Source organism: Amblyomma maculatum, chromosome 1 (assembly GCF_055883805.1).
Source record: "Amblyomma maculatum isolate TAMU_Amacu chromosome 1, ASM5588380v1, whole genome shotgun sequence".
Taxonomy (NCBI): Eukaryota; Metazoa; Arthropoda; class Arachnida; order Ixodida; family Ixodidae; genus Amblyomma; species Amblyomma maculatum.
This window is the reverse complement of record NC_139344.1, coordinates 341,887,186-341,958,920: the sequence shown is the minus strand read 5'-3', so window position 1 is coordinate 341,958,920 and position 71,735 is coordinate 341,887,186. Positions and strand designations below refer to the sequence as shown.

The 71,735-nt window shown below is 45.2% G+C and overlaps 3 protein-coding genes across 4 annotated transcripts in view; 1 reads left to right on the top strand and 2 right to left on the bottom strand.

Annotated features, from left to right (window-relative positions):
- LOC146207612 (uncharacterized) overlaps nt 1-9,933 on the bottom strand; it is a 10,965-nt gene extending 1,032 nt beyond the window's left edge. The window contains exons 1-9 of one of the 2 annotated variants that reach the window (XM_084589134.1): nt 9,435-9,933; nt 8,600-9,350; nt 7,261-7,436; nt 6,327-6,470; nt 5,511-5,670; nt 4,661-4,791; nt 3,383-3,519; nt 2,890-2,979; nt 1-1,731 (exon numbers count right to left, since the gene is read on the bottom strand). The exon at nt 1-1,731 is cut by the window's left edge and continues 1,032 nt beyond it. In XM_084589134.1, coding sequence (XP_084445260.1) covers nt 1,539-1,731; nt 2,890-2,979; nt 3,383-3,519; nt 4,661-4,791; nt 5,511-5,670; nt 6,327-6,470; nt 7,261-7,436; nt 8,600-9,350; nt 9,435-9,533 — 1,881 coding nt within the window. In that variant the 5' untranslated portion in view covers nt 9,534-9,933 and the 3' untranslated portion in view covers nt 1-1,538. Of the gene's footprint in view, nt 1,732-2,889; nt 2,980-3,382; nt 3,520-4,602; nt 4,792-5,510; nt 5,671-6,326; nt 6,471-7,260; nt 7,437-8,599; nt 9,351-9,434 lie in introns of those variants that run through there. The other variant, XM_084589142.1, reaches the window with a different exon arrangement.
- A 179-nt stretch (nt 9,934-10,112) lies between these two features.
- On the top strand, nt 10,113-11,783 carry MED20 (Mediator complex subunit 20). Its single transcript, XM_084589120.1, has 4 exons — nt 10,113-10,232; nt 10,324-10,466; nt 10,595-10,845; nt 11,539-11,783. The coding sequence occupies exons 1-4, from the start codon at nt 10,219-10,221 to the stop codon at nt 11,755-11,757; spliced, it is 627 nt and encodes a 208-aa protein (XP_084445246.1). The 5' UTR covers nt 10,113-10,218; the 3' UTR covers nt 11,758-11,783.
- Nucleotides 11,784-18,657: 6,874 nt separating this feature from the next.
- On the bottom strand, nt 18,658-51,642 carry LOC146207610 (urocanate hydratase-like). The gene is made up of 22 exons (XM_084589110.1): nt 51,362-51,642; nt 50,272-50,402; nt 46,710-46,863; nt 44,522-44,712; nt 43,545-43,611; nt 42,912-42,968; nt 41,516-41,602; nt 40,513-40,601; nt 39,490-39,552; nt 37,277-37,385; nt 35,379-35,449; nt 34,557-34,654; nt 33,678-33,741; nt 33,552-33,584; nt 33,323-33,411; nt 32,212-32,282; nt 29,966-30,064; nt 28,009-28,108; nt 24,996-25,077; nt 24,547-24,595; nt 23,598-23,648; nt 18,658-18,901 (listed from the first exon to the last, which is right to left on the bottom strand). Exons 1-22 carry the CDS (start codon nt 51,485-51,487, stop codon nt 18,761-18,763), a joined length of 2,022 nt encoding a protein of 673 aa, XP_084445236.1. The 5' UTR covers nt 51,488-51,642; the 3' UTR covers nt 18,658-18,760.
- Between the last annotated feature and the right edge of the window lie 20,093 nt (nt 51,643-71,735).

The window sequence follows — 71,735 nt, the reverse complement described above, 5'->3', positions numbered from 1 at the left end:
CAGAGCACACAAAACATGAACAATGTAGTTGTGGCTTAAGTTATTGCTTGGTGCCACATATAGCTTGCACGCTGCAAAAGGAAGAAAGCAATGTGCAATATCTGCACCATGAGATTTCATAAGCCATTAAAAATGACATGACAGGAAGTATCCCAATCCCAGAGCACCGGTTACCCCTCTTAAAAACAGCTGCCATTGTTTCATTCACTGCTTAACGCATGAGCACAAATATCCTTCCAAAAGTCACGTATGTACACATAGATCTTCAACATGCGGTCACAGTCGGAGGCAAGTAATAGATACAAGACGGTACCTGCACAGCACGTGATGCACTAGCTCTTCAACAAAGGCCGCCATGGTCAGGGACTTTGTACTGGAATGTTCACTTCCAAGGATAGCTTTTAGAGCATGCTGAATGGTTCGGGAAAGAAATGGATGCCACACACGGTTTTAATGAAATTTGCCCCAGTGACCACGAGAGCATGCTTATCACTTTCGAAGTGCATTTTGATGCTACTTTCACTCTCCAGCATGCAATTCGGTGCCCTGTCACACGAACATGAAGGCATCGCTGAAAGTGATCATTCAAGAACACATTCCCAGTTTGTATCCCATAACTGGATGCACAATATCACTAATATTAGTAATGTAAGTAATGCATTAAGAGCTGTACATTGGCAGTTAGTTAACATGCTGCAAAGGCACATTATGGAAATAGAAGCTGATGCAAAAGTACACAGAAAGACAGCACAAAAAGACAGTACAGAGGACACAGTTCAGAAAGATGACAAAAATATTGAGAATTGAATCACCAACAACTTGATTAAAAGACCTTTAGCAAACAGGTTCAAAACAGATGCCTGGTATGGTACTGGAATATAACACCACCCTTAGAGTGAGCAACTTTTAACCCTTGTAACTACTTTGCATCGAAAAGTTAATATAGTTGTGCCTAAATGACGGCTGTGGCAGTCATATACTTCGTTACGTCAGTTACATATTTTTTTGTAAATTCTTAGGGATAGGAGCCTTTCAGAATGTTTCTTTCGTTTCCAAGTTTACACTGGAGACAGGAACTGCTATGACTTATTGACACACCCCATATAGGAGTTTTTCTAACCATGCAGTGATGATCGACCTGCGGCTGTATGGGTTAAAAATGCCAACTTTCTTTCCCTTAATTGGTGCTAGGTTCACAAGAATGCACAAGATTTATGCCTCATGCTATTGCCCTGAATGCAGCAGCAATGTTTTCCATCAGGTGTCCAAACACCTCTACCGCTCGTGTCCTTGTCAGGTGCAGCCTAGTCATCAAACTTATTCCGTAAACCACTTAACTCAATGTGGCACGAATATTGGGTGGCTGTAAAGCTGGCAAGTCAGCATTTTGTGACAGCCTCTGCAAGGGCCCTTCAACAAGTTTTGTGTCGTTGTGCAGGAGGAGTCCACCATTTCAAATGAAAGATTTCCAACCTGCAATTTTACAATCAAGGAATATCAAGGAACAGCTAAAGCCAGAACGCAGCATGCGACAGGCCTTAGGGGAGTCCCATCTTGTCAAGGAGGCTGTTGACTCGCTCGTTCAGCCACGCGCGCTGTTTGGGCAGCAGACCCTGGACCCAGGACTCTGGCAGGGCTGAGAAGCCATCTCGGCAGCCGAGAAATGCACCTGCCAGGCAACAGTTGACACTGCTGTGCCCCCCTTGCATAGCCAGGAGGCTGATGCTGGACCTGAGCAAGAAAGATGATTCAGACTCGAAGAGGACTAAAAAATTCATTGAAGTTTTGCGGTGTTTACAAGCGAAGGAAGCTTTTCAATATACAGTTGTACACTTTATGCCGAACGGGATGAATCATCAGTCACAAGAAGATGCCAGCCAGCCAAATGACTAGTGTGGCTGGCATACAACAGTGTCTATACCTGAACCTTGATTGGAAGGGTGCATTAATTTTTTATGATTAGGTGTATTGATTAAATGGTCATTTGACACAACTGTTGAAGTCGCCTTATGACACCGGTAAGGTGCATAAAGCTTTGTTTACTTTTTGTTTACTTTTCACATGCGAGAAATAAAACAGCCAATCAAAATCAGCCGCAGCATATTTTTTCACTAACACAGCTCATAAGAATTATAGTAAAATCGCCCTTGTTGCGATATCACCAGTATCATCAGCCTGACTACGTCCATCGCAGGGCAAATGCCTCTCCCGTATCCTGCCAACTCCAACTAAACTGTTCTTGTGCCATTTTTTGCTGTGTTACTCCAGAAGTTTCCTAATCTCATCCACCCATCTGATTCACTACACACAGGGCAGCAAGTTTTTTCTAGCCCAATGTCTCACTGTCCTTTGGCGAATCTGCAATCACTTGGTCATTTATTCATACAGGAGGTGCTGGCCACTGAAAAATGCAAACTAACAGTCACGTCCACAACACCTCACTACACAGGATATCGCCCACCACCTACAGATATGAATGCACGTTCTATGATGTACAAAAGACCCTACAACATATGGTGTGGAGATACAAGGGACCACATGGTACCATAACCACCAGACACCTAATGGAAGAATAGTAGGAGACGCAGCTGTTAAGCTCCAGCCTGGATGACCACCGTAGTCTTGTCGACTGGATTAGGGAGATGGATCGGGTCCACGGCTTCCTGGACTGAGGAGGCTGGCCACCTAGGGCAAACACTTCAAGCCTACTATGAATAAAAGTTTCTCTCTCTCTCTCTCTCCCTTTCTAATCCAGTGGAGAAATGCAGTGGCATTGTATTTGAACCGTGGGCCTCTGACATGCTAAGTGGATACTTCAGCTCTACTCTTTTGCTGCGTAACACATTGAGCATTTCCATTCGATTTTGAAGTACAATGCCAAGGCCTCACCTGTAATCAGCACATTGCCTGAGTGCTGTAATGCTTGCTGCTAGGGACTTGAAGGGATGGCTGGTCATCTGCTGATCGTTCAGATGCAACCTGCAAGTTTGACACAGTGGTTGTTTTTTTCTTGTTTAAGCTTTGCATTACATGAGTGCGCCTAGAACTAAAGTGTGCCTAGAACTAACATTCCAAAACATCAAGGAAATCAATGTATTTCTATTATTCTTGTGTGAGCAGTGTGTGTAGCATTTGCAATAATGCTTTTTGTCAGCAAAAAAACGAAAAAAAAAATGCATTTTCAGAAGTACTTGCTCCAACACAGAACATTGCATTTCTTTGTTTGCCACGTTTTCCTTAGCTGTGTTACTAGTTGCCAACAAGTGTGACTTGCAACGCTGCACCTCGTGATACAAGTCACGGTAACTGCGTGTACAGGCAAAGAGAGAGTGCCAATTGTGAGCAGGTGTTTGTGAATAGCCAGGCACACACAGACACTCACTCATCAAAGCCACTTGCTTCAAAGCACTTCTTGAAGTTTGCGACACTGCTCTCATTTGTCAGCTGCTTGACTGACAGCTCATAGACATTCTGGAGTAGCCGGTCCACATCCAGGCAGCTGTAGAGGTTGTGTCGGCCCTGTGGATGAAAAGGCAGCACAGAATGAGCGACCTCAAGCTGTGATCACTTCTGCCATGACTGTTAAGGCCCAGTGACTAAACATTGTGTGTATTCATGAATTTGTCTTATTCATCACAAGAACAAGTCACTAGTAGTATTGAAAGGAAACATGCTGCCCAGTGCACATCCCCTCCTTGTGTTCCCGTGTTTATTCGCTGGTCTCACTATGCGTAAAAACATGCCCAAAATACAGGACCTTCGGACAAGCTTGTAATCTCTAACACAGTTACGTCTGCTGATGTAGAACTTACAGCAACTTTTGTCAATGCCAATATTACATGAATATTAACTCTAGTGATGAGTACACCCTTCTGCATTTAATCATTGAATGGCTGCATTTGACAGCTTTATCTGCCAACTTCTCTCTCTGAACGTCATGCAGCTCAGGTTCTACAGCACGAATTACCTGCCAGAGGGTAGGTTATTAGGACTAAAGTGAGCGCTTTGGTGTATGCATTTATCACAGAAAGGGGTAGCCCATGGCTTCATCAGTTGCAAACATTTTTGTAGGCACACCTGTAATGCCCAATAGAGACAATTTTTAACGTTTGGACGTTCTACTATGAACAACAAGACTACTCCAGACAACCAGAATGAAAGTTGTGAAAGCTGAAGTGGCTCATGCACGCACATGCAAACATGACAGGTACTGGTGTAATCAAACATATCTGCAAAGTGACTCCATCAAAAAAATTTCATTTTTTTTTTTAAATCAAAAGCGCAATGATTGAGATTTGTTGGTGCACCGTGCAATTCATACAAGGATGCATAAAATGATGGCAATAAAATTAAACTTTTTTCACTAATATCACCTTCCATTTACTTTTCACAGCACCTGTACAGCCTGGGAACAGGTACAACCATCGTCAATTCTTCAGAATACAATGTTTGCTATTGAGCTAGGCAGATACGGTATATGCCCTTAGTTTCAAATTTCAAAGAAGGGAAAGGCATTCTTGTTTGTCCTCATTTCTCTGAACTTTTGGGCATTATGGGTGCAGTACACGTTTAAATGTACAGCTTGAAAGTTATCCCTGTTACCTGAAGACATTTAGTGAAGACTGCACCCACAATAATAGTTATGCTGCGGTCTTCTTGCCTGCAATATGGTCGCCAGGGTTGTTGAAATGGCCACAGATGCTGCCTTGCACTGCTCTTCTGGGTGAGTGGCCAGGCATATGCGTACGGAGTTTGAGGCCACCTCTGATAGGTTGTGGAACACCGGTATGCCTGCATAGCAAGCAGATGGCCAGTTGGAACCCACATTTCCACTCTGCTGCATAGCAGACTGGCTTTCTCAAAATGAGCTAACTACAAGCAGCATTTAATTTTTGCGAATACACACTGCTTTGCCACTGGCATGTACCAACATCAGCACAACTGCATTGCCGCTTCCAAATTTCGTTGAATCTGCAGTAATGTTTTCTTTGTTAATACTCAATTTTTTTCAATTAAATTGCCCTATTCGTCTATGAGTTAAACTTGAAATGTCCAATATTCTTTTCTACTGCATTATTTTCCTCTCCATGAAAGGACGTGGCTAAATTATATTATTTTTAAATTTTTTACTGGTGCTCTGATGCCTACAGCAGTTCTCATAGATACCTTTGGCTAACTTCTTGGCAAGTCACTGTGCTACTATGTACTGTTAGGAGCAGACTTAAGGCATGCACCCTATCCTTTCCTGCAGTCATATCGTACATTTTTGACAGAGTCCACTGGATCCTGGACGCGGGTGTCCACTTTAATTGGTGGAGGCGAAAAGCAGGTTGCTTGTGTGCTATGCAATGTCAGTGTATGTTTGAAAGCCCCAGGCTGTTGAAATTTCTGAGGCCTTCTACTACGGTGTCCCTTATAGCCTGAGTCACTTTGGGATTTTCAACCATAGAAACCATATTAATAACGTGGTATTAGCAATCTAACAATGAGTTGCACATTCTGGAGCACACCTAGTGCAATAGCCCTGGTCAGAGAGCCGTTGTCAACCAGTGCGGGTGCACTGGCTTCGTGCTGCTTGCCCAGACCATTGTTACAGGCTGGTTGGCTTCGCTGGAAGACCTGCAGTGCTACCTGGTGTGGAGCATTCATGTAGCCCTCTTCCTGCAGCACCTAATAAGAGATACAGATTATTAGTGTGAATCTTCCTGAGGCCAGAATGTAACTCATAAATCAGGAATGTATTCCTGAGCTGTTAACAACTACCAAATGAATTTCACTAGCAAAAGTAGCTTACATTAAGGCAAAGATAGTGCCGAACAGTTTTGCAACAAGAACCAAGAAAAAGATAGAGAAGCAGTATGCAGGACAGACCGACTTATTTTTTACAGGTAGGTTTTTCAATTTGCTTTCTCTGTGCAAAATATATTATCTGGGCCCTTCTACAGTACCGAAAAGGATTATAAAGAACAATACACCTCCATGTGACTGGTTTAGAACTCACTTTCATGTACCAGTTCGTAGTGAACCTTTTTGTATGGTCCTCTTCTTAGAGCATCTATCAAAGGCACTGACAGTATATGTGAATGATGTAAACCCAGCTAGGAAACTAAGTTATCAAAAGGCTCATATACCGAGATCTATGCTGGGACTGGCCTATGATACAGCAGAGCAATATCGAACGGACTTTTTCAACACATGCAGCTATTTCTTTTTCCAGAAAATACACTGGTGCACACCTTACACGATGCATGCTTTATTAAATGTAAACTTCTACCAGGGTTAATTGCAAAATAAAGACCGAGTGAAATGGCAGGACATTTGCTAACCAGTTTCGTGAGGTCAGACAGCAGGAAGCCTTCAGAATCTCCAAGCTCCGGTACACCAGACCGTTTCCAAGACACCAGTCTTTTAGCAAAGTCGAGTTCATCAACAACGCCAGCCCACCGTAGCAGTGAATCGAGGACTAAAAACTGCAAGAATTATTGAAAATATGCAATGTAATTGGCGTGAATATGAAAATACGCAACTTTTGCATTCATGAAAGCCCAAGACACTGAGATCTAATCTTCCACAGCTAGTCATCTAGTCACACCGTGTGAGCATTATGTAAAATAAAAGCCCTGCAATGACTGCAATACTATAAAAAGACATACTGTAAAAAGTTACCTATTTGTTAATTAAAGGCTGCCCGCATTCCTTGAATGGTCCCATTATTATAAAATGGCTCTCATTTGTTTTCTCTGAGTTAGTGAATGTTCAACATGCATGTATGATTCGTAGAATCATGAATACTGGCTACTGTATTAGCACTGCCAACATAAACTTCATTTTATTGCAAAAGCAATACTACTCTAAGTTTCGAGCCTTCAGCGTAGTGTGGCCGGTAGCCACGTCTTACCCACGTCACGCTGTAACGCCACACCCCACGTGACACTAGGGTGAGAGCTGGGCTACCAACTCAAGCAGTCGTCAGGAGCTGCCAACTTGGGTCTCTCGTTTCACATGGGACGGTTATGTCAGAATCAGCCTGCTACGACCCTGGCATTCACGTTACCCCTATAGGCCACGAAGGCACATTCATACGGCTTGGTTAAAGCGGGGCTTTATATGTGGGCTGAGGAAAAAGAAAAAAAGAAGAAGAAAAACGCTCGGTCACCCGCAGCTAATGCTTTCACTCAATATTTGGGTCAGCAGCGTTGAACCCTTATAATTTTTATATCTTGCTCTTGGGAGGCTATAAGAAATGGGAGTTCCACTTGCCATATGATCAGCATTGCATGTCCAATCTCCCTGCTTCCACCTCACTCGATGTTCATCCCTCCTAATACACGCATATTCTAGGCACTGTGGGTCGTAGTAGAAAGCACATTCGTCCGTAGTCATGAACTCAGTGGCAACACCAATAGCATCACCTATAGCAGCCCCATACAGAAGGCCTGCAAAAAGAAAAACAAAAAAAAACACATACTTCTTCAATCAATATCAGACAGTACAATTTTAGAACTTCTTATTGCTTTAACACGATTAGGTAAAATATGGCGAGCATAAAATCACATGTAATGATAATTGCACCTGATGCTGCTTCAGTTGTTCTTAAAGTTTGGGTGTTTCTTTGATGATTGGTAATGTGCGTCAAAGGAAACCTCTTTAAGCTCGATCTCAATGTGCATATTTTTGCACAAAGCCAAGGTGCATGAAAATCATGGTTTAATTGATAGCATTGATAGCACCATAAATACCACACGCTGTAGTGTGATATGACATTTGACTGCAGTTCCGGTATATATATATATATATATATATATATATATATATATATATAATATATATACTGGAACTGCAGTCAAATGTCATATCACACTACAGCGTGTGGTATTGATGGTTAAGTTCCTGTGTCTTGAATGTCGCCCAACAATTCATGTAGTACAGTATGGCTGTAACTGAAAACAAGCTACAATGTGCATTGAACAAGAAAGGCAAAGCACTGATCTGAAGGTTCAGGGCCTAGCAAAATTGTCTAGCATTTGCATGTCCACTTCATGTAGGTGTCCATTGAGGAGTGCGGCAGACACTGCGGTTTACTTTACCCCAGCACAGACCGACTAGAGACTTTCAGTTTAGTTTGGTTAGTTTAGTTTATAGGGTTTAATGTCCCAAAGCGACTCAGGCTATGGGAGACACAGTAGTGGAAGATTCCAGAAATTTCGGCCACCTAGGGTGCTTTAACATTTTAACATGCACTGCCGTCGTCGCACAATATACAGACGCCTTGCAAACTCTGCGTAAACAGTGAACTGGTGTTTATGAAAGGAAAGGTGCAGTATCTTTCACACTTCTCGCTGGGTGCAGAGCAGCACCCCATAGGAAGGAAAGGAGGTGGGAGTGAAAGAGAGAAAGAGGTAGTGTATTAGAGTGCTATCGAATAAATTCAACCACCTAGGGACTTTTACAAGCACTGATATCACTGTGCCAATTTCTCAATGCTCAATTGACAAGCGAAACCATGCACACCATTGCTTTCACACGTCGTAATCGGTTTAAGTGAAATTATACAACGGCAAATTTTTTCTGGTAGCATACAATCACATTGAAAACAGACCTGTTATCCTGTCAGTCAGTATGTTGGGCTCCAGCTTGGTAGCCCCAATCGGTGGGAGCAATGGGGTCTTGATGCGACTCGCAGTATTCACAGTGTCGGTCTGGATCTGTAAGTACTGTGCTTGTGCTGAGTGGAGGTTCGGCACTGATGATGCAACCTGATTACCACGCACTCTTGGAAACTGATTGCATTCCACTGCGCGCAAGGTCGGCTTTTCTTGAATGTGGACCGATTTTCGCAGGTGCTGGAGAGTGGCTTCCGAGCCCTTTTCACAAACTGCCAACGGTGGATTGGTGATGTCAGCATTGCCCGCAGCAAGAAGAATCTTCAGGTTGGGCAGCTTGCCTAGCGATTTGGGAAGAGACGTAAGTTGGTTGTGGCTTACATTAAGCTTGACCAGGGTGGTGATTTTTCCGAGGTTGTCGGGGAGCTGCGTGATGCAGTTGTGAGAAAGATCTACTTTTCGCAGCACCTTCAGGTAGATGATCGTGTCTGGTATGGAACCAAGCTGGTTGAAGGGCACTAGCAACTCTTCGAGGTGGAAGAGGAAGCCGATGCTGTCCGGCAAAGATTTAAGCCGGTTGTAGCTCAGGTCCAACACGCGAAGGTGAGGCAGTCTGAACGGCGTCTCGGGAGGCAGCGTTGTAAGTTCGTTGAACGACACGTTCAGAGTTTCGTACAGCGAAACAGCGTCCCTGAGGCCCCAGGGAAGGTCCGTAAGGCTCTTCTCGTTGTGGTCGCCGTTGATGTGCTGAAAAAGGAAGCAGATGGGGCTACAAAATTGCACACATTAAGAACCCTGCATGCACATATGCTGTGAGAGTAGTGAGAGCACCTTGTGAAATGAGCGGTCGTCCACTTTTACGCTTAGGTCAAGGTCTCTGTTGAGTAGATCGGGCGGTGGGGCACCTTCGTGCGTTTCTGCATTTCCCATGTCGCTAGATCTGAACGTACACGGCCTGCCTTTATTGGACACGTTGTAACAAACGTCTGAGCCACGTTTGCAACTAAGAAGTAGTGAAGTTACACTCGGGAATACATTTAAATAGGTATATTGGTGACATTTGAAGTGTTCGCGCTCTACGTTTGCAAAACTAGGCGAGACATGTCTGTACTCACGTCGTTACCAGACTACAAGCCTGCATTAAGCTTCTAATTGGGCAAAGTGATTGCTGCACGTCAGTTAAACCAACTCAGGTAGCGACAGGGAGCTTGTATAAACTAAACCTGAGCCCTGCAGCAGCTTTTGCCGAATATTTTCCGTAACAGCTAAAGTATTTCGAAGCAAACATCTGTTCGACACGGAAACTGTTCAACGATGCCAACGCAGCAAGTGTGCAGACGAATTCTGGATTGCGCGTTACTTCCATCAGCTCGTTGTTAATTTTTACAATAAATGTTATTTAAAAAGGTCACTGTAATTAAAAATAACTTTCTAATTACTCAACATACGTATTTTATTCATTTACATTTATTAGAAGGTTATTTTGTTTAGAAACCAACCTCAGGTGGCAGCCCAATCGCTCCTCTAATGGCGGCGCACATAATTTTTTTATTGCGCTGGTTGACATCCTGGATGTGTTGCGGTGCGATTTAATCTTTTTGGCACTGTTCTGAGCATGGGTGTCGTAAGGTGAGGTTCAAGTTCTTTACCGTGTCTTACCATGTTATTTCTTTTGCCTCAATCTCGACTTGTCTCACTTGAGTGAGTGTACTTTTTCCAGTATACATCAGTTCCCGATACCGGAAGGCAAAAGCGGCCAGCAAGCTACAGAACTTCTACAGAAACGTCTTGAAACGTTAGGAGCTGTTAGAGAAGGAATATTTACCGTTGACTGCGAGACTTACTACAGTGCGCCTAATATTAGTGAGTAGCTTTTCTTCTCCGGTGAACTAGTTATAAATTACTGTTCAGTAACATTGCACTGGCAAAAAAAAAAAAAAAAAAAAAAATGCTTCTGGGTAATTTCATAACACACGCTTTATTTTTCTCAGGTCCCAGTCGTTCTGTAAACATAATCCACGACACGGAACATCCTGCGACATGCTTCGCACTGTTGGACACAGGCATGTGCCTTGTGGCGGACATAACCTTCGACATGCTCATGCTGAAAATGAATGGCATCTACACTTCCAAGAAATCGACGAAGATTGAGTCCAAGGGGCCTCGCTACGAAATCGCCGATTTTCTCGTCAAAGTAGGCAGCGTTTCGATGGGACCAAGCTTCCGGGGCATTCTCGTTGAGGTGAGTTTCATTCGTTTTGCCTAGCGTGTAAATAAATGTTCTTTCACCACATAGCATTTCACGCCTTAAATCATGTAAACTGCGGTAGTATTCGAATCTTCAAGTACTCATTATATTACTTTAATGATGACGGGTGGTCATGTGATAAATTTAGCCTTATTTTATAACAGTTGTGTGCTCTCGTGCTAGCTGCTTGAACGCTGGACTACCTGTTCCTTCGTAGAAACCGCGTGAATATTCGTTCGAATGCTATGCATAGGAAAGATCTTTATTTTATATCATAGGCACATCACTTACACTGCAAACACACTGGGGTTTTAGCGTGGGGCTGTTTGTTCAAAGTTGATTATGTTTAGATATTAAATTTTCAATATCTAGTTTATTTATTACAAAACATTTTGGAATACAAGCCATAATAACGAATTGCTGGTCCAGTTAGTTCATGTCTACTAGGAAAAACCAGCAAAAAAAGACAAAAAACAGATGCAGTATAAGAGGAAACACAAACTCATGCAGTTGCCGGCGACTGTGTGTGTGCTTGTGTTTCCTCTTGTCCTGCGTCTTTTTTTCGCTAGTTTTTCGTAGTAATACAAGCCATATAAGTGCTCCTAAATTAAACTGAATAGTTCAGCAGTTTTGAGATCTACTTCTGTGCATGCTTCTAATGTTGGAAATGTTTCTTAAACCTTCCAGGTTGAGTACCTTCCATGTGTTGTTCCGTCAAGTTGCTGGGACCTGATGCGCGAGTTTCTGCAAGGCTTTATGGGTTCGGCTGTGCAAGGCCCTCCCCAGTACCTTCAGGGTCGCATGAACGAACTTTACAACCCTGTGGACACTGTTCAACAGTACATGGAGCATTTCAACAATTTCCGAAGGGCTTCTGCCACACCTATAGCTGCACCAACGAAATAAACCGTGTCATCTTCGCTCATCACAAATGTCTTCTTAGTGAAATCATGTGATAAACTTTTTTCTTTCTGCACAGATATTTAGCCTACTGGTTGAATCAAGTTGAGGATATGTCTACTACTGCCATCATAATTGACAATCATGTGTTGATTGTCCAAAATAATAAGGCCCAAACTTGTTTTTCCATCAGTCCCAGCTGGCACCTTGCAGAATTTGCCTTGTTGCCAGGAGCCTGCATTATCTTTATCACATTCCTGCTTTAGCAGAGCTGGTAATCTGTTTGTCTGAATGAACTTATTGCTTGCTTGCAGTGGGCAGCCAGGCTGGTCTGTTTGTGCCGCAAAAATTTAATGCTCCATAAAAAGTCAGAACTTCTGCTCATTAAACCTGAGGCGCAAGTTAAAACATTCCAATGAAACATTGTGCTTTTGCATTTGTGGCTGTTCACTGGTTTGGAAGTGCCAAACCTCATAATTTTAAAATGTTTATACAGAACCCATCCCCCCCCCCCCCCCCCCCATAAAATGTGTAAGGACTGCTTGAATACAAATCAGGCAGCCATTACTTTTTTCTATAACACAAGAGAGAGAAAAATCATTTTTCTCCTGTTATGGCTCTAAATAAACGTTTTCATCATCTCTTTGTAAAAAAAAATGATGTGCAAAGCAGGCCACCAGCGGTTTTCTCTCTCTCCTTCTTTGTTCCCCTTTCCACCTGCGCTCGAATCCGCCTTTTGCGCGAGTTCTATGCGCATGCGCGAAGCCCCAGCGGCGACTGATGAAAACACACTGAGAGGCGTCGACGGCGCTTCTCGTCGCCGCACTCATAGCCAACGCACGGGGGCTGGAGGCGCGGTACGTTCACAGCCTCGGTAAAACGATGCCAACCACCTGTGCCGCTTACGGCTGCCACTATCGAGGCGTGCCGGGATGCAAGACGCGTTTTGTTAGGTTTCCTTCGGCGAGCCGCGACCTGCAACGGCGTGAAGCTTGGATTAGGGCAATCAAGCGTCAAGACGTGAATGGGCGACCTTGGCAGCCGACTGCGCAAAAAACACTTCGTTACAGGTATGTATGCATCTAAAGGAAATGTGCATGATGAAAAGTATCTACCGGAGTTTGCACCAAGCCTGTAACCCACCAGTGATAGCCGCAATGAGCATTTGTTCGGGGCGTCTGATGGCGATGTATTTTGTCGTTTGTTTTATTTATGTGCGAAGGGGCCGGGTAGCGCAGATATCACAGGTGGCTGTGTGCGCTAGACCGTAATATTTAGCATGTTTTATCGCGACTGCCGCCTGACTAAAAAGAAGAAAAAAAGGGTGTTTGTTGTGATGCACCGCCGTTAGCGAGGCGAGTGGTTGAGCTGGTCATGAGGCGCTCGCGAACGGCAGTGCATTAAAACTCCGTATTTTTTTTTTCTTGTTAGTGAGGTGGCAGTCACGATAAAACATGCTAAATATTACGGCCTAGCGCACACAGCCGCCTGTGATATCTAAGCTACCTAGCCCTTTCGCACATAAAGATAAGAAGGGACAAAATACATCGCCTTCAGGCCCGGTGCAACTGAAGCAATCACGCACCGAAGAAATCCTCATTGCAGCTATCACTGGTGCGCTACAGCCTGGGTGAAAACTCCAGTAGGTACTTTTCATCATGCCTATTCCGCTTAGATGCATACATACCTGTAGTATCTGTGTTCTTGCCGCTCGGAGCATATGACGCACTTGACACTTGCACGACGCACAGTATTTTTTTTTCTAATTAAAGGCTCGCCTTCGTGCACGCCAAAGCATCCGGACTTTGTTCCTTTAATGTACGCAATCAGATGCACTTCGTTAGGGAGCTTGATAATCGTCGTCTTCGCCCAACCGTTTGCAACGGCAAGGAAACCGCCCGGCACAATAAATGAGTCTCCTGGAGGGTTCATGCTCGTTCACTTGTAGAGTGGATCGCTCTGGACGTAGAACAGAGTTGGTTCCTGACCGAGATGCGCATCCGATATGTAGGAGATTCACATGTGTCACCAAGTTGTTGATTCCGCAGAAATCGCGGCGGAGGCAGAAATGAACGTTGGAGATCCTTTCACAACAGAATGACCATTCTCTGTGCACCGAGAACCTTTTCACCACTGCGACCACATCCGTTCTGACTCCTGAGGCCAGAAACCGGCTACAGCTCTGAATCATCCATTGCCAGAAAAATGCAGCGCGGTTCCTGCAGGTGTGCATTCCGGCCGGGACAATGCCCTTTTCACGGGGTGTGTATATGTGACTCTCTGCCGATCTTCGTGGATGAAATCCTATAGCTGCACGGTTGTAGATGACGCGAGGAGGAAGCGACGCCCATTGCACCATGCCGGCGCCGCGGTGACCGCATTGTGCTCGGTAACTCAAGACACCCCGCGCATATGCGCCGCTCAAAGTCACAGGAGACGATTCCACCTAGCTCTGCAGCATCAACAAACCCCTGGCTGCTTTGCCCTTTGAGATCCCTCTCTCTCTCTCTCTCTCTGCCCCCACGCTCTCCTGTCTGCCGAAAACCTGCACGCTGAGAGCGTCTCATTCTGTCCCGTCGAACACGGCCCGCGCTACACGCTCTTACAATACAAAGATAGTATATGCGTACGTGCGTTATGAGTGGATTGTGAAAACGCTCTACCTTCCCCCATACTGCGTGAACATGATATGCTGCAATCACTGTCACTACTTTTCGCTCCGAGGCCAAAAAAGGGGGGAAGCTTTCGCTTTCTACCAGCGTTGGCGTGGCCATTTCGTATGGTGCGCTTTCGCGTCGTCTGCTACACTGCCGCTCAATGTGTTTCCCACCCGCTCCCGCATGACGGCGCCACATCCTCGCGCAAAAGGCGGATTACTAGAAACCCCCCTTCAATGGAGCCAAACTTAAAGCGCTGATGGTGAGGTTAGTAATCCGATAGGCTGCGGTGTCCGACTCCGTTGGAGGTCACCGAAAGTCAAAAAGCTCTGTTTACCTTATGCTCTGAAGGTGAAGAAACTCAGTGATTTGAGTAACTTTTATTTAAGCGACGGGCGAAGTTTTTCTCTCCTGTGCCGCAACGGGATGGAAACCCAGGAGCGCGGTATTCCAATGCGAAAGCACTGCATGGCTCATCGGAAATTAAAGCTGGCGTCAAGAATCCCGATGACGTCACCGATAAACGACGTTACTAATTGATAAGAGTCAATAATGACAGTAACACAAGTTTTTAACGAATATTAAGGAACCGCGCAAAAGAACTCTCGATGGGACATTTATACGCATTCGCAGCACGGGACTAGTCAAGTGCAATCCGTACAATCTTGGAGCGTCTTATACCACTGGGGGTTACAACTTAGGATTTCCCCTCGCTGGGTACAGATGACCTTGACATAATTAAGTATAGGTGTCCACTGAAATTTAGACGGATGCTGTATCTTCCTTTCGCCAGGCCGCGCCAGCAAAATTGCATCCGCAGCGGTTGTGAGCAATTGAGAAGTAATAGAGTTTAATGAGTGGTGTCAATCGATAGAGGGTGACGCAGTGTTGTTGCCGGAGAAATAATTAGGCAAATATGTTAATTAGGTAATTAATTACAAGCAAAAACGTAAAAGAACCTTTTTTTAATAAATCGCACAATCGGCGGTGTTAAAGGCGCAATCTCATCTGCTCTGAACGGAAATCTTCACCGTCCCCTTATTCAAACCATGTACAGCCATGCAAAACTATGCCAACTGTTCAAGCCATGCTTGAACCTCCATCATTTTTTTTTTCTTTTTTCTCAAGGTGACAGAGGGAACGCACAGAAGACGGCTGAGTGGAAGCTCTAGCTCTAGGGCTGGCGCACTGAAAGATGATTGGAGTTGCGTATAGTTCCAGGCGGCGCCCGTTTTCTTTATCTGTATCCTTGCGCAGCCCGTCGAAGCAAGCGGCGGATGCCTACTTGAGCACGTTGAGAGTGGACGTTCATTCAAAACATAGTCCGTAGCGCTTCAGTATGGAAGCGCATGAGCACAGTCACGAGAGGCATTTTCTTTTAAGTATTTCGCGGGAATTGTTGAAGTTCCGGAGAAAGGAACCGTGCAGGAGGCACGGGGACACAAAAGACGATCGATTGTTTCTGGACTCCCTCTACAGGTTAAAACTAAACGCACTTGATCCTAACTTTGCATCTAAGTTTTGAATAATTCATCCCAACTATTTAAGCGAAATATAGAAGATACTTAGCAGCAGGTGGTTGGAAAAAAAAAAGCGGAAAAGGTTGCGTTTACAAAAACAAGGACGACGCTGGGTCATTCCATGCGAAACGTCCCAGGCCCCAAAAGCGGCCATCATTGAATCTCTTGAAAAAAATATTGTGGTATCGTATGAATACTGGTTTAGTAAAGTAATTTGACGAAAAAAAAAATTTTCGCGTAAGTGACTCGAAGTTTCCGTGAACACGCAAAACACTCAAGTGCGATAGCAGATAAAATAACATTCTATTTCATAGTATCGCATATGTATTCTTTAATGCACCTTAACTGCCCCTATATACCCCCCCCCCCCCCATACACCGGTCGGAACCTCGTGTGACCAGCGATTAGACCACAATTTTATGAAGTTTGAGTCACGTGGTTTCTGATGATGACCGCCATCTTAGATTGTGATCACTAAACTATGCCGTCATCTTGGATTATGACGTAAACGTCAAGTGGTTTCAAATGATTGCCTCCGTCTTGAATTATTACGTAAGCGTCACGTGATTACTAAACTAAGCCGCCATCTTGGATGGCACCACGTGATCTATGTTGGCAGCCATCATGGGTGGCACCACGTGACCAGGATGGCCGCCATCCTGGATGGCACTACATAACCAGGGTGGCCGCCATCTTGCGTGACATGTGACATAGGGTGGCCCATATGATTGCCGCAACCTTTGGGGCACCACGTGACAAAGGGTGGACCTTAAGGTGGCTGCCATACTGGGTGGCCCCACGTGACCTAGGGTGGACCTTGGGGTGGGCGCCATCATGGATTATTAGGGTGGCAAACCACAGTGGTGAACACGGCTGTGGACTCAAGGAAATTTCCAACTCAAGCCCTTGATAGCCACATGATACATCCGCCATCTTGAATTAAAAATTGCCGAAAAAAGATGACACGCAAAATAGTGGAAACCGTCAAGACTTCGAGGCTCAAGTATGAATGCGTCAGCACACCCTCCGTTTCTCTTACGAATAAAGAGAATGCAATCCTCTCTTGTTTTATCAGACCCTGATTTGGTTTAACCAATTCGTTTTACATGCCTCTATATTTGTGATACGCCCTGTCATGGTGGCTCAGCGATTAGGACACTCGAATATTAAGCCTGGAGTCCCCTGTTCGATCCATGCCGCGGCTGCCGCGTTTCAGTAGAGGCTTAACGCAAACCTCCCGAGCACTCCGCGATGTGAGTACGTGTTAAAACAGCAGGTGATCGAAATTATCTGGAGCGCTCCACTACGGTGCACTCATAGCCTAGGTCGCTTTAGGATGTTAAACCTTCTGCGAGCTTTCTGGCCCCTAGCGGCCGTTTCAACACGGCAGAATCGAATGCCCCATTCTCCAGAAAAAGCGGAGCCGGCGTATTCAGCGTTATGAGCGAAAAACGATGGGCCTTGCTATGGCAGGTGGCAGGTTACATGGCCGAGCACTGGTTGATAGTGATGCTGTGTTTGGTTTGGTTTATGGGGTTTAACGTCCCAGAGCGACTCAGGCTATGAAAGAATGAAAGACGCCGTATAGTAGAGGACTCTAGGAATTTCGACCACCTGCGGTTCTCTAACGCGCACTGACATCGTACAGCACACGAGCGCCTAGCTTTTCATCTCCTGCATAGTGGAGTGTAGCGAACCTCGACAGGCGTATACCTTGCGTTGATTGTCCACTCTATCTCGCAAAACGGGCGGCCGCGAGGAGAGAGGTCACAGCATTTCCCAATAGCACGCATTACTCTTCCCGATTCTTGAGCGCAGCGGAGCTGCGCTGGAGAATAGCCATTGATAAATTAAACAACTGTTCCCATCGGTACACGAGTGTTTTCTTTCCATTACGCTTTTGCGGGCTTTCTTATTTCCAGTCAATAAATCGTAAGCGAATTGCGGAAAGAAATGAGTTGCTTAAAATGGGTTGCCAACTCGCTGTAAAGTGACAGCTGCTGTTGCCACTTACAAACAATCCGTTTCTCTTTTTTTTTTTTTTTTCAGTAAAATATAAGTTTCCTCTTGCTGACTGCACATTGGATGCTCGTGTTGTGTGTTGAACATAATCATGGTGAAGTGTATATATATGGGCACTCTGTCGTTGACGCTATCACAATATTCTTTAAACACCGAATATTCAGATCGGGGAGCACTTTCGAGACACAAACTTAAACGAAAAGAAACGCAACTCTAAGTGACGAAGAGCACAGTTCAGACAATAAGAGAGAAAGTTTTTCTCGATTTGTTTTCCCATCTGAGGCACAAAATTGATCCATTGAGGACCCATTTGTATAGCATCTGTCTGCTCACTACATCGGTAGGTATACACGCATGCATATGGAAAAGTAGAAAAGAGTGAGAGGGTGAGTAGATGATTGTGTATGTGTTTGTGTGTGTGTGTGTGTTTGTGTGTGTGCGTGTGCGTGTGTGTGTGTGTGTGTGTGTGTGTGTGTGTGTGTGTGTGTGTGTGTGTGTGTGTGTGTGTGTGTGTGTGTGTGTGTGTGTGTGTGTGTGTGTGTGTGTGTGTGTGTGTGTGTGTGTGTGTGTGTGTGTGTGTGTGTGTGTGTGTGTGTGTGTGTGTGTGTGTGCGTTTTTAGTGAGATCATGTGATAGGAGTGGCTTCTCTGTCCCTTCGATAGCAGGGAGGTCATGACATAAAGCCCTCCAAAGAATGAATGACCACAGGCCAGACAGCCACATTCCTTTAGTGTATGGTATCTCCACATGTACAACACGGTGCTCTTAAAATAAAACCGAAATCTAGACCTGCATGTCGTCTTCCTAAGCCTACTTTTGCGCGAGCACTTTCTTGACAAGCTGCTCGTCTGCTTCATGTGGCAGTGTCACATGGAGGCAAGGACAGTCCACCATGGCGCGCTGGATCGTCTCGAAGGCGTACTTGTTTCCAGACCAGCTTCTGCGGCACACCTGCGCGAAAAGACAAAATGCATGTTCGTTTGTATTGCCGAAAACGGGATAGTCTACTTGCTAAATCAAGAAAGTGTTACCCTGGATAACTTGGGCACGGCAGCTTGAACGTGGCTGAATAAATAGCTATGCAACAATACTTCTCAGAGGCAAGTTTTATGTATCTATTAAAGTTTCGTTGAACACATCTCATTTTTTATATATAGTGTGAGCACTGTGTGGCGCTTCATCTTCCACACTGCTGAACGTGCTGCTTCATCTTCATCCTGCTCCCTCTTGTAGATACCCATCGTCATCGCGGAGTGTGTTTGGCTGCAGTGTGCGACCAAGGCTTCAGGTCTGTAATAAAGCCTGATTCCCCAAGTCCGACCTTCGCGTTACCTTACACGTGGTGGAGGTGCGGGGTAGTATGTCGGCGCTGCGGCAGGTGGTGCCAATGCAGCGACATGAGCAGTGGTAGGCGCCGGTGGCGTAGGCGCTCCAACTGCGGGCGGCAAGGACGTGATCTGGGCGTACGTTGGCACCTGACAAATGGTAGGAGCGACCGATGTTGGCGGGGAATAGGTCATTGAGGCCAGCTCTTCTTTAACAATGCTACGCAGGCCGGCACTTGAATTATGTGGCTCAGATGCAGGGCGGCACAAATTACCTTGAGCCGAGAGCTCTTCACGAATTAATTCGCGAATAAGCACACGGAGGTCAGCTTCGGCAGTGAAACCAAATGAAGTGGGATCAGGCTGCAGGCGTATTGACTGTAGTTCGTCAAGGCGTTGACAAGTGGATATGATGGCATCGATTGTGGTAGGGTTCTGCACGGCCAGGGCGTTGTAGGCGAGTGGCCCAATACCTTTAAGGACGTGCCGAACCCGCTCGGCCTCTGGCATTGTGTCATTGATGCGCCGACAAAGTGAAAGTACATCTTCTATATAAGAGGTGTAGGTCTCATTAGGCCGCTGAAGTCGGGCTTCTAGCTTCTTCTTGGCGGACTCCGTGCGAACAGTAGGAGCGCAGAAAATCTGGCGTAACTTTTGTTTAAAGGTAGCCCAGTCCGGAATCGTCGACTCATGATTTAGAAACCACGTTTTGGCCACATCCGTCAAATAAAAGGACACATTAATTAATTTAAGAGAATCGTCCCATCGGTTGAAAGCACTGACCCGGTCGTAGCTGTCGAGCCAGTCATCAGCGTCGTCGCCGCGGAGACCGGCGAACATCTGCGGGTCGCGCTGACGGCTACTGACAGTCCAAGTGGCAAGGGGAGCTGGAGTCGAGTTGGTAGCAGCCGGAATAGCGGAGTGGCCCTCTTGTGTCATGACGATGGTGGTCGGGGTCAAACGGCGGCCAGAACGAAGCTCCAGGTGGATGCAGGTGACGAAGCAGCGGGGAAATCAAGGCGCACCTCCACCACGTGTAAGGTAACGCGAATCCTGGGCCACCTCGTCAGCCGCGATGGCATTCGACCCGACCCTGACAAGCTTGCTGCAGTTTTGAACTTTGCACGCCCTCAGCGGACTAAGGAACTACGCAGTTTCCTTGGCCTGTCTTCGTACTTTCGCCGCTTCATTCGAAATTTCGCTACCATTGCTGCACCGCTCCACCGCCTCCTTACAGACCGTACTACTTTCAATTGGTCCGAAGAATGCGAAAAAGCTTTCCAAACCCTAAAGAATGCCCTCACTTCGGACCCTGTTCTCGCTCATTTCGACGACACTGCTGCCACCATTCTTCACACCGATGCCAGCAGCCTCGGTATCGGCGCCATACTTCTGCAACGTGATACCGCTTCTCGGGAAAAGGTAATTGCGTTTGCCAGTCGAACTCTAACACTAGCGGAACGCAACTACACCATCACTGAGCAAGAGTGCCTAGCCGTCGTTTGGGCAGTTCAGAAATTCCGCCCCTACCTCTACGGCCGCCATTTCACGATCGTTACCGATCACCACGCCCTGTGCTGGTTATCAACCCTCAAAAATTTGACTGGACGCCTGGGCCGTTGGATTCTGCGTTTGCAGGAGTACCACTTTGATGTCATATTCAAATCGGGACGCAAACATCGAGATGCCGATGCTCTTTCCCGCTGCCCGCTATCAGAATCGCCACCTAGTGCTTCCTCGAGCCTTCCTGCGTGCACCCTCGACGTCCCAATGTCGTCCAGAGCCCCAACCTTAACCTGTGCTACTCTTGCCGCTGCTCCAGATCGCTACGCCATTATTTCAAACCAGCGAGCAGATCCCTACTGTATTTCCCTAATCAACCTTCTCACCGGTGCTTCTCACCCTCCTACCGCTAGGATGCGCAGGCAACTCCAAAAGTTCAAACTTGACAACGGCGTGCTCTCCCGTTATATTTATTGCTCCGAAGGCACCCGTTGGGTCCCCGTTATTCCGAGAGCGCTTCGCACCCGTATCCTGGCGGCTTTCCACGATGATGCTACAGCCGGTCACTTAGGCTTTCATAAAACTTACCACCGCGTGAAAGCCCGTTTCTTCTGGCCAGGCCTCGCCTCAAGTGTGGCAAAATACGTCGCCTCTTGTCTGCCATGTCAGCGCCGCAAACGGCCCACTTCTCCTCCTGCTGGCCTACTACAGCCGCTACCTTGCCCTGCTACTCCTTTTGCCGTTGTTGGCATAGACTTATACGGGCCACTTCCATTGTCCGCACGAGGTAATCGCTGGATCGTCACCGCCGTCGACCACCTAACACGCTACGCTGAGACCGCTTCCCTGCCTAATGGCTCAGCACATGAGGTCGCGACCTTCTTTTTGGAATCGCTCGTACTGCGCCATGGGGCCCCTCAAGTGCTTCTCAGCGATCGTGGTCGGACATTTCTGTCGAAGATTGTAGCCGAAGTTATTGAAGCCTCAACCACACATCACAAATTGACCTCCAGCTATCACCCGCAGACCAATGGGTTGACTGAGCGGTTCCACCGCACGCTTTCTGACATGTTGTCTATGTATGTCGACCAGGACCACCGAAACTGGGACGTAATACTTCCTTTTGTTACGTTCGCCTACAATACGGCTGTACAGCGGACCACAGGTTACACCCCGTTTTTCCTCGTTTACGGCCGTTCTCCCGCTACCTTTCTTGACGCCTCTTTTCTTTCTACACATGCCAGTTTCTCATCCTCTCTTCCTGACCAGTTCCTTTCCCGAGTGGCCAAATCACGCCGGCTTGCTCGCGTCAACACGGAAGCTAGCCAGGAAGACCGCAAGTACCGCTATGATGCAACCCATCGCCAAGTTTCGTTCCGTCCCGGCGACGAGGTGTTACTTTGGACCCCATTACGCACTCCTGGCCTTTGTGACAAGTTACAGCACCGTTACAATGGTCCTTACACAGTTCTTGCAAAAACCTCCCCGGTCAACTATCGCGTCTCCCCTGTTTACCCTCCTCCGGACTGTCGTTACCGTGGCACTGAAGTTGTCCACGTTTCACGTATGAAACCTTTTGTTCGGCGCATTCCTGCGGACTAATTGCGGCCAGGCTGGCCGCTTGAACTGCGCGGGCGTAATAGTGTGAGCACTGTGTGGCGCTTCATCTTCCACACTGCTGAACGTGCTGCTTCATCTTCATCCTGCTCCCTCTTGTAGATACCCATCGTCATCGCGGAGTGTGTTTGGCTGCAGTGTGCGACCAAGGCTTCAGGTCTGTAATAAAGCCTGATTCCCCAAGTCCGACCTTCGCGTTACCTTACAATATATATATAATAACTTGACAATTTCTCGCTCCCCGTCACTTATGCTTCTTCTGCTTCGTTTACTTATGGCTACTCCCGACACTGCGTTCAAAACGATTTTTGCGAAATTGGGCAGGTTTTGGAAGCTCTGCTGTGTCATATGCATGCTTGCAACATACCATAAAAGCATAGGTAGATATTCTGGACAGAATATATTTATCTTTGTCCTCTAAGCAATTTTCTTTGGCTCTTCAGAAAAAAAAAAAAAAGAGTGCTTTGTAACTGCACATGCATGCCTACAAGCATCTCTCAAAGTCTTTGCCTAAATGCATCGCAAAACCGCTTAAATAGCTGCGCTCAGATTTCGTATTAGGGTGTATCATAATACTCCTTCGTAATAATTTTTTCGTTATGCATGTAGCGGATGCTTTCTTCTGCTGGCTCTAATTTTGTTGCGAATGCAACCTTACGTCGGGTTTCAGCTCGTCGCGTATGCCGTGGCCGCTGCCACGAATGACCTTGAATGAACAGTCGCGAAGAAGACGAAGACGGAGAAGAAGACGAAGAAGAGAAAGAAGAATGCTCAGTCACCAGCAGCTAATGCTTTCGCTCTACATTCGGTTCAGCAGCGTTTAACCCTTCTCATTTTTTAAACAAAATGGACATGCGCGTCAGCCTTACTAGTGTGCCCGCCATGGAAAAACTAGTTTCTTGGGCAGTCATTATAGAATCACAACACACAGCTGAGATCCTAGAGGCAGCAAAATTATTTGCTTTGTCGACAACACACGAGTATAGATGAACTGAAGGACTCCGGTGTTCACTTGGGCAGATAATTAACCCGGCCACACAGGTTTAGCTTACACTTAACGAGTAACTAGAAACACTCCTCCGCTCTCTCAATCCTTTGCTCTATTTTGTTTTTTAAAACACCGCGAATTTAGAGGGAAAAGTGGATGTTTTTAACAGCTTTTTTCGTCTGTTTCATAGCATGCTTCATGAACATATACTCACGCCGTTGTTGACATCCCAGGACAGCAGCGCTCTCAAACGCTCCTCGCACTCCTGAAAGGCAAATCACACGTGTTCAGTCCGCACAAAACGTCATCAGCGGCAGTAGGATGATGCAGTAGCACGTACGAACTTATGAAGGTCGACACTTCATCAAGCCTCAGCCCTCAGCGTTGTACACCGACAAAGATACATGCATGGACGCTGTGACATTGCATTAACTTAAATGGGCGATTGCGGATTTTAGAAATGCATTGTGGACGACGTTCAGCGTTACCTGCTCAACAATGGCATCACCTATCGCGTGATTTAGAAAGGAGGCCTTGATAGAAAAGCAACTTCTGATCCCCCCTCCTTCTTCTGCCATTTGCGACTGGCTGGAGGGTCCTCGAAACCCGAACCATGTAGTTGTTCACAATTAATGGATTTCTTTCAGTGTTGCTTACTATCGGAAAATACCCATACTTCACGACTGTTTTTTTTTTTTTTTTTTTTTCAACGTAATAATTTTCCTACTTGCTACTGACCAGTGCAAGCTTTGATACTAGAGCTGGCGAAAGATCGCTCATTCGTCATCACTGACGTCACAAGAAGTGGTGACGAGTAGTATTAGGGGGAAAGAGCGGGTCTGGAGAGGGGTTGTTGCGCAATACCGCCAGATAGAAACGGTTTCTTTCAGAAAATTAGTGACGTCATAACTTGTCCTAACAAGTCGTCGCTATAATGAAAATCACGGCAATCCCACTCTGCAGCGCTGGCCAGATGACCAGAAATTAAAAAAAAAAAAACTGCAACCCTAGCGAGTTTCGGTAGTTTGGTTGAGACCAATAAATATCGTATTAAGCCGAAATGGATTTATACAGCCGGTTTTAAAAAATGACCTCCTTCCCTCAATCACTAAAATTAAACCCTCTCATTTTAATCTGATTTTCGAAGATAACATCGGACTCACCCTGGTTCCGTCAATAAGGCAGCCAAATCCGCCGTTAATGACTTCGCCCCTGCCAAAGAAGAAGAACAAAGACGGCCATAATAAGTCCCCAAACCATGAAATAAAATTGTCAGATATAATGTCAATTTTTGGGACGATTATGTGCCTTATAACAGAGCACAACACTGCAGATACTATTGAAAATGTAACCATAAGCGCCATCGAAGGTAAGCTGAACTCTCGTTTATGCTTGCGTACAGATTTCAGAACAAATTTAACTCTGGATACCTTCTGGCTTTTGTTTGTGTAGTAGCGGTATTCTACTTGCGATTAAAATCACTGTAAAGTGAAAATATTCGTTTACTTAGATAATACTCAAAGCTTCCTGGTAGTATTCTAAACCTCTGTGTGCAGCGTAACGATAAGACGACATGGTTATGCTACATATCCAATCGGCAGTGCACACTCACCAGCCGACGCCTCCACCGTTGTGGAGTGCTACCCACGTTGCTCCCCTGATCGCGTCGCCGACGAAGTTCTGGACAGCCATATCTGGAAAGTAAAAGCGGGAAAAAAAGCAAGCACGTGCATCTCGAAGTCTAAATCTTCACACTCTTCCTCTTTCTTAGGCGAAAACAAGGATTGTTGTGCTCCTTTCTCACAAGCCTCTCACGTCTAATACCTCTGTCACACGGTCAATTTCGATCCTCATTCAACTCGATCTGCATTGAGGTTTTCAAGAAGGATTGAAGCATCCCATGCTACACGGGCGTTTTCAATGAGCATTGAGAAATTTTCCTATACCGACCCTATACCACGTCACATGGGAATGTAAACACAACTGCACTTTCCACAAACAAACTAACCCGAGTGCGGAGCAATGGGAGGGCCTGCTAACCAGCTGCGAGCTCACCGCCCAAAGGGCATTGGTGCAGCACGCATGCGAGGTAGCCAGGACCAGCGGAGCCCTGGAATGAGGGAACCACCCGTACTAAGGAGTCTCCAACGGTGGCGAAGAAGCGGCTGCAGGAAGACTCTCCGAGACTAACCAAAAGACCTCAATAAAGTTTTTTCACTCACTCACTCACTCACTCACTCACTCACTCACTCACTCACTCACTCCCTCACTCACTCACTCACTCCCTCACTCCCTCACTCACTCACTCACTCACTCACTCACTCACTCACTCACTCACTCACTCACTCACTCACTCACTCACTCACTCACTCACTGACTCCTCATGTGCGCTACGAGGGTGTCGACGACAGCTTTTGAGTGTGCTTGAAATCTCAAGATCGATTGAGGAAGCAGCTTGAAGTCAAGCAGGATTGATCTCGATTGCACCTGAAATTTGCCGTGTGACAATCTCGATCTTGTGGGATTCGGGCTTGCTGCGGCTGCCCTTTGCGCGGCCGCCGCCCGCTTCCCAGTTGTTCCCTTTCTCCCGCCTGAGGCGGCGGAGAGGGGCTCGAACGACTTGTCACTGCCGTTCGGGCCACAGCTCCGCCCTGGCGTTCCAGTGGTTGTTCTCATTGGCGCCTTTTGGCGGGAACACGGCACCGCTTCGACAGCCGCGCTCGCGCGACTGTCCGAGCGGAGCTCAGAGAGAGACCCCTCCGAGACATCGCAAGGTGCGTACGCAACTGTTCCTGTCTGCCGGCCTTTGTCCGCGCAGACCAGTGTGTAGTCGGGTTCGTCTGCTCCGGGTCGTACCTGAGAGCGAAGCTCGAGCCTGTCGATCGTGATCCAACGATCCGCGACAGGCGTACCTTGCGGTGGTTGCCCACTCTCTCTCAATGGAACCCTTTGGTCACTGCGAGAGAGAGATCACAGCACGCCCTTCGTGCTTGCGGCGCGCACTCCGTGTCACTTCGTGCGCGCAGGGGAGCCTTGCCCCTCGCGCGCTCCAGGGACACGGTGACTGAGTATGTGTGCGTATGTGCGTTTGTATATTTGTGTGTGTGTGTGTGTGTGTGTGTGTGTGTGTGTGTGTGTGTGTGTGTGTGTGTGTGTGTGTGTGTGTGTGTGTGTGTGTGTGTGTGTGTGTGTGTGTGTGTGTGTGTGTGTGTGTGTGTGTGTGTGTGTGTGTGTGTGTGTGTGTGTGTGTGTGTGTGTGTGTGTGTGTGTGTGTGTGTGTGTGTGTGTGTGTGTGTGTGTGTGTGTGTGTGTGTGTGTGTGTGTGTGTGTGTGTGTGTGTGTGTGTGTGTGTGTGTGTGTGTGTGTGTGTGTGTGTGTGTGTGTGTGTGTGTGTGTGTGTGTGTGTGTGTGTGTGTGTGTGTGTGTGTGCCGCTGGAGGATGGCGTTTCAATAAACGTCTCCTTTGTGAACTTGGAGGTTTGTGTCCTTGCAGCGCAGTGCTCTCCTCCCGGTGGAGAATGAGTGCGCGCTGCAGTGTTTCAGTGTGCGCGCGGTGACGGCTGATCGGGGCTTCGGCTCGCGCGACGCTCGAACCCGCGGTGGTTAGTGGCCTATGTCCACGTAGAAACCACAATCTGCATTGTGTTGAATGCAGATCGAGTTCAATGAAGATCGAAACTGTCCGTGTGACAGGGGTATTAAACCGTGTTGATCACGTGACCAGCAATATGGCACATACTCATTGGTCAACATTTGTTCTTTGTGAGGTAACGAATTGAGACCGTGCTCCAAAAGCGACGACACTGATTTTCCTGTCCCGAAAGTGATGCCATTACGACGGATTAAGTATATACTGAGTGAAGGAGGAGGCGGTTAAGATAATGCATGGTACCCGGTAGTCTTTTTCTGGGGCAAGGAGAGAAGGGCTGAAAAGAGGAAAGATGCGCGTGGCGTTTACTATACCTAATCATAAAGGAAGGAAATCTTAGTGGAGGCCCTCGCAATCCGAGCGGCATAGCAAGATTGTGGCGGGAGTCACGTGCTTTTGCAATGGCTACTGGGATTCCTATAGGCATGGTTCGTCGTCTCTATCACCCATATCGACTGTGCTGTTGGCAGAGCCTGTCAGGTAGAGTTGGGGATCTGAATATTTGTGCAATATTTGCGTTTCGCGGAAGGCGCAAGGATTTGGAGGCCTACAGTGAACATTGGACTCCAATTGCGCGTTTAGTTCATTCAGCATGCCGTCGTAAGGGCCAGTTTGGAAGCTCGCGACAGCTGGCGGCAGCCCGGCGCAACGCGAGACCGTCTGCTCGCGGGGCATGCGCAACTGTTCTGAAACCACGGATTGATTGATTTATAGGAAGGGAAAGGCGCGGGAACTCACTTGATTTCGGTGGACACCTCAACCGTCCCGTAAGGGGAGGGGGGGAAGGTGGGAGTGAAAGTGGAAAGAGAGAAAGAGGAGCCGTAGTGGAGGGCTAACGCCGCAGGAGTTTGGCCTAGAGGGCGAGGGGAACCCTCAATTTCGGTTGAAAAAAATGTGACGTAACTGCATCTCCCAAGGTTTTTCCTTCCTCCATGTACCTAATGACGCCCGAGCTCCCGAGAAGGGAGCGGCCTACCTGCTGTGAAGGCAGAGCCGTCGTACACGTTCGAGGTCTCCCTGTAAGGGCTGTCAGCACCGCTCACGTCGTGGTGGTCCCGGCTGATCACTACGGGTCCCTGCGGTAGGAAAAGTAAGGAACTGCTTGCAGCCGAACAGCGTTGGTGGCGTCAAGCGTTGCGTCAAGCCAGGCGCAGTATACACAGTATACACGCGATGCTTCATTTACAAGGCTCGCGGACATGAATTACGTCTAGTATTTATTTATATGGTCACCTATACAGCACTAAGGTTTATCTTCGATTTTAAAAGTAGTATTTAGATAACACTAATGGAGTGTTTAACTGCAGAGCCTACATGAGAAGCCTGAATGGGAGTCTCATAGAGTGTAAAGAGAAGCGCCTAATTGCGCAATATTGTTCAGAAATGTGTGTGTGTGTGTGTGTGTGTGTGTGTGTGTGTGTGTGTGTGTGTGTGTGTGTGTGTGTGTGTGTGTGTGTGTGTGCGTGCGTGTGTGTGTGTGTGTGTGTGTGTGTGTGTGTGTGTGTGTGTGTGTGTGTGTGTGTGTGTGTGTGTGTGTGTGTGTGTGTGTGTGTGTGTTTGCGCGTGCGTGCGCGCGCGCTTATTATACGAAGTGTTTGAAACTTAAAAAGCGCTCAAAATCGCAACCGGATACCATCAATGAAACGTATTTTTCTAGCGTTTTTATTTAATGGATTGTGCAAAACGTACGGGCACAAGGATGGGGACGCTTGCATGCAAAAGGTGCAGCGCTATCAGCAATTGTTTATTTTCAATACTGAACAGGGGCTTATAAACGTCGACTTCGTATCTTGAAGGGTAAAGGCCAACTGAAGAAACACGTCCACGAAGGCAAAAAGTCACAACACAAAAACCTGACTTCTACGCAATGAACCAAGATGACAGGTGCCAAGGTCAAATTTATGGATAAGGAGGAGGAAGGGCGACCGCCCCTTTCTTCCCTCACCACTTTCTGAACACAAAATTTATCATAGGAAAACCATAATTAATCTTGCTTTCTTAATTTCGGGTGGTAGGGTGGTGGGAGGTATAGTACTTGGTTAAAATGGGAGAAAGGGTCCCACTACGTAGTGTATTTCGTAACCTTTCTTCGCTGAAAAGAAAAAAAAAAAAAAGGAGGGAGGGCAGCAAAATCGTTTTTATGAAATAATAATTATACTGTATGTTAGGCGGAGGTAGAAGCTTCAATTGGCCTCCTAAAATTTTACAAACGAGAGAAACCTTCATTTTCCCCAACAGTCTTTTTATCTTGAACATCATTCTCGAAAGCTGGCTTTGCTGCTTTTCTTCTCTGTACTGACATGAAGCTTAGTGATTGGTTGGTTAGCGATTCGAGGTGTGCAGTTCGGAGCAATGCGGTAAAAAAGAGTCTTTAAAGATGGAAAGTATCTTCAAAAGCGTGCACAGTATACTCGTTTGGAGATAGCGTGTAAGAGGCAGCACACGAAGAAGAAAAAGATGGCTTCCATAGAGCAAGTGCTCATCTAGGTAACCGCGGTGAGAATGTACTTCTGCAGCCGCCTCACTCAGCGTTTCGACTCCAGTCCTATCATTGCTTTATATTTCAAGTAGCCTTCTTGTATTTGCGTAGTTTCTTCTCTGTCTCTTGAAAGTTCATTGCGAAATAAGAATAGGAGAAAATTCTATCCAGTAGGTCAAATTCATATCATAGAGATACTCTTCCGTTGTGCGAGAGCTACATGGTCGAAGCAAAAATGAATTTGGCATTTTATTTTAGCGAATTGTTTCATATTAAGCTACCCGCGGCAGTACTTGATGAAAAAGGGCTGTTACGTGACTTCTTAAATGAGCAGCATCAGCAAAAATATATTTAAAAGTGAGTTAGGTGTTAAAACAAACAAATAAAGAAAATTGGAACGATTGGGTAGAAGCAATGAGGTTAATATTGACTATGCGCTTTGCAATTTTCTCACCTTAAGACGCTTGTCCTTAACAGCCTTGTTGAATGCGAGGGCGATTTCCGTCCTTCCTACCTTGTCCGAGTACAGGATTCGGGCTTGGGAGCCGACAACCTGCGAAGCGCACAGTCCGCCGAGATACTGGTCATATAGAAGTCTGACTCGTGTGATTTTCAGCCAAGGAACAGCTGGTGTGACATTCTAACTCTCCTGAACAATGAGTGTTGTCGGCCTTAGGCGAAAAGAAGTAACAAAGAGCGCAGTCAATACAAGCATAGCTGCTAGCTGTTCGACGTTTGCTGTCTCTACCACGGTTGTTTATTTTATTTTCCATTTTATTCATTCTTCCCAGCTGATTTTCGCCAAGTGGTAGATCCTTTCTTGCACGATTGACCAGGTATACAACATCCTCCGCCGAAGAATCACGTGATGAAAAGCGCGGGTCATTTACTGTAGCCTAGAAATTGAGCATATACTCGCACAGAATGGCAGTGAAGAATTCATAGTAATTTTTCATTTCATGGCTATTTAGCAAGACATGCGTCGCTACAGCCTTTGAGATGTATGCAATAGGATGCGAATTAATAGTGCAGGAAAGCAGGAAGAGAAACAAACGTTACTGATGAAGACTTAGGTTTTCTTCGTTATATTATGCACAGGGTCGTCCACTGTTGAGGGAACACGCGAGCGCGTGGCTATGTCTTCAGCAGCCGCGCATCGAAGGGAGCGCAGGAGCGAAGGTACCTGTAGACCTGGCTTCGCATCAAAGGCTACAACCGGCGCTGCTCTCAAATGCTGTAGCAAACGAAGCAAAGCACCGCCTCCAGGCTTCTGTATGCTTGAGCCATTTTGCCTCGATACGTGACCGCCGCGCCGGACACACGGATACGCCACGAAGCGCAGCCACGCGCTCGCGTGTTCACGCCAAGAGTGGAAGATATTGTTGTACATGTACAGGGTCTGGGGGCTGGGATTTAAAAAATTCCTATGCAAAATCTACTGCCCCATTCGAGCTGAAATAACGTTCACAAAGTAGCAAAATATCGTCTACGTTATCTGATAAGTGATTCAACATCGGTACTTGCCTAGATTTTCTGAAATCGAGAAAAAACTGCTCTCGGCAGCGTGCACAATTTTCGCAGAAGAGAGTCGAAACGCTGCTTTGACATGGCACGTCATCTGTCGAGCAGTGAGGCAAGCTCCATCCCGGCCGTTAGCGTGCTTGCCTCGCTGCCCGACAGATGACGCACCATGTCAAAATAGCTTTTCGACTCTGTTTGCGAAAATTGTGCACGCCGCCGAGAGCAGTTTTTTCTCGATTTCGGAAAATGTAGGCAAGTACCGATGTTGAATCACTTATCAGATAACGTAGACGATATTTTGCTACTTTGTGAACGTTATTTCACAGCTCGAATGGGGCAGTAGATTTTGCATAGGAATTTTTTAAATCCCAGCCCCCAAATATTCAAGACCCTGTACACGTGAATTTACTCTTGCTTTTACGGGATGAGTGTTATTCAAAAAAAAAATTAATAGGATCGGCTTGCGAATCTAGATCATGTTACTATTGCCGACAGGTTGCGCATGAATATCCCCCGTTACAGTACACTGACTTTGCCGAAATAACTTCTCTCAAGGCGAAAGCCTTGCTTGCGTCATGAATGGGGTGAGCGCGAAGCGATAGTAAAAAAAAAATAAAGTGATTTCGTACCAAAATTATGAAGTAACCGTCCTTTGTGCACCGTTCAGAGTGATTTCATATATACCATTTCATTTCCCAATTAGCATCTGCTGGTCAAGTTGGAGGCTAGTTAAGGGATTCGAACCAACGACTTATATACCTCTAATCGTATCCCTTTCATAGCAATATGTAGGTGTACTCCGAGAAGAGAGACAAATAGCACGTCTTTCATTTCCCCAAAAATTAAACTCTCTGAGCGCTAAATAACTAAACCACCAAGCAAAACGGCACCTAACCATGTCAAACCTTACTTTAGAACGTCTTAATTGGTTTAAGAGGTGTTAAATCCAGGCCTTTTTTTTTTTTTTTTTGCACACTCGCGTCGCGTACTCGTTTGCAGCCAGTACTGACTCGCAAATCATCCTACTAATCCGAGAACACATGTAGCAGCTACAACAGTCAGTTCTCCATTTGAAACTGACTGATTTGTCCGTGAAGTGAAGTGCGTGAACTCGTTTTCCTGCCGGAGGCATTGCCTGTGGTACAAAGAGCCGCGCTGCAAAGCAAGGACGCTACTCGCCAATTTGTGGTCGGCAGCCTTCTCGATCCAGGTAGTGTTGTCCCTGTACTGCTGTTTCACGTGCTCCGGCACTGCGCGCAATCGGGAAGAAAACGCAAGCGGAGGTGAGGAAAGAATGCAGCGGCAGTAAATACGGCTTGCTGTTTCGCAACCTGATCACTGTTATATTGGCGCTACCTTCGCTTTTAGTATAAAGGAACTGCGTACAGCAACGTAGTACACCACATTGAAGACTGCGCACGCTGCCGACAATGTATTCTATTCTCCTGTGCACGAAATTGTCGGTGTGGTGTATGTGTGTGACTAAAGATAAGGCATATCCGGCTCAGACCTTTTGCATCATTGCGTCCAATAGGCATGCTTAAACAACTGCATTATCGAGATGCAGTTCATTTAGGGGCATACGGTTTTAAATGTTGCCAACAGTGGAGTAAGTCGGACGAGGAACGGTGCTTAAATTAGCGCACTCACCCCTGCTACCTTGTGGCGACCTTTCAAGAATATTTGCAGCCGCTCTTGACGCAGCACGTTTGTGCCGTTCGTAGAGGACTGCATAAAACGTCGCTAGAACTCAGCAATTGCAATCTAAGAACAAATTTTCGTTTTTTCCCCTCGTTTTTAAAGTAACTTGCTGTGCCGGTGAAAGAGAGAGAGGAGGAAGGGAAGATGCTACAGACTAACCAGATTCTACCCTATACGTGAATGGGGATTATAACTTAGAAGTTTAGTTCGATTCGTAGTATGGAGTACGCCTTTGGTCCGTGACAATAGGCGTTCGCAGTCACTGTCTTTTCAGGCGCTTAAGACTGCGACTCTTAAATATTCGAGGAGCGCGTTCCTAACATTCATTGCTGAGAATGGTGAGACTGGGGATATTTGCGGTGAGATTTACCTCCGTGCAATGTCCAAGCGGTGGAGTGCTGCCTTCAGGGACTCTCACTTTCTTAAAATGAGGACTGTAGCAAAACAAGTGCACAATTGTTTCTTTGCACCTATGCAATTACGGAAAAAATACATGCGGTAACAATGCTCACCGACGAATGTCAGGACATTATCCCTGGAGGAAACGTCTTTGGTTACGACATTCTGGAAGGATGTATTCGTCACGTACCGTCGGTCTTACACAAGTTCTTGAGCACCGAAGCGGCCAGCTTGTCCGTCAGTTCCAGGTCTTCTTCACACCCCGACGTGCATACCCATCTGCGAAAATTTGAACTTGGTTGCCTACTGGGTGCCATGAAGCTCTTCTGGAAGAGTGCCGTGAATTCTGGCACTGACACGACTTCACTGTTTTCTTTTTAATCGAAAACGCGGCGAAAGTAGTGACGCATGAGATATACCTGAACGGTCCGAAGCCCAGGGAGAAGATGTCTCTGCGAAAGTTAAGGAAAACGTCGCAACGTGTCAGTAGGCTACGCATCACAGTCGCCTTGAAGACCTCTTGGTAAACGTCAGAAGGCTCTTACCCCATGATTCCCTGGACGTAGGACGGATAGCGGAATTTGATTCCTTTTTGGCCAACGTCGGCACCTGCAATGTGCCAAAAATAAATCATAAAATATTTTGCGAAAACATATCGTATCGCATATGCTAGTGATATACTTGGACGTAATTGTGCCTTCTTTTATTTTTAATTTAGGAAAGCTGGCGGCGAAACAGTGCAATGCATTGCAGTGCAATGCAGCTGGACTGAACCACTTATGATGAAAGAAGGCCCGCGAAAAGGACATAATTTCGAAGGTTAAACGCTTGCCCTTTGCGTGACGCGCTGTGTAAGCTGCTAATTATAGATGCTGTCGACGACGCGGTGAGAGACATGGAAACAAACGTAGCACGGCACAGAACAAAATGCTAGCCACTGCAAGTCATGGTATTGAGCATCATCAAAACGGATGAATGTAGGTGGTCAGATGTTCGCTTACTGTCATCATCAAATCAAATGGCATTTGAGACCTCTATTTTTTACTATTGAAGAGCTACATTTTGGGTGCGAGCCTAGCCAGCGTGTTGAGTGTACTAGCGAATTTTATCAGCGCCCCATGCTGTATTGTCTCGGTACGGTGTCCCGCCATTCGTACTGCAGTTTTATGTACGACTTCACTACGGCCCATTGTTGCGTGCAACTAATAGCGAACGTGTGCGCGTGAAATCACGCTACTCGCATAGCGTTGTCTCTAAATAACCTCTTCTCCTTCACTTACTTTGGAGGTGTGCCTCTGTCGACATCTATTGGTTGCTTTATAAAGCTTAGGTGTTCTCAGAGGTTTGGGCGCTCATACACAGCTTCTCTTTATGTCAATGAATATGTCATCTGAGCAGCTGATTAATGGTCGAACCAGCCTCACCTGCTCTGGACGCTTCGAGGAGGAAGGCGTTCCCATAGTCAAAGAAGACCATTCCTTTGTTTGCCAGTTTGTTGACGGCCGCCACCTGCCTCCGGAGGCTGCGTGAACGAGTTTATAAAACAGTACAAGCGTCGAATACCTTCTGACGACAAAGCTGCATAACGGGAATGCAGCGGCATGCCACGCTGCATTCAGGACTCAAAATCGGGGGCCAGGAGAAGGGGCTGTTAGAGAGACTTCTCTCCGCCTCCTCCCTGTCTTCCCGAGATGATGAAATGCAAATGCAGCGGGCTTATGCTTAATGCAGTGTAACAGAACTAGTGGTTCTATTCACCACAGTGCTCTTGCACGAAGGCCTAAGACATTTCACCGAGTAATATATTGTTGCTGGTATTTACAAGAATTAGTCTTACGATGATTTTTAGGGTAAAGGATAGTAAATGCAAAGCGGAAGGAAAACCAACGCGCTGATGGTAGGAGTCGAAACCACGACCTCCGAATAGCTCGTACAGTGCTCTCCCAACTGAGGTGTATTTAACTGCCTATACACATACACACGCTCATACCAAAGTCTAGGGTCCACACCATATATATGAGACGTTTCAAAAATTCATGAGAATCTTTATTAACGACAAACGTTAAAAAATTCATTGTTTTTCATTGTGACTTTCTGAACTTAAAACGCATTTTGTTTTATTTTTGATTGTTTATTTTTATATTTGTTAATCAACTGCAAAGAAAGCATCTTTGATACGTGTATGCGTGTTCGTTCAGGCTTCCCCACCTCCTCGTTACGAAAGCCTGTCCTGTAAATGCACTCACCTTTCTTGAACGAGCATCTTGAAATTCCTGGGATCGTCTTTCATCTTGGCATTCGCCTCATCGTAACTCAGCTGCGAAAAAAAAAAAAAAAATATCCAGGAAAAGAAATTGGGGGAACACTAAAGCACCGTTTTAAGGAGGAGAAGGAAAGGGGCTGGTGCGTTTATTCTCGAGAGACTTATGAGATTCCACTCCGTGCCCCATCGCAAGCATTTTAGCTAAAACAGTGTTTTTCTCTGAAGCAGCTACGAGGAATGTAGGAAGACGCGGGCTCCGAGGGTTGCGCAGATGATCGCACAACAACGGGTCGAAGAAAGCGTGCGAGGAAAACAGACGCCGAGAAACGGTTGTGAAGAGAGGACGAAGATGGAGTGCTCTGTGAAACGGGGCAAAAATAGGCCGACAAAGGAGGTAGGCAAACGGAGAGCAAAGTACGAGACTTGGAACGCCTTTTTTCTCCCGTTATAGAGACATAAATCCTGCTTGGCGCAGTGATGAAGCGCTTGCCAGGATGATTTGTGTGCCGTGTGCCAGCTCTCTGTCTTTGAGGCCCATCTGTTTGGCCTACGTGCGGCCGGGCTAGAGTCGGAGCCTCGAGGCAGTTCGAGAGGGCGGCTGGGACGGAAGACTGTCAACTCTGAAGGGTGTGTGCGGTCAGCAGCGCTCGCTCTTTTCCACTTGGCAACATACACTTTTCGCCCTTCTTCCGCGCCTGAGAGGAATTAAAACTTTTCTGACTACCCGAAGCAAACCTAATGATGGTGTGACCAGAAATATGAGCGATGTCCATTATCATCATCATCTTCCTGACTGTGAAATGCAAGCCTTTTGCCGAGCCTACTGTAGTCAGCAAACACAACTATCCCGGGTGCTTCACGGAGCACTTTGAAAAAGTCAGTGGATGCTGAAATAAAAAGAAAACCTTTTCTCGAACAAAATGTCAGCCGTGGCGGACCTCAGTGATTGAAAAATTCGCCCTTATTACGCTTAAGATTAACTGAACTTAACTGTAATATTTATTGTCACCGTCCCGTAGTTAGTGGCAATGGCGAGTTCGTATAGCCACGCATTCACGGCCAAGATGACGCCATACAAGTTTTTGAAACGAACAAAAACGTCATTTTCTAAATTCTAAAGCCCCTGCAGTGTGAGAAAATCCGGCGCTTTCTTCGGCACAAAACCGGAGTAGAAGGCATGAAGCGCACAGGACACTCAGCGAAAACATCCGATAACGTATTACAATGCCTATGCGGCACCCAATCTCAACTTCCTAGGCTATTGTACCGATATATGCAGCTTCTTTGCTCCGTCACTCTAGAAAATGATGGTCACATACTGACCCGACAAATACATGCACTGTATAGGGTTTCCCCGATGACCTCTGGTTATCCCTGTTTTGTATTGTCTGACTGCCCTGAGCACAGAGGTGTCTGGTCTGGCAACCCTGCAATTTCTCATGCCACTAACAAGCCCAATACATTTGTCACCATATTTGTCAAGATGTTCAACGGGATAGCGTTAGAGGCCCCGTTCACTAGAAAATCCGACCTCGGCGTTGCGAGCGAAGAATGACGAGCATGTCGCTGGCAAGCGGTAGGTGGCAGCTGATATGCTCGAGAACTAACTGGGCTTATAGGGTTATAGTATAGGGATGCCTGAAACTACATTTGGCAGGAGCTGCCAACTCAGGCCTCTCCTTTTACATGGGCGGGTGATATCCCAATCAGCCTGACAGGACCGTTGCATTCACTTTACTCGTAGGCCACGCGGGCATGTTCATAAGGCTTGGTTAAATGGGGCTTTACATGTGGGATACCCTTAAAGGTGGAGTTTAAGTGTCCCCTATAGTTTTTTCGTATAGGGCTAGTAGCCATGCAATGCACGCTTCGATGTCTGACCTGCACGGGGTAGTAACCGCCGTTGAAAGGATTGTGGCACGACGTCTGGTCTGAACCCAGCTCGACCAGAAGCTCCCCTGTCGTCTCCATCTCCGTCACCAAGCGTTCCCTGCGTGAAAAAAATGGGGAAAAAAAAAACAAAACATTCCTGCATTAACACTTCACATCCGAGCAGAAATGGAACTCAGTTAAGTTTCGCACGTATAAACTTGTTTTCGCATTTTTGTGCATATATGAGCAACTCAACTGAAAGCCGAGGCGACCACAGTTATCAGGCGTAAGCGCCCATTCAGTAATCGCTCATCTTTGCTAATGGAGAAACAAGTCTATACAGGCCACTGCAGCAAGTCTATAACAGTAAACAAGTCTATAACAGGCCACTGCAGCAGCGGAAGCAGGAAAAAAAAAGAAAACTTTGAGGCACGCGTTTTGACTCATTACGAGAGAAATTCGATAATATTAGAATTCGCATTCGGTGGTACTTTGGTGTCTCCGAGTCATTTTTGTTTTCTTGCGTTTTGGTAGTTGTTGACAGTTATCGTTCTCACCGCTTCCTTCCCGCCTAAAAACAGTTGCGACGGGATGTCCTTACCTTTTCGCCTTATGCACGAGCCACGAGCCACAAAAAAAGTCACGTTGCGTTTTCTCACCAACAACCGACCCCCAGCAATATTACTTGTATTCTATTTCTAATAATTTTTTTTTCTAGGCTACGAAAGTACTTGATTGATCGATATATTGGCGACATCACATGTTTACGTAACCTTGGAATAGCTCTGATTGGCCTGCGGAGCATGTGACGCCAAGGACTACCTGACCTCTCTAACAAATCAAGGAATTGCGTGACACACGACAGCTTTTTCTCCAAAGGAGGGTTAAATTGCAAGTGGATGAATGTGGGGGAAGAAGATCTTCGAAGCAAACTGGCAGCCTAGGAGACTGCGGCGATGACCTGAGCGGTCTAAAATAGAAGCAAACCAAAGATGACGTGTTCACGCCTTCGAGGGCTCGCTTCCTTCCGAGCGATGTACACATCGGATGCCACCGGGTTTTCACTTACACTACTATTTTAACCTCATCAAAATGAAAAATAGAAAACGAATGGGACAAGCTATCACTCCAGATAACAAAAGTTTAAGGACGATTACGATACTCCCTACTGCGAAATTTGAACATGTATGTATGTATGTATGTATTTATGTATGTATGTATGTATGTATGTATGTATGTATGTATGTATGTATGTATGTATGTATGTATGTATGTATGTATGTATGTATGTATGTATGTATGTATGTATGTATGTATGCATGCATGCATGCATGCATGCATGTATGTATGTATGTATGTATGTATGTATGTATGTATGTATGTATGTATGTATGTATGTATGTATGTATGTATGTATGTATGTATGTATGTATGTATGTATGTATGTATGTATGTATGTATGTATGTATGTATGTATGTATGTATGTATGTATGTACGTATGTACGTACGTACGTATGTGCAGTTAAAAAGCACCCAATCACACTTTATTTTTTCCCACGTGCCAAACAGAATTACTCAGAAGAAAAAGAAGAGCCACGAGCGAGCGGCGCACAGCTCGTGGCTCCTATTTCTCCTCTTCTGAGAAATTTCCTTTGAATCGTGACTTTTTTGTGGCTCGTGACTTCATTTCGCTCGGTTACTCCGACAACGGCATCAACGGCGACGCAGCTCAACCAAGCAGAGACGGCACCGATGAACTTACAGTTTAATTACAGCGAGTATGCGAAGGCATTGTAAGTACGTAACAGTACGACACGTTTTAGTGCGTGCAAGGTTTAACGTCCTGAGGCTTGCGCACTGGCTGTGAGAGACACAGCAGTCGAGGACCCCGGGTTAATCTCGACCCGAAACTATCCACGATGACAGCCGAGTGTTGTATGCAGTTAAGCAATGTATAGTTGTAGAACTAATATAAAACAAGAAAGGTAATGTAAGCAAGCAATGAAGCTGGAAAAGCAGGAAAGAAGGGAACGAAGGAGGAAAGTGGCAGTGGAAGAGATAAAGCGACCAAGCAAGAAATCATTTGTTTCGGCTTATCTTTAATGGGCGGAAAGAACTAGCTTATCCTTGTTCATGGGTTATTTGGACAAGATGCAAAGGGAAAAGCATTGTTAAGAGAATGTGAATATTCCCATTTACCAAGAGTTCTTATATGACTCACCAAAGGGTAACGACGTTTCCCAAGTAGCCGATGCTCACGACTTCCTTGGCACTTTTTGCCTTTCTGGAATGAGAGTACAGATTTGTGCATCACTTACTCATCTTTCAAAAGACACCAATTATGGTCAAGGGCTTCGCTGTCTTTCACACTAGCATTACGCACGTCCACTATCTTATCTGAACGAGTCTAGGGGTGTCCTGACCACCGACCTGCTTGAGCATACATTTGTGCGAATTGTTTTACTTGTTTACTCTTTGCATATGAACAGATGAGTTACATTTGGGAGAGGAAGTGTGTTGAAGTGAGCAAAGTCGACTTATTTTTTCCGTTACTGCGTTAGCAGTGTTGCCTTCCTTAGTCAAAATAGATGTGATCAGTGTGTACGGAGTTTTCGCCCTCTTGAAGCACCTTCCAGCGGTTTAATATGAAAGAAAAGCGCTAAATTGTTTTGTTTCACTTGCCAATCAATTAGAGTGCTGATCCCACTACATTTTACTCATCAATCGATGTCGATCCTGATTATATGGCCATCGTATTCTATTGTTGTCCCATTTCAAATTGGTAATTGCTTCGTTCAGTCAATTTTTGCTCGCCATTCTTAATCAGACTTCCCCCTCTTTTCCCCCTCAGTTGTAGGGGGGGTACCCTTCTCTACATCTGCCAACCTGGATATTCCTTTATCTACCTGCCAAGTGGAGAGAAGAAATTGCATCGTGGCAGGTGGCAAGTGGCGAGGAAGTAATGTCTCAGACATCACCTGCCTTTCGCCACACTTGTTAGGTGGATTCTTCAGTTTGCCGGAAGCAGGCATGGCAGCAGAACCTTATCAATCCATCGCGCTTAGACATCCAGCCATCACGCATAGACAAGTATAAGGGTTCAATGTTATCTGCCACGCGCTCCAGTGTTCACGCTCAGAAATATCATTACTGTAAAAGCAGTGTTCTCCACGCAGATTAATCGCATAACATCTTAGGACCTGTGCATGTTTTTATAATTCGAGGTTCTAAACAAGCTGTATACTTTATCCTTTTGATGAGCTCATCAATGTTCTCGATGACTTCATCCAACCATCCCTGCTTGTGGCGCTTGTAGGTCGCCTCCCGGGACACCTGTCGTATTCGAGAGAGAAGAATAACAGAAAATAAAAACCGGTTTAGTTCACAGAACAGCGACTCTTCAAAGCCGAACATCTAATATATTGATTAGATATGGTGCAGTTTATTGGCCCAGGCTACTAACTGGGCATGGATGGTCATGTTACCGTTATCTCTACATTGTTACATTGTTCTTCTCAAGCGCTGATTTGTATGTATCCGTTTGTAAAAAGAATGGCGCTTCGTTTTGACATCTGTGTACGCAGCCATGGGTTCTTTTTCTCCTCCTCTTCTTCGTCAGTGCATTTCGCGGTTAGGGTGAAGCCATTGGGATTGTCCTTGTATTGATCGATGCTTCATCCGTGCTGCCTAACTGACTTTGCGCTCTCAAATCAAACGAAAAAAGGGGCCCTTTTACTTTTGCTATTAGTTGATTAATTGACTAAAGAACTGAAGTACAGGCTTTATAGAATAAGCTCATCAGAATCTGTACATACGCCTCACCTTCACTCTACCTCGTGCCTCCCTCCAATCCCGTCTATGTATGTGTACGATAATGACCTTAAACATTATTACAAGAATAGTCACTTCATTTTCATTACGTTTTGCCATATTTCGTGCATACTGTTACACTACTGTGGGCCGTTAATTTACTGTGCTGTTTTTTAACTTGCTGTTTCATTTGTATATATGTGCTCTTTCTGTGCTTCATTATTTTCATGTATATCTTCGCCTTAATGTCACACGTCCTGTTGCTCTGCCATTACTGGGCCTCGGGCATCTCTCAAGCTATCGCTGTAGCTTTTCGCCCGAGGCCCATATCCTGTATATTACTGGAAATAATTTTTTTTTTCAATTTTTCAATTCAATTTTTAATTCAATTCAATGAGATGGCGAGGCCTGGATCACTTCACTTGTATTTCACGTACCTCTGCGATGACGCCGATGCTGTTGGCGATCACCGCCGCCTTCGCCTGGGCACCGCTCATTCCTCCGAGACCAGATGACACAAATACCTGGAAATTTGAGCACCTAGCTTAGCGATGCTGGCGAACACTCTCAAGGATAGGTTGCATGCAGCATAAATACCTAAGAAAGTAAATGTTTGAACAGCCGTCATCGTAGCTAAGTGGTACAGCACCAGACGCGAAATTCGGATGTCATGGGTACAGATACCACCCGAGGCAAATGGTTGCTTTCTCCTCCTTCTTTCAAATTAATTATGTCCAAGTTAAGTAATAATTAACATTGATTAAAAAAGACCTATACTTTTTTGTGTGTCAGTGGCTGTTATCTCCCTTATTCTGTTGAGAGCTGTATACTCAGTGCATTGACGTAGATGGCACCCAGCTTCTGGTTATAATTCCAATGGACAACCATAGCCCTGGTCGTCCTCCAACCCTTGTGTCGTATATTATGCATGTTTATTAAAGAGATTTAAGTTTAGCTGTTTCCTGATTGGTGTGGGTAGGTAGATCGGACCATCTTTGTGTGGTTCTGCGTCTGCACCGGTGTGCCGAGGATACTTCTGCCTGGTTTATGCAGCGTTTGTCACCCGTGCCATCTGTTTGGTGATGTGGGCCGCGCAGAGTTCCTCGAATCTGAACGCCGAGTTGGAGAACTGTTTCTGTAGGCGTGTAGTGAGGAAGTTTTGGTGTCGCTTTAAATGCTTGTCCGTTGAGGCACTCCAACTTGGTCTTCTCTGCGGCATAGAGCTGTACATAGGGAACGGCACTGAGTAGGTGAAGCGGAGAGGAACAAAGGCCTGCACTAATCTGCACAGATCCTTTTCTCTCATGTCCCGTCCTTTGTTGGCAATCGGTTTATTTAGACGAACTTTCTGATGGCTAGTGGTACAAGGCCTAGTGGTGGTCTCTGAATTCTTGCAATTTCTCTGGATAAAGAGGCCTAGTACCATCAGTGTCTGGACTTCTGGTATGGATCGTCCGTTAACATTGACAGGCCTTTCTACCTCTCACACTGCTTCGAATGCCCATGAGCTCAGATTTGGGCGGCGAGCAAGTGAGTACTGCTTGTGCGGTGTAGCTTTCTACCTGGTCAGCTGTCAATTGGGGGGTTTCCTTGATTTCGTCTTTGTTACCTCTGTTGGCCCAGAGGGTGATACCATCAGCGTTAGACGGTACGAGGAAAATTTCGAATTTCAGCTGTATACCCGGCAGGCGAATGAATGCCAAACTGAAGAGGCATGGTGAAAGGGCCGAGTCTTGTTCAATACCGTGTGTGCGTAATGTTACTGGGGTGGATATTATGTTTCGTATGACGGTTGGGCGTTATTCTGTGCTAGGGTATAATCTCCTCACTTACTTTTCCGCGCAGGTCTTGCAGGTTGAGGTACTTCCGTCCGGCGTTCATCACAGTAATCTACAAAAGTAAACAACAGGTACAAAGCGTTGTTTGATAATATTCGTGGAACACTTAAACTCTGCGTAAAGAGTATGACGCGATGTTGTTAATGGATCCTTTCAGCGGCCTGGGATACACTTTGTGCGACTCTTCGCGGAAACTGACGCTGTTTTTCATGTTATCTTTTTCTTTAATTTGCAGCAAGCTCAACATGACCTAGGGGTATAGTGTGTGTCACGCATGGCCCCAAGGGTCGCAAAATGTTCAATTCCCATCTAATTAACCCAATTTCCTTTTCAGCGAAATTAATTTACTCTACGTTCGTACATGTGACAATTATGTTTGAGTCGTATTGCGACCATAAAATCCCGTATTTTATTCACTTTCAATTCTGTCGACGTCACGACCCTTTCGACAATCTAGATCCTCTTGTTGTTTTTTTCTTTTACACTAACGCTGAAAATCCCAGCAACGCCTGGTCTTCCACTGAACGGGGCCGTTAATGCTATTGTGACAGATCAGGCATCGCACAATATCACGGGCGAATCATTCAAACAAGAAGGGTTGTCGTAGCGGAGGTAATAACAAGCATACCGTCGTTCCATGCACGATGCCCTGCGGTCCTATATAGCAGTAGCTTCCGGCTGTCATCTGGCCATACCTGGAAAGAAAACAATTACAACACTTAAGGCTATATGCACTCCAATATTTACACCAGCCTCCGGTTCTGTGCACGGAGGTATAATTCAGATATTAGCAGTTAAGTGAGAAGCCCTGTACGCAGCGATGGCGTTGAGGTGCAGCATCTGCCTCACGTGCAAGAGCACCTCCACTCGAAATTCGGTGCGCCTAATTGAAAAAAAAAAAAAAATCATCGTGTCGATGAAATTGTGTCCTGGTGGCAATCTAATATTGGTAGGCAGAGCCGAAAAAGCACTCCCTTACCAGAACGGAATTTGGCCACCCTCCCTGGTGTACTGCGTGCTTAACCACAACCTTCTATATGAATGAACCATCTAACCCCGGGCTCGCATTTCCAACCAGCATCGGAACAACTGACCAAGGTGGCGGTCAGACTTGTGATGCAGCATGAGGGGCTAAGGCTCCTGGCAACGCTGTGGAGCTAGCCTGCAGCAGTGCTGCTTAAGAAACCTGCAGGTATCCCGGGCCCTGCTTAATAAGGTTGGGATGACTGAGGAGGCCTATAAAGGGCTAAGGTGAGCACATACTATGTTACCGTGACCTAGCGCACAGAGGAGAACTAGGTGTAGTACTTTTTATCGGTAGCGATATAACTAACATTGGAAAGGGACAACCAAATCATCGCTTTAGTGAAAACAGCAGTCGGTTTTTCTGCCGCACGCTTATTATTCCATTAAACAGAGGCTAAAGATGTGTTGCATTAGGTTGGCGTCTAAGACTGTTGCGCAAAAATTTGGTACGTAATAAAGGAAGACAACTCTGTGCAGTTTTCCTCATCTCATCCCAGAATATAATAAACGATTCGGCGCCAAGCCAGATGTTTCTTGCATGAGTTGCATGACGTTTACACGCGATTGGTCGTGCCTTACATGGTGACGCCCATTGCGAACATCCGGTCGTAGTCCTCGGGTGAAGAGTGGTTTGGGATGACCATGCCGTTCGTGATGACCACCCGAGGACTGGGCTGCAGTCCGGGAAACAGGCCGAGCGGATGTCCCGAGTACATGACCAGTGTCTGGGACTCGGTCATCCGGGACAGGTAGTACATCACCAGCCGGAACTGCGCGATGAGGAAGGTGCACAAAAGAGCTCCCACACACTCAACAGACAGTAAACCAAGCCCAGTGCAAGAGCTTTATCTTTCACGGCTCACTACACGGTTGCGTGGCTCTGGCTGCTAAAATCAGTGCGATAGTTTCGACTGTTCGGCACATCCCAATGAATAGTGAGCACAGGAGGCATCTCATAAGGTAAGGTTTTACAACGAAAAAGAGGAGTCAGCCATGGTCATCACCAAGTTCGCGCAGAATCTCTCGGGCCTCTAGTTCTCTCTTAATTGCGGATATAAAACATCCCCATTATAGAGTTACGCGGTGTGCACTACTGACGGCAAACAGGTGGCGCCAGTTGCTGATGCTCAGTGCAGTTAGAGATTCATGGAGCTGTGCTCGGGCTCGGGCCGGCCTGGAAGCCCGTACCCGGCCCGGCCAGCGGGCCGGGCTCGGGCCGCTCGGAAGCCCTCGGGCTCGCGAGCCGAGCCCGGAACAGGGTATATTTGTCTCGGCGGGCAGGGCCGGGCCGGACACCTCGATCCCTAGCACGCAACTTTTGCGAAAGCGCGAGTATGGTTTTAGTGCGAATGACTCCTAGAATGCGCAGCATTTTCCCGCGCCTATCCCACGAGCTTCAGAGCTCGCCCTTAGCCTTGGTCCGCCTTTCCTCCCCACCCAGTCGTCGTGAATGAATCTCTGGTGGCCGTCAAACACCGAATAGAGGGGCTGCTAGTGGACTATTTATTTTCGAGTTCCGCGTCTCCGCTTAGCAACCAAAAAATACGGATGTGATATATTTTTAACTGTCACCTATAGCCTCCATTCTTTTGATCGACGCTTGACTGCTGACACAATAAATAAGTAAATAAATAAATAAATAAATAAATAAATAAATAAATAAATAAATAAATAAATAAATAAATAAATAAATAAATAAATAAATAAATAAATAAATAAATAAATAAATAAATAAATAAATAAATAAATAAATAAATAAATAAATAAATAATGACAGCGACGAGGCGATTGACTCTAGTGATTCCTAAAACCAGGAAGCTTTTTCCTTTACCTCAACCTTTAGTTTACGGGTTGCTAGTTCAATTAATACGAATTGTTAGTCCTGTTCGGAAGGGGCTATCTATGCTTTGGATTACCTTTTACCCTGTCTGCTCAACTTTTATCAACCTTCGTTCTGCACTTTTTTAAAGCGATAGCGCTAAGGCTTCCATCCGGCGGAATGTTGGCATTGGCTTTGAAGTAGACGGCGCTGCTAGCGAAAAATCACTAGCATGCCTCTGCAGCTTATAGTTTGCAGGTTACGTTGCCGGAAACTACTGGTGTTGGCGACGGTGTGACGTCACGAGATCAGAAGGCATGATCGAGTTGGCAGGAAATGGGAATCGAACCCGGGACCCTCGAACTCCGAGTCAGGCAGGCTACTTACATAGCAGATCAGCCCATCTTGCTTAAAGCGAAGCTGTGTATCTATCGTGGGTTGCCTTCCACGTAATATGGTAGTGTCCTGCTGTATGTTAATGAGCGTGTTGAATAATAAAGGCACAGGTTAAGGGATTAGCGATTATAACCGAATAGCAGAGTACATGTAAGCAAACTAGGATCCGCAAGGACGACCGCAGACTGAAGCTATTAACATTGCCTTGTCGCACTCTTAAAAAAGGAGCTTAGGAGTCCCCAATTGCTTTCTGTTTGCCTTATTAGTGTTTGCAACGCATGCATTTCGAATACCCCGCCGGGGTGGCGCAGTGGTTACGGCGCTCGACTACTGTTCCCAAGGACGCGGAATCGAATCCCGGCCTCGGCGGCAGCTTTTTGATGGAGGCGAAAAGCAAGGCGCCCGTGTGCTGTGCGATGTCAGTGCACGTTAAAGAACCCCAGGTGGTCGAAATTTCCGGAGTCCTCCACTACGGCGTCTCCCATAGCCTGAGTCGTTTTGGGACGTTAAACCCCACAATCCAATCCATGCATTTCGAAGAGGCTGGTATACCTGTGCCCAGTTGGAGAAGACCTGTCCGTTGCCGCCGTAGGTGACCAGCTCCTCGGGGAACTGGGCCACTTGTGGATCCAGATTGTTCATGATCATCAGCATCACGGCGGCGGCCTGCTTCGACTTGGCCGGATAATAGTCGATTGGGTACGCCCTGCGAACGAAGAGGCAATCATATGGCTCGGGTATAGATGTTTAGCATAGAGAAAACAATGTTTACAGGGAAAGCAGGAACCATGGAGCGAACAAATAAGGAACAGTACTGTGAAAACGTTACTGGGAAGTACCGCAGAGAGAAAAATGCGCCGAACCTATAGAGAAAGCATGCTGCATGGGAGCTTAGAACGGGCTTTCTTTCCCATTTACACTTTATCTTGGTGGGCCAGAATAGTTACAGATGGATGGATGACAAGAATGGCTACGTTTGTGAGCCATCTAATTACATGCAGCCCTCATTAGTTGCCTCTCGAAGTACGAGAGAGTCACTGCAATCTTAGAACTACCCTTGTCGACCTTATGCTCTTCAATCCACAATGCAGCAAGCGTTCATGCCCTTTAATCAACATTCCTAGCAGTGAACCTTGCCACTGAAGCATTTTGGAATGATCTCTGACACTGGTGCTCCGTACCACGCTCCATACTAAATCGGCTTATGTGCTCCCCGTCTTTCTGGAAATGCCGGAAACGTCCCATTTAGAAGGCTTAGAAGGCATCGAATTCCAAAGCGATGTGTAGACAGATATGTGCTTCGCAAATCTATAAACTCCCTTCTGTATGCTGAACACGCAGCTCATTAACGGTGTTCGATGTGCGCGTGTATATGGCTGCGCTGCGTTGCGGCCTGTCCCAATACAGGTCCATTATTCGTCTGCAGTTGAAATACATCTTTCAACCACAACCCACAAGACTACGAAGTGTAGACCTGCCGTGGTGGCTCCATGGGTTTTGACGTTAGGCAGCCGATCTCTAGGCGGTGGGTTCGAATCGTGGCTGGGGTAGTAGCAGTTCGGTGGAGGTAAAATGCAAAAACGCCTGAGTTCTGCGCGGTAAAAGCTCACGCTGAATAGCCCTAGGTCGCCTAAATTAACCCAGAACCCTACTCCGCGTAGCATATCCCCTATTAACCGTAGCCCATGCGTCGCTTAGGGATGACAAGCACCACATGTCACAGAGTGAAAGTTCGTAAAGCTCCGCCCTCTATGTCCACTTTCCTCCAAATTCTGCCAGAAAGTAGAGTGGTGCTACTTTTGCTTCTCTGCATTTCACTCAAGTATGACGGAGAAGTAAAACTTCATCTTTTAATTAAGTTTCTCTAACGTGGTGGTAACTTTTTCCCAAAAAGGGGATGGTGCACGATATAGATAACAGAATAAACAATAATCTTGACTATAAAGCCCTAAGACGTGGGTTGAATCCTGGATGGACGGTCGCGTATTTGCGAAGGGAACACAAGGAGCTCGTGCGCAGCGTGATATCAGTGCACGTTAGAAAAACCCGAAGGGTCGAAATTATTCAGCAGCCCTCTATTATGGCATCTCTAATAGCCCATGTCGCTTTAGTACGTTAAACCTCTGATACCATACCATACCATACCATACCATACCATACCATACCATACCATACCATACCATACCATACCATACCATACCAAACCATACCATACCATACCACACCATACCATACCATACCATACCATACCATACCATACCATACCATACCATACCATGCCATGCCATACCATACCATACCATACCATACCATACCACACCATACCATACCATACCATACTCCACCACACTCCACTCCCCCCTCCATACCAAACCATACCATACTCCACCACACTCCACTCCCCCCTCCATACCATACCATACCATACCATACCATACCATACCATACCATACCATACCATACCATACCATACCATACCACACCATACCATACCATACCGTACCGTACCATACGATACTATGCTATATATTACATTGATTATAAATAACTTTATTCGTGTAATATTTACAAACTAGTCCAGGAAAATCAAAAAACCACTGGGGGGACTCGTAAGGTATCACCCGGCAGCCACGACAATGCAAGTACACAGTATACACGTTAGAGGTAACGACTCGAAACCAATGTGCAGGCGTACTAAAACGCGTACACTAATATATGCAATGCTAACCAACGAAAAGTATATGCGCACAAATTGTAGGGGAAAAAAAAGAGAAGAAAAATATTACTCTAAGGAGAGAGAGAGAAAGTGGTGAAAGGTTAGCTCTTTCGGTCGCGATTTTTCTAGCGATAACAAAGAATTTCTTAGCTGAGTGAGAGAGATCAAAGAGAGCACATATTCTGGTAACTCATTAAAGATAGAACGGATATAATTCTTTCATCCCCAAAATGACAACATTTGGTAAAACTTAGCCTGCCTGGTATATGTCTTAATGATACAGATTTAACTGTTTTAATATTGCAAAAGCCTTCCCAGGAGTATTTTAAAACTACTATTTGCTTAAACAAGTTGTCAAAGAAAAGAGTTGATATACTTTAAACACACTCTCCAACCATTGCTTATTAGGTTTATAAAATGCACTTTTAGCAACACTAACACTCGGGTTTTCCACGTGACGGAGCAATTATGAAATCAGCAAATGCTTAAAACATTATATAGCAACGAGCTTTTTTATTTAAAAATTCATAAATTTTTTTAAATTTTATAACAGACATGCTATGCTCTGAATTCTCTGACACACATGCGAAATATGTGTGTTCCAGGGAAAGTCACGGTCAACATAAATTCCGAGGTATTTCTCACAAGGGACTCAGCTGGATAACAAGAGAACAAGGGCAAAGTGAGCGATTATATGCACGAAGAAAAACTGAGCAAGCCGATGGCACTGTTTTATGAGGGTAGCGGAAACAAACGATTTGAGTTTTAGCTGGGTTAATTTGTACTATACTATACTATACTATACTATACTATACTATACTATACTATACTATACTATACTATACTATACTATACTATACTATACTATACTATACTACACTATACTATACTATACTATACTATACTATACTATACTATACTATACTATACTATACTATACTATACTATACTATACTATACTACACTATACTATATTACGCTATAACATAGCATAGTGAAGATATTTGGGGTCATAAGCATACTCGTGTAATGGGACACACCCACAATCTCGAATTTTGTTGCGCAAGGCCTTCTAGTCCGTGCAGCCCAAAACGATATCATTTTGCTGTCAGCTATCATAAGTAATTTTCAGAAAACCATGTAATAAGGCTTGCGGCACTGAAAGAAATTCGCTATGCTGGATTGTGCGCACTGCCATTTGAAACGAGCGGAACATATTAAGTTAGACGCGTTCCCTGTTTGGTTTAATAACCAAGCAGTGCCATTCTATTTGAAGCGTATTTCATGAGCCCAGAGGGTAATTCGCACACGAACAGGTATGCGTTACGTTTTGGTTGATGACGTACATTCCAATGCATGGTCTTTTCTATTGTCTGGAGTATTCAAATAGGAACTTACTTCATTTCTATCGAGGGCATAAAGCGGTACATGTAGATGTGGCCGTAATTGAAAAGCTCTTGCGCAAACTCCGGCGCAAGCTGGGCATGAAATCTCGCTGGGAAATACCGTAGAGCATTCTTGATGGCAATCTGAAAATAAATAATACAAAAAAAAAAACGATGGAGTTTATGGATTCAGTGTTTTTCAAAGGATGGCATTGATGCTTTGCTTCAAGTTTTTATTTAAAGTGCGGTTTACCAAGTCCATTATGGCACATTGTGTTGTAGCTACATTTCCTGGTTGTTCTTAAATTCAATATCTTGATTCTTTTTTTATAACTTACTATATCAGCATGTTCCGGTCTCTTCCTTCTTGGCAACGGATATATTGTTATGTGGTGGCATGACAAGCGATGGAACATGGCGACACAACAGAAACAGAACGACGTGATGACATGACGATGAAATATCCTTTAATAGCCAGCAGGCCTGGCGAGAGCGCTCCGCCCCGCGCCACTGCCCGCTTCGTCATCTTCGTAGCAATATTATGTGTTTCAGGTAATTTGTGGGCGTATATTTGTTTACAATTATTTGCTTTTGCAGTACAATACTTCCAACATCGTGGAAATACAGCGCTTTGAAGACAAGTACAAAACAGAGTGGACAGCACGTGCGTAATGCTGTCCACTCTGTGTTGTACTTGTCTTCAAAGCGCTGTATTTCCACGTTGAAGAACCAACTCTCCCGAACATAACCACCCTTTCCAATATCATAGTTTGGGTGCTTGTTTTGCTATTTTGACGAAAATACTTGGGAAAACGAGTGCGTTTTAATAGGTACAAGTCGATTATTTTTATAAATACGTACTTTTTTTTTTTTGTCTTCCTTCATCTGTCGTGAACAGGCATTCATGTTTACAAGCTCAAATATATTTTGAAGCTCGCCAAAGACCATATTACTACTTTTTTCACGTTCATTTTAATGTAGAAATGTGCAGATCGACTGTCGTAGCTATATGTTAAAGTTGGAAGTATATATCGGGCAGGCGTACACAAGTAGAGACCAACTGTGCTGCAATGACAAATGAAAGTCGTAAGGTCGCGACCCACCTCGGTCTCTTCGGCAGTGAGCGGGACGTTCCGGTTCGGAGCGTGGGGGAGCTCAGGGTTTCTCTGCCTGGGCGGGGGCAAAGGGTCCAGTGGCAGTCCCGAACAGATTTCTTTCAGCGTGCACATCGCCGCCTTTCGCTGCTTGTCGAAGCCCCAAAATAAGAAGCGCCCTACGGAGTAACGGAACCCTTCTGTTAGAAGTGTGACGGGCCACCGTTTTCCACCAGAAGGGGAAGTCTGTGAGCAGGGCCCCCTGTTGTCTATCTCCCTTGCCTTCAACAGGCCCGCGTCTGCTGTCGTTATCTTGGCGAAGTGCCCCCCCCCCCTGTCACGTCGTTATCCTGCCATATACCGAATTCCCAACGCAGCAATTCCCGCTGAACTTGGACGGTCCATCACGTTCTTCGAGGGTTTACGCGAACTGGCGGGCTTAGAAGGCTTTCACGCGAAATTAAGACGCGTCCGTGTCTTACCTGTCCGCACGCTCGATCGCATTATTTCGAGTAACCGCGTAAGCCCTGCTCCCTGACACTTCTTCACCTGTTTATTTTTCGAAACCCGAATGTCTTACAGAAACAAACTGAGTTACAAATATTCCAAAAAATTACGAAAACAAAATTCCAGAATTAAAGAGGCCCTAACCGTATGACGGCCTTGAACCGGGCTACAATATACATAGGCGTATGACACTTATCTTGTGGCATAGACGGAGGCAGTTAAATCGCAGAATGGTAACATTGATCTTACCCGCAGCGATTACGGCTAATGCATGTGCCTAAGGGCCTCGCTGCTTTCATACCAGACTTGAGGAACTATAGTACACGTATCAGTGTGTGAACCGACATACACTGGGTGGATCACACTAATCTATGCGAGTAATGAGAAACGTTTGTGCAGAAGCACTTCCTTCATTAAAATTGTTGTTTGAGCTAGTTGGTGCATGTTGCAGTTCTAGAACCATAGAAAAGGAAGACAGTGGTAAGGCGTGCTTAAGGGCTAGACGGGCGCTCAGGTATAATTCAAGTACTATATGCCCATAGGTTGATCGGAGCTGACACAGATAGAGTTTTCAAATCTGAATTTTTTGTTGTTGTTGTTGTTGTTGATTCTATCTTCGATGCATTTCAGTGGACTACTCTGGGTACGTAACAAATTAAACCTTTCACGCCGATAAACTGCCAATATTTGCTGTATGAATTTCAATCAACAGAAGTCTCTGGCGATATCATCCGAACATCTCACTCCGCAAAAATGGTCCTCTCTATAGTCAGGTAACTTATGCGACGTTGCGAATAACCATCCACATGTCATCTTGTGCGCTCCTCGTCTTACAGGTTAAGGTTACTTCCAGGACGCCGTCCTCTTCTGCCTCATTTATCGCTTTCCAAAATTTTTAAAATGACAAAGCTTGGAGAATGTTTAGAACCAATTGTTTTTGCCTCTTCAGAATGAAAAATAAAGGCTTAAAATTATTTTCATTCGTGGCGCAGGCTCGGAATTCGCAGTACATGCTTAGACATACTTTAGAAACCTCTCGCGCAGACATATTTCTCATAATATTTAAAGGTACACTCTCCTAAAGGTACATATGAGGGACACTTAAGCTCCGCCTGTAAGGGTATGACGGTATAACGTAGGCTACCAGTCCACTTTAACCAAATCGTATGAACGTGCCTCCGTGGTCTAGAATTAACGTGAATGCACGGCTCCTGGCAGGCCTCCCATATGAAAGGAGATGCCCTAGTTACCAGCTCCTGCCAAACGTAGCGCCAGCAACCCTACATCCAATCAGTCCGCAGTCATGTCAGCACGCTAGCTACCTTCTGCCAGCGCCATTCTGGTGATTTTTCGTTCACAACAACGACGCCAACATCGACGCCGCCGAAGGATTTTTTTTTTGGTGAAAGTTGTCCTTGCCCGCTACTCCCCTTGAGGATAGTCATACTTACATGTCTTTCGCTATTCTTTTAATCACTGACACATCAATTTGTACCTCTGTTATCTCGCACATGCTGACTAGCATTCAGTGGTGAGCTGCCACATTATGTGAAAGACCACTCGACATAGTTATAAATCGTTGCTTGAACCAAGATGTATAAATGGACTGCGTGGCCTGGAGTAGCGTGCATGACGCACGATCAAAGCAGCAACTCGTTGTTGGCAGTTCCTGCTCACTCTACCATGTCGCGTGGTCTTATGACGTCACACAACCCTCCAAGAAATTCCTGTCATGTCACCTGCCAACTAACATCTGCTCACAACGCCAACCTAGACAACGCCGATTCCCACGCTGAATTTTTTGGGGGCGGATCTTTAACGCTATATACCTTTAAGCATTACACAGTGCGTGGAACAGCGCGAAGAGACGAAACACACAAGAAGAGAAGCACAACAGACGAGCGCTTCTCTTCTTGTGTGTTTCATCTCTTCGCGCTGTTCCACCCACAATGCAATTGTACCAACTCGCCCAACTGTTAATCCTGCTTTAAACATTACCCTGTATAAGTCTCCCTCAGCTCTGTGTTCCTTCTGTATTGAACCTGAAACACTGGATCAATTCTTTCTCTCCTCTCGCCGATTCACCTTGCATATTTTCCGAAAGTTAAGCGATCCTTTGACAGTCTCAAATTTACTGTACTTTACCGCTACTCAGCTGGACAACAATAACGGGCTCTGTGCTGTCCGCAGGTTCACCTCTTTCTCTGAAAAGATTCCCTGCTATGGATGCGCATCCCTCTGTGCTTTAATTTTAGTTTTCCTTTCTTTTCTACGCTCATCATTTTGCGCGTCATTCAAAGATCAAAGGTATGTTTTTTTTTTTTTTGCAATGAAATTACTGATCTTTATTTAGCTGCTTTGTTTTTGTTTTTACGCCATAACCTTAACCAGTTATTTTAAGTCTGAATTCATGCTTCGTGAGCGATATCCTGCTCGTGTACATGTTCCACACAACCGGGCACAGCAACAGCACTCAAATGCGACCACCGACTCCGGCGTGCGGTCCTGGCTCAGTCAAAGCAACGACGACTACAAGGTACAGCTAATTTTATTGCTTGTTTCTTTGACTTTCAGGCAGTACATGCATGTTGTATGTACCGTTAAATCCCGACGCGTCAAGCTCTTGTCTATCGATATCCCGGTAACCGCACGCCAAGGAGGTTTGGCAGCGCATACCCACATGTCGCGCTCCTTATATCAGTTGAAAGCTTTGTTCTTAAATTAACAAGTCAGCGTAGAAACCGCACTTAACAGTATTGACAAAACGACCGGAGGCTGGATGATTTTATAAGCGGTATATATTATATGCCGTTGCCTTGGTGAATTCAACTGGTTAGGATGATGTGGACAAAAACCCTTAGATGACTCTAGCTGTTTGTTCACAACGACGTCATCATCATTTCGCCTCCGCAGTGGGTTGTCATCACAGACCAAGAAAGCAGTAGACGCACTGGGAAGTTGTGTAGCCACAATGACCTACAGGAGGTGTGGCGTATTCTTCAGACGATATCGACTTCTATGGAGATCTGCTGCTCTTTTCATCTCTACATTTTCAGTAATAGAAATGGGTTGAGATGGCAAATGGGCACTCATCGATTCCAGCTGATCAGCTGCGACATTTTCATGTTTCAGAGAAGTTTGGTTTCTTATCAAGCTCATACCATGAAACTGAAAAAGAACCAAGGAAAATTTTCGCTTCCCAGACGACGATGCAGCAAAACATTTACTTCGAACTCAAACAGGGGAGCCCGAAAATGCCATTTGAGGTGAAAAAAAAAAAAAGAAACTAGAGAATCATGCCAAAAATACGACAAATATCTTGTAGTTCTGTCTTAAGGTCAGACTTTTCTGTAGTTCTGTAGTACTTTTTTGTTCTAACTACATGAAGTTTTAATTTGAACTACAAAAATTGCTGTTGTCACAACAGGTTCATGGTTTAAAGCCTACCTGAGTTTCTGTTATGACAACCGAAAACTTTCGGACGCTTTATTGAGACAATCCGGTCATCACTGACACTGGCAGAAGCATGTTTTTTACTTGCCCTGGCCGTTGTGAAACATGTTTGTCTTTTTTTACGTGCAGCCGACAGTCGCTGCTCTACCGTTAAATTGCGTAACCTGCGGTAATGTTGACGTACTTACAACGCAGCTTGTTTGTTACGGCGTTCTCGTCTGATAGCTCTCCATAAAAAAAAAGCTTCCACTGTTCCGCGTTATCCGCGCGATGACTCGGCGCGATGGGCTTCTGAAACATTCTCTGGACGTTCGCCTGTGTGACGACAGCCCAATGGCAGGGCCGGGTTTAATGGGGAAAGCGGAGGGAGGGGTGTCGCTCTCACTATTCCGCTGTAAAAAAAAAAAAAAAAAAAAAACTTATTACATTATAGGTTTACATACGACACTTAGCAGGCCTCTGGCAGGTGTTGCTAGACGCCTTTAGGCATCTCCACTTCGATTTGTAGTGCATGCGCAAAACAAAGCAAAATAAAAATGGTTGGCTGAGCATGGTGGATATCGATAAAAGCATCCCCGAAAAAAAAAAAAAAATCTGCATTTGCGAAGTAGGAAAAAGCGTCCCCAGATGGGTGCAGTTAAACGTACCGTAACATCAAGCTTTCGTGTGGCCTGATGGTCATGCTATCTGGAGAGACTAGCGTGGATCAGCGTACTTAGCTGTTCTGCTTCGTGCGAAGGAATCCCCACGAAGCAATTGTTACCTCCCCGTTTTGAGAGCGTTCTTTTGTGTTCTATCTGTTGCATTATTATGGCTCCGGACTAGCGGAAACGCGTAACGTTGTAAGACCGACGATAAGGTATACAGCAATGATTAGTATTACAAATCTACTCCGCTTTGGCGCATTCCTATGAAATTTCAAACAGCATCATTCACACTTCGTGTTCATAGCCAGTTTACTGCCGCTAATTAATAGCACATGATGTGATAGCCCTGTTATTAATGCAAAAGCATTACTTCGCTATGTTCACAGATTTCTGTACGCAGACCATGTCCGCAGATCGTGTCCGCAGATCGTGTCCACAGGCCGTGTCCGCAGGCCATGTCTGCAGACCCTGTCCGCAGACCCTGTCCTCAGACCCTGTCCTCAGACCCTGTCCTCAGACCCTGTCCTCAGACCCTGTCCTCAGACCCTGTCCGCAGAACGTGTCCTCAAAATTGTGTCCGCAGCAGTTGTGAGTAAATGCGAAGTGGTAGAGGTTAATGAGTTGTGTCATTCGATAGAGGGTGACGTAATGTTGTGTCCGAAAAAAATAGTTAGGCCAAAAAGGTTATTAGGTAATTAATTAGAATTACTGGTTTACAGGAAAGGAAAGGCGCAGTATCTGCACACTTGTTCTGTGGACACCTGCACCTAGCCGTAAGGGTGGGAATGAAAGCGGAAAAAGTATTGGTCAATGATGTGACGTCACGCAACTGGAAGTAGAGCCGAAAAAAGGGCATAGACGCGCAATTTGAAAGTACCGAATACTAATATCGGCAAACAAGAAGTGAATTAAGCAACTAGAAGCAACCAGAAGCAACCAACAGCAGCATCCGTGCTTTCGCATTACTCCAATGCAGATTCTGCAGTGCTCCTTAATTTTTTTAATGTATTTGGTGGAGCGATTACCAAGGGTTGGTAGTGGTTCCGGGTTCGAACCCGAATCGGGACGAATTTTTATTAAACTGCAGAGTTTCCGAATCATGACAAATTTCTTGAACTGCAAAGATTCTGTGCCACAGAAACTGGGATCACTGCCTATCCTTGGCAATCGCTAGCGTAAGCGTGGGCTTGGGTGAACGCTAATGATTGATCGCTTCCTTGTAACTAAATTACTGCGCTGGTGCCGCGGGTAATCTACTATCAGTTTGTCGCAGGTAACGGTTATAGTTGCTGTCTTGAACATGCTAGCCTCTTTATCTCAACTGTGCGCTACTCTCGGTATCACCAGCAAGCACTAGCCACGATCAAAACAATTATTCATATATATCTTCCTGGGGCTCCGCTGCATTCTTCTTCTTCTTCAATATAATGATGCACCGACACACAAAACCGGAGAAAGCACGGACGAATATGAACGCTTGCTGTTGCAGTCAAAGTGCATAACTGCACTAATTTGTAACAAATCTTGGTTTATCCGGGGATTTCCCCGCTTTAGTGTACTTTATTGCAGTTTTCGAATATAATTTCACGCATCGTTCTAAAAGCGAAATGCCTGAATTGCGTACAAAAAAAAATGCTCATCATAAGAGAACACGGAAGGCTTTAGGTTAGATGTCTTTAATAAGCATTTGTCGCTGTATCTTAAATGATCTTGTTGAGGTGCAATGTGCAAAATCACCATACACCATACACATTAAACCTACTGTCCGTGCGTGCTTGCCTCGTCGTCATGTTACTTCCCGCTACTACGAAAGTGATTTCGAGCCAATTAACGTCGAAGTTTTATGCAGCAGTGTATTGGGCTAGTTCGGCCTAAAAGTCGTAAAAAGTGCAACGCAAAAAAAAATCCTGTGGCGCCGCGTGCGGCAGCCACCGGAACTCTACCGAGACCTGATACGTCGTTGCCAAGACAGATGGCGCTTCCGTCTGTGCATCCTAAGTTGCAAAGTGCTGTTCACAAGCGAACTGTGTGCCTACGTCGATTGCTCACTGCGGAAGGACCCCAGATGGCCACAGGTCGCTATCGCGTCACACCGTTAAGGCTAATTTTATACCCAGCCCCGCCGGGGTGGCACAGTGGTTACGGCGCTCGACTACTGTTCCCAAGGGCGCGGGATCGAATCCCGGCCTCGGCGGCCGCTTTTCGATGGAGGCGAAAAGCAAGGTGCCCGTGTGCTGTGCGATGTCAGTGCACGTTAAAGAACCCCAGGTGGTCGAAATTTCCGGAGTCCTCCACTACGGCGTCTCTCATAGCCTGAGTCGCTTTGGGACGTTAAACCCAACAAACTAACTATCTTCTATACCCGGGTACTTAACTTGTTTTTAATTTCTAAAGTTCGCGATTCATGGTGCTTGACGGCTCGACTAACCTGTGCTAGATGAGTTACCCATGACTGTTCTTCTGAGAACCTGCTACGCAGAACCACGCTTCTTCACCTTTCCGGGAAACTTGCTGTCATACTTGGCCTGGAATGAAAAAAAGAAGAAACAGTCGGAGGCAACTGATTGAGAGAAAGAGTATATTTCCTAAACTCTGCCGGAAGGCAACTGTCCTTAACAGCATACAACACAATCCCTAGTGATGTGATGGGTCAAGGCACCACAGAGGCCTTCACCACCTACTACGCAGGCTACACAGAGCGAGACGGCAGCGGTAGGGTCATCCGCGCCCATAGAAAGTCTCCACCGGTACTCCAGTCTACCGGGGCGACGCACCATAGGCTCGCGACGCACACACACACACACACACACACACACACACACACACACACACACACACACACACACACACACACACACACACACACACACACACACACACACACACACACACACACACACACACACACACACACACACACACACACACACACACACACACACACACACACACACACACACACACACACACACACACACACACACACACACACACACACGCACACGCACGCACGCGCACGCACACACACACACACACACACACACACACACACACACACACACACACACACACACACACACACACACACACACACACACACACACACACACACACACACACACAGGCACGCACGCGTGCGAGCCCTATAACGACTGCATCAGGCATATACGTAGAGGAAAAATAAGATTACACGGTCAGCAAAATACCATAGCCAAATAAATAACAGCTGCCACTTAGTAAAGGTACCTGCTTTAGTGCTGATTGATTCATGTTGTGAATTTGTCGCAAAGGGAACAAAGTTATCAAAATTATGTCTCATTTCGAACGAGACAACTTCGGGAAAACGGCCCGCTAGTCGCTTTTGCAAGTGTGACCACAGGTCGAGCTGAGCGGCTCCCGGTCGCGTACCCTTCGCGATTCACAAATGTGAATTGACTTTTACGGTTGCGTCATCTGATGGAGACAAAGTCGAGGCTGTGTACTAATTTTGTAAGGCGGCTTCTACAACTCGCCTTCGAATTGCAAGATTCATCTTAAGATATGCGTAAACCTTCACAGCTTTGTTGTTTTTAAGCTCTTAATTTCAGATTTCAACTGGCGCTTGTGCGATGGAACTAGATGCCGGACTTTTCGGTTTAAAGAAAAAAAGAAGCCATTCTTCTTTATTTAGTTTTAACCGGAAAATCTATCTGCATGCACGAATTCACGCATGAATTCGAATTCCGCTCGGTCAAAACTGGGAATCAACAAAAGAAGCCTGGCGGGTGACCGGAGTTCGAAATTAACTAAGCAAGGAAGCCTGGGGCGTGATACGACGGTAGCATTGTTGCATAAGAAGCGCAGTTACGCATTTTAAGCTATTGCTTCAGTATCTTAAGGCCCGCTGACCGGACACCATAACCTCCTATCTGCTGTTAGCGATGAGCACTGTTTGCTAACTATTATCCCCCGCTTAGAGCAGCTGTTATGCTGGGTAGATTTATGAACTGAATGTAGGACACTGACATGAAATAAGTGCATAAGCGTCGGAAAAGATTTGCTCTGTCTACCACGACGATTGAGCGACAGTTTCGTCACTGCCATCAACATAAAGATCGCGTGCTGTTCTGTCCTTCCGCACAACCCACCTCAACAACCCAACAGTGATATGTCAACGTAGTTCTTACAAGTAAACTTACGTGCTAATATCTGCTAAGAAAAGTGTTATCATGGCAGAAACGCCGAGATGGACTCTAAGTGACGTCTGGTCCATATAGCACTACCAAAATAATTAAGCAAAAATTACGCAATACAAAATCAAAATAAGGTTTTGTAGGAAATTCCGGATGCTGTCTAATTAAAAAAAAATAAGAAGAGAGGTGCAACTCGTAAATATAATTATATATGCTTAAATATGTTAGATATTTATCATGCATCTCAACGATACATTTTGCTTTGTTAATGAGAATGAGATATACCTGTTATCTGATAAAATTCTGTTTTGTGAGCAACAACGTAATCAGGGGGTATCTTTCACTTCAGAGTGTACGTCCCCTGCAGCTGAGAATGTTTGGCGCCAACATTAAAGGGTGAGAAACACCAGCGACAAAGACGGAACCTGACATCCTCACCGAGAAAATGCTCCGAACAAAACTGCTTTCCTCTCCAAGGAGTAAACTATATCAAGCTGAAGTAGGTAACCTAATGGTTAGGTTTGTGAAACGGTCTCCATTCTCTGTCGACGGTTGAGGAGCCATAGCGCTCATCGCAGGTACGCTCTCTCCTCTATATATGCCGATTAGATAAGTTATCAATGGGACCTAGTTTCTTACCTGTAGGCTTTTGCACGGGAAGAAGCGTGATTTCGTGATGAATACTTGGACGACAAAATTAATGAATACAATGGGGGGGAAATGTTGGAAGACGTATGCCTGAAACTGTCTGCCTAAGGTTATGTCGCTATGATCACTTACACCTGATGTACACCTCACCGAAGCTTTATGGGGGTAACAGCTCAATGTGCAAGTAAGCAATTTTTCTACTAGGGCAATAGTACAATTGAGAAAGCCAGCAATAAATCATAAGGTACGCTCTTTGTGTGTGTGTGTTGTTTTTTTTTTTAGATGGGCCCCGACGTCCTCTGTTTCACTCGTATTGTCCTGCAGACCGTTTTCTGGGCACCACACGTGTGAAAGAATCGCACAATTACTTGAAGATGTCAGACAAAACTTCGCCATTTCACATGAAAAGGTAGTCACCACCACAGTCACCAACATCAGTAACTTCGTTAAAACGTTAAAGGAGTGTGACGAAGGTTGAAGGTAAGCGGTAAAAAGCAAGTGATTTGCTTGCAACGAAATTTATTTGCAATGATATGCACACTTTTTCCAAATTATTGTAAATTACGAGGACATCGCACGCACTGTTTTGAAGTTATGAGCAATTGATTGTAGTGGTTATCCACCAGTTTATTGTCTACTGTGCCGCAAAGGCCGCTAATGAAATTTGTTCGTATCTGGTGCTTCATTTATAACCAAAAAGCGTCATAAAATGAGACCAATGTCATTAAATACGGTTTTCATTGAAGCAAACATTTCCTGTTCTCATTTCTCGAGATTATGCCAGATAAACCCCATAATTTTCTAAAGCGTGCGATACTTATGAAAGTAGTGAACAAAATATTTTAAAAGAACGTTTTCCTTTTCGACAGCGAACCTAAAAAGCCGCCGTACATCTGCCATTTCGAAATGTTCAGCTCTTTTGAACTGCGTTCGAAGGCCCAAATCGTCTGAAACAATTAGGACATTCTACGCCTGCACCTTGAACCACGAGCTGGGATTCTTTGTGGGATAGCACAAAAAGCCTTATCCGCTTGAAATTCAAACTGCTATGTATTGTGCGCAAAATGCAAGTGTTCCAAAACAAAACAACAACAAAAAAAAGGGGGGGGGGGGGGAAGGGAGGAGACTTCGCCTTTCTTCTAGAGTACTGCGACGTCACGCGACCCATCGCTGCTGCTTTGACTCGACTCCAAGTTAAAGCAATGCATTAGAGAGAGCTGGGGCAAATTACGCCTACTGAAAGCCTCTTGCGGAAGGCATACTATGGTCAAACGCGTAGGTGCATAAACGTCAGACTGAAAGAGCACGAAAATTTCCTTGACATGAAGAAATCTCCTTCTAATCTCGCTTAGCACTGCCGCAAATGCAAAGAACGTGAAGGTCGCCCTTGCTTGCCAGACTTACATAACACGTCGATTGAATACATTAGTAACCAGACAGGCAGGGAAATTTTCGAAGTGTACCGCATCGCTAGGAACCAGGTCACGTGTGTGGGAAAAAAAAAAATAAAACCTTCTGTCGCTTTACAGGGAACCGAGATAGTTTTCCTCGATATGTGCCTTACTTTGCAATGTAATCCTTAATCTTTTCTCTGTTCGTTTTGTTTTTGGTTTCGCGTGTTTCCTCCTCATATATTTCATGCGTTTTTTTTTTTTTTTTTCAATAAACCTTCACTTGTTAGACGGCGCCCGTGTCGTCTTCCCTTTCATTGTTCCTTTGTCTCGTTTGCGCTGGTCCTCAAGATGGTTTGCGATATATCAGATGTTTATAAAGGCCGTTTAATTTAAACGCAAAATGCGAGCCGAATTGCGAACAATAAATCAAAGCATCAATGACTGTTCAGGTTCTGGTGATTGCCTCAAGGAGGCCCTTACTGAGCTAGAAGCAGTTGAGATGGCTATGAAGGTCGTGCAGGTGACTAACGTCAGTATGAATGAATTCGACATCAACATTGAGCGCAGTAGACCGACAAGGAAGAGCAAAGAAACCAACACGTTCAATTGTTGTTTGCTCTTCAGCCAAGCTTCATGTGTATCCATGGTTGCTGCCAAGAAAATGACGGTCACTACTACAGATCTTCGATTCACAGGACCTAAACAAAACATCTGCGTGAACGAGCATCTCACACCTGAAACGGAGTACTTGTTTGGGGCTGCAGTCGAAAAAATAGAGAAGTTCAGTGAAAGTATGTGTGGAACCCAAACCTGGAGCATCCTTGCCAACTTTGGCCTGCACATTCATTCTCGAGCTGGCATTTCAAAAATTACATGAGCAATCAGCAATGAAGAAGGTGGAACAACTTATATTCTTTTTCCAAAATCTCTTGTCTACTTTTTGTGTTGTTTTCCTATCCGAAACATATCACTCCGGTCTTGACGGTTTAACTATACTTGGACGCAGGTCATGCAGCTCTAAATCGCTGCGAAGAACGGGTTGATGGTGTCGCTATACTGGAAAGAGCAGGCTATATGTGTGATGATCTTTCCAATATCACAGCATTTCAAACAACGATATAGAAATGCTTACTGGGCGGTGAGGCCGCCTGGCCTTTCCTATCGCCCGCCTCAGGGAAACAGCCAATTTCTTTGAGAGTTTCGAGTGCGAACTTTATTTTTTGTTATCTGAATGCTACCGGTTTTACATAGCAGGTCATTTCAATATTGATATGGGCAGCGTTAAAACTGCACAGTTACAAATGGCAATTACCTTAAAAAGCTACAGTTTTAGAAACCTAATCAAATAGCCTACCCGTATATAACTGTCGCCCGCTCTCTTGTATCAGATTAGATCAATGAAAATTATCTGGTCAGTGCTTTTAACGGGCTTATCACGGCTGACATTAGTGATCGTCTGCTTGTCTGTTTGTGCATCGAAAAAGTTTTTTTGTCCACAACCTGCCGGTGCAAATCGACGGCAACTTGTCACCCAGAAGCATCTTGAAGAATGCAAAGATCGAATTTCTCACGTAGACTGGGTTCCCGTGTACACTGAAGCTTTCATCGACATTGCCTGTTCAAGATATCTCGGTAGTTTTAAAAAACTCCAATATATTATGACTGCTTTCCTATAATTGAGGTCCCATCATGTTCAAAGATACGCAAACCCTGGATGGCGCGTCGACTGACCTTTTTCGTCTTGTAAGAAGTACGAACTTTAGACAGAGTTTATCAGAACCAAAGATAACGACTTGCTTTCACGATACAAATCTCTCCGCAATAAAGTAAATTAATAAAACAACAGAGCAAGAAATTAATACGGGGAAAATCTTTTGAAGCGAAAGTTTCACTGCTGTAGGTAGATCGAGCCGTCGGATATGCACACTTTTCACCTTGAGGGAGGTTTAGAGGTCAAAGTTCTGTGTTAAACCTGGTGGTCGCCATGTGACTTTTGGGGCATAGTCAAGTGGCTCGTGACCTCTGGCAAATCAAGTTCGAGCTCGTGACCTCTGTCAAGGTCAAGGTCACGTGCCCTGGTGATCGTCATGTGGCTTTGGTCATAGTCACGTAGGCCACCAAGTGGCCGTGACTACTGTCAAGTTCAAGATCAAAATCACGTAACCTGCCGTCGGGAGGGACATTTAGAGGTCAAACTTGTATGTTAAGCCTGGTGATCGCATTGTGACTTTGGGGCACAGAGTCACGCAGACCACCAAGTGGCCCATGACCTCTGTAAAGGTCAAGGTCAAGCTCACAAAATTTAGAGGTCAAACATCTGTGTTCAGCTTGGTTGGTGTTCGCCATGTGACTTGATGGGGCATAGTCACATAGGCCCCCAAGTAGCCCGTGACCTCTGTCAAGGTCAAGGTAACGAGATTTAGAGGTCAAACTTCTGTGTTAAGCCGGGTGGTCGCCATATGACTGGCATAGTCACGTAGGACAAGTTGCCCGTGCCCACTGTCAACGCCAAGGTCACGTGAGGTGGCATCAGTGGGACGTGGAAGTAGAGGGCGCTATAGGGGCGATATGTATATAAACAGGAGCCCTTGGGCTCCTTCTGCCTAGGTTACAATACTGTGCGAGATGGAGGAGAACGAACACCCGCTACAGTAGCGCGTCGGAACGCGAAAAAGGCACTTCGGAATGAGGGCCTGAAAAGGCGGCGTGCCGACGAGACCCATAAAGAATGGGCTTTACGTTTGTAGAAACGCACGATGTGTTTAATCCAAGCTTGGCAATGAGCGCAGCCGTGTACATGAACATTTCGCTTCCCTCCAGGGTTAACCAAAGTTAAACCAGCAGGTAACTTTCTTAATTGATTTGCTAAAAACACCGAAAAACAATGGAACCAACTAAATTCACTTTTAAATAAAGAATTCTGTAGCCGATCTCAACAAGTTTCGATCTCAGGAATAGTTCTCGCTAATACTTTTAATGAATATTTCACAAAATCAGAGGTTAGTCGCAATTCCAATAAGTTGCCGCCGCTATGTATCGTCTCCTAGGTGCAAACTCCTCAGAATATTTGTTTTCCGAGCCAACTATCAAACCAGAAATATATTCCGTTTATAATAACGTACAGAACACACATAGTCTCGACGCTAATAATATCAAGAGCAGGCCTATTAAATACATTCTACCTGGAATGGTGCAGTGTGTTACGCACATTTATAACCCTGCTCTGCTGTCAGATGTCTTTCCTGTCGATATGAAAATGGCAAAAGTGTTGCTAATTGATATTAAAAAGGGGATAAAAATTCCTTCGGTAGTTACAAGCATATATCGGTCCTCCAGTACTTAAAATGTTTAGAATTAATAACCCTTCTAATTCTTTGAAAATTAATAACAAGTATTCATTAATAAGCGATTATCAATGTGTATAGACTGACAGAATATGCCCTACTTGCACAGAAGAATATGGACTCAACGGTTTTGAAGAAAATTATTTGCGCTGGGTATATTTGCCGATTTCACCAAAGCTTTTGATGTCATTGAGAATCGTATCCTTTTCACAAAACTGGAACATTATGGCATTCGAAAGCTAGCCCTTTAACTTATCTCATCTTATCTAGGCTCAGGATCCCAGTATGTATAAACTGGCAGCTACAGATCCGACATACTTGCCATAACGGAAGGTGTGCCTTACGGTAGCATTCTGAGACCTCTGGTCTGCAACATGTATGAAACAATATCCCTCGCTTATCCGACAAAGCGACGTGCATCATATACAGGGACGACACCAGCCTTTATTTACCTCGGAAAGATCCAATCATTCACTGACATTGCAAAACAAACTCTATTCTTCTTGGAAACATGGTCACTGAACAATGCTCTAAATATAAGAAAAACACTGCTGTACTTTTCTACCGCAATGGAAGTACGCGCTGAATCTGCCTCCAATTTATTTAGGTACACTATCAGATACTTGGAGAGATTCAAATCGCTCGGCAATTTGTTTACATCGACAATGGCATGAAATGCCTTTGTACAAGCTGTCTCTCTCACCCTTTCTCGATTGATTGGAGTTGTTTACGTCTTGGAAATGTTTAACCTGTGCAATTCAGGATGAATCTGTATTATGCGTTTCTCTATTCGTCTTTAAGTTGCTGTTTTCTTGTGTGGGTAAATATGGTTGTGCCAAATATTAAAAACCTTTACATTTTTCAGAAAAGAACGTTGCATGCTGTTGCTAATTTACCAAATGACTCATCGATTGCGTCCACATTTTATAAAAACAGCATTGTGTCCGTGCGTCATTTTTGTTTATCATGGGTTTGCCCGCTTTTATAAACAAACCGTATCCAAAGATGACACCTAATTTTCTAAGGTTCTTACACTTCCACCTCGCCACCTCGCCAATCTTTTTATAACATCAGTAGCTGTGGCTCGCGTGCAAACCCGCCAATCAGGACAAACCATGGGTTCATGATGCTGATGTCTTTCTTGCCTCGGTTTCTAAACATATATCTATCTAATGAACTCAGTACTATATCCCGGTCTGGAATGCACAACCTGCATATCTAACAGCGCTGTTAACAAAACCATTGTTCTTGCAGAAAAGCACCATGCCCGAAAGGCGACGTACACTCATTTTTTTCTTTTTTTCTCCCTCTTTCTGTTGTAGCAAGTGATATTAGCAATATATAATGCATTCGTTTTTATATTTCTATCACGTCGAGATTTTCTGTACCGAGTGTTGTTTTATTTTGCACTCCTGGGTGCTAATCTCAATGTTTATATGTTTTTGTGTACTGACATACAGCAAAATACCGGAGCCTTTTGTCTATTTTACGGGGTAGAAACAGTTAACCTGGTTTCCGTGATAATACGACGCCGAGCGGATGCACACTGCGGGTAGAAAACTTTACAAGCTAAAAAATAATGCAAAAACTCTAAAAATGCGCGCATTATAGAGTTAAATATTTTAAGATGTATTGTCGATAAAGAAAGCTCAAAACCTGGACTCACTTTCCATGCTAAAAGCCTTCAATTTATTTATATACTGTTAGCCCTTGAAATAAAAAGTAAGAAGTTAATTATAGTAATTGATCGCTTCATCACTCGGCTATATTACATAATACCCGCCTTGCTGTACAATTCATCAGCTTCATCAGCACACATTTCACCGACGTATCTCTTGCAGGGTATAGAATGACGGTCTGTAAAAAGTTAAAAAGCGTCCGATATGACACACATTATTACACTACTTATTGCTTGCACTGGTCACGGCTGGTCACGAAACATAAAGTAAATTTGCGAGCAATCCCTACTCAAGTACCTTTTTTTCCCACATTGTATGAACAGCCATCGAAAACCACTGGTGCAGTCGCTGATATTCTTGATAGGCAACTCCGGGACAAATGTTCGTGCATCTAGTGGCTTTTCTTTCACTGTAGAGCGGCTGTGACACGACAATGGTTGTCATGTCACAGACGCTCAAGGAAACAAGGTGTACTCCACTTTTCCTCGAGTCGGCTGCGTCTGTACGTCTTTTGTTTCAGACGATGTATGTCGCGACTAGTGAGGAGAGAACCCATTTCTTGCATCGTCTGTATCAACTCCGCCTAGGGGGCCAGTATGGCTGCATCAAATTCACCTTGCCACTTAACTTATTCACCTCGAATGTGCTGTGAGGAACTAATTCTTGTGACGAATGATGTGCGAAACTGCTGTGCAAAGTACCTTAGCAGGTTGAACGTGTCTCTGGACGAGTCATAGATGAATTGTCACGAAACGCGCGTCACTGTGTATCCTTACAGGTCACAGGCAAAGAAATCGTCGACAGACCCACTGTAAGGTCAGCCTGCACATTCTCCCCATGTTCCATTGCTCCAGTTACTCTGAAATCGCCGTCTTGTGTACAGCGGACTCCTCTTTTTTCAAATGTGACAGCCGTGACGTCAGTGCCAGGGTACAGTCGCGAAAACGACAAAGCGGTCTTGCGTTGTGCCATCCGAGCAAGGGCGAATTTCTTGGCTGCTTTTTGGACTGAACACATTTCTTTGCGGCATCAGCTAAAGCTACGGCGGGTCACCATGAGTTATGTGCTTTTTGCTCTCCTTGGGCCCGAAAGGAGCACCTTGAGGGTACCTAAGGTACATAGTACATTATAGAGGGGAGGGGCAAAGAACAAGACAAATTACACAAAAAAACTAGAATACAAATATAAAGTGTAGAAATTTAAAAACAACAAAAGGGGAAATCAGAAAAATTAATGCTTACAAGAAAATATTATATTATTATTGACCCGAGCCTGGTAGCCCGAGCAAAACAGCACAAAATACAATGTAAGTAAGCAAACAATGTTACTACACGCCACGTAGTAAGTAATTTGTTACATTAGTTCACAAAATAGCACCTTGGACGGCCATTTTAAAGTTATCAGTGCTGGTAATGCTTGTAAGTGACGCAGGTAAGTTGTTCCAATCTTTGCTAGTTTTGTAGAGAAACGAATACGAATAGATTATGGTGTTACTATGAGGAGTATTCACTTTTTGGTGGTGGTTTAGGCGAGATGAAATATACTGGGGCGGTTGAACCCAAAGAGGGCGCGTGTATGAATTGTAATAATAAATTTTATGAAAAAGACACGCGAGATATTTTTCTGCGGATGAAGTACGGCAAGAGGGTGTAGGAATGATTTCATATTAGTAACACTGGAAGTAATTTGTTAATTGTTTAGGATGAATCGGGTTGAGCGATTTTGAATTGCCTCTGGAGATTGTATGAGGTTGACATTCTCGGTGTCCCAAACTTATGACGCATATTCAAGTTGTGGACGAATGTAAGTTGTGTGTAATAATAGTTGTAGAGATGATGGAGCCAGTGTGAAATTTCGACGAATATATCCCAATGTTCGATTAACCTTAGAGGTTGCATGGTCAATATGTGTTTTCCAGGATAGATTACTAGCAATATCAACCCCCAGGTACCGGTAAGAAGTTACGCTTTCTAATGGATTGTTATTAAGCATGTTGGACACGTCATTTTAGTGCGAGATATCCGCATACACTTACATACAGCGAGGGCTTGCATGAGGGCTGTATGAGGGCTTTGCGTTGTGAAAAAAGCAAAGAGCACTCCTTTCAAGAAGACAAGAGGAAGCGTTCGGTAGGCTCGGGCTGAAGGCACATGAATGTGGAATGCCAAATGAAGGCCGTGGGCTGCAGCTAGCTCCTGGACCCTAGACTTTACTGAACGACAATCTGACACGACCTCAAACTCACGCATGAAATTCAGGTTTAATTTCACAACCACATTGAAAGATCTAGCTGTCGCCGACCTTACCTCAATCGTCATTTTTGAGATCGACCTCATGAGGCTGCGATGACATGAGCTTTTGCAGGGCCGTGGGCTAGTCTGTTTCGCAGATCTCTTCATAAAGAAAATAATTATTTTTTGCTGCCAACAGCTGCAGGCAAGTGGACTTATCAGTTTTATTGTAACGTTCAAAATATCTACGTAATGACAAAAAGGGTTGGTTCTTTTTTGTTTGTGCTAACTCAAAGCCGCTGGCCACGGCTTTATCAACTTACTCGTCGCGTAAGTTGCGCTGAGTTGTGTCTGGAATAATTGTAGTCTCTCGGGTCTGTTTTCACATTGTTCTGGGTTGTTCTAGTAACCTTTACAGCTTTATACAGATGTTCTTTGCCAGCTTTAAATTGAGCGCTGACGCGCGCAAAGGGCATTCGAAATTTGACGACGAGCGGGCACGTTTGCTGCTGCCGCTACCGCTCAGTTGTGAAATTCTTTTGTGGGCGCAAGTCAGCCCATTAATGAGTTCATTTCAGTGCTACACTTGTCTCTTCGTTTGTCGCCTAAGGTATCGTCAGCACCACGTGACAAAATATTGGAGGGTCTCTTAGATGTTTCTGAACAGGAAAATTTCGAAAGCCTACCCTTCCTCTCCTATCATTTGCTTCTCCTCGTTTGCCTCTTATCGGCGTTCGTTGCAGTGCTACATATAATTATAATTGGTGTACATGAAAGGAAAGACACAGTATCTGTCCCACTTTCTCCGGCAAGTGTGAGTTTGGACGGTACACCATCGCGCCTGTCTCGTGGCGTTCCTTGGCGTGCATTCAAGTGTGGGATTGCGGATGGCAGGAACGCTAGACAATTGGACACATCTCGCGGAATCTCCCGGAATGTGACTGACCTCGCGCACAGATATCGCGCAGCACACATGTACTATGTATTACTACTGTACAATTCTGGTGCTAATTAGTACTAATTAGTGCATACTTGATATTAACTAAATAGTGTTAATTAGTGTCTAATTAGTGCTAACTAATTGGTTTTAATTGTTAAGTGTTGTGGTTAGTCTAGTGACTAGTAACTGATAGCTAGTAAATGTTTATGGCCTTTTCTTGGGTAGCTGCAAAAGTGTGACACCCTCTGCGAACGGACGACAGTATGAGTCATTAAAGACTTTCGCCTTAATATTCTTTGTTGCATAGAAAATATACAAAAAACGCGCGCTGAAGCATGCATCTGGATCCTAAGCTAGCAAAGAACAGAACGCAGAAACACTAGAAACAAAAAAAAAAAAGAAGAGCGTATTTTAGTCGCGAGAAAATTTAAAAAAAAAAAAAAGACATATGCGAGTACAGGTGTTGGTGGCCTCATGGATGACTGCACAATCCCAATACAGAAGCGAATACAATAGGCGAGCGCCTCCTTCTGACTTTCAGGAACGCAGTATGTTCTGACATTCATGCACTTGCATATTCTTCTCTACATTGCTGCCTTTTTCCCGTATTTATAGACCACATTCATGTTTACAAACAAATAGGGCGCTCGCAGACTACGCAGCAGACTGGAAGTGAAAGTATAGCTTAGCGCCTATAGGAATATTGGAAAGGAAAATTTTCAAAGCAGTTTTCAGATTTCACATCGCGCCATGATGTCACCCTTTGGTGAGGAATAACTGTGAACATCCTGGAACCGATTGTAAAAATATGAAAGGCCATTTAAAAGGCTGAGTATTATTTAAAGAACCAGGAAAACAAATGTAGGTTTGGGTTGGGAACTTGACCCATATAGGAACACATGTAGGCAGAACTTACCGAAATATTTTTTCTTTCTCACAGACCCCGAATTAAGGCAGTCAGTAGATAGACATTGACGAGTGCTTTGAAGAAGAGTATGACAAAGTAGAATAGAGATTCCAAAGGCAATAATTTTTAAGCCACTCAGGAAACCGTTTGTTCTGAAAGCTCTCTTTCCGCTTAAAGTTTCACGGAATCGCACAAGCCCCCCGTACATAATCTCACATACTGCACTCGCGAGATCTGGGTATGCACCGTGTTGATTTTTCGAGCTGTATTTCCTGAACGGCAGTATTTACAGGGTAATGTAGCGTGCACGGTGGCATGTCGGAATGCACGAGAATCTTGCGCAATTCGGAGAAGTGCACAACAGATAGCGATAGCGAGCCTTTTGAGGGTATGTCCAGCATATTACGCACATTTATTGGAACATTTTGAAAACAGACTCTCTTCGAATTGATGCGTATACA

Bases quoted from the DNA above. Each gene is read 5' to 3' on its own strand.
- MED20 (XM_084589120.1), top strand. The intron at 10,467-10,594 runs GTGAGTAGCTTT...TATTTTTCTCAG, and splicing joins CTACAGTGCGCCTAATATTA to GTCCCAGTCGTTCTGTAAAC. The intron at 10,846-11,538 runs GTGAGTTTCATT...TAAACCTTCCAG, and splicing joins TCCGGGGCATTCTCGTTGAG to GTTGAGTACCTTCCATGTGT.
- LOC146207610 (XM_084589110.1), bottom strand. From the start codon at position 51,487: ATGTGCACGCTGAAAGAAATCTGTTCGGGACTGCCACTGGACCCTTTG. The intron at 33,585-33,677 runs GTAAGAGCCTTC...TAACTTTCGCAG, and splicing joins TACGTCCAGGGAATCATGGG to AGACATCTTCTCCCTGGGCT. The intron at 28,109-29,965 runs GTGAGAAAATTG...TTCCTACCGCAG, and splicing joins TTAAGGACAAGCGTCTTAAG to GGACCCGTAGTGATCAGCCG.